This window comes from Nesoenas mayeri, assembly GCF_963082525.1.
Source record: "Nesoenas mayeri genome assembly, chromosome: 13".
Lineage (NCBI taxonomy): Eukaryota > Metazoa > Chordata > Aves > Columbiformes > Columbidae > Nesoenas > Nesoenas mayeri.
This window is the reverse complement of record NC_137550.1, coordinates 8,642,522-8,714,610: the sequence shown is the minus strand read 5'-3', so window position 1 is coordinate 8,714,610 and position 72,089 is coordinate 8,642,522. Positions and strand designations below refer to the sequence as shown.

Here is a 72,089-nt window from a genome sequence, read left to right as displayed (position 1 = left end):
GTCATTAGAATGACACAAAAAATGACTAATTTCTAAAGCCTGGGAGAGCGATAACGTATGTGTGTGTAGTTTGGGCATGTTGAGAGCAGTCAATAGGGTAGAAGACACCAAAAAATACAGTCTATTTTTACATACAGATTTACTACATTGACTTTCACCTTTATAAGGAGAATAAAACCTAATATAAAGCAATAAAAATCTGAGAAGAATCCGTATGTCTTGGGAAAGCAGATATCATTTGGAGCAAATTCAGCCTAGGACAATATATGGACAGCGTATGACACTGTATGGACACACAGCTCCATAGTCAGGGACTGCACCCGTGTCGCCGTGGGGATGGTGGGAAGCTTTGAGAAAGCCACTGAGCTTGATCAAAAGACACCATTAACTTCAGTCTGCTTCAGATCAACTTTCTAATGACTCCCATCGATTTCAGATAGGATGCACAGATTATTTTTATATGGACTGAAGAACACTTTGTTTCGACGGAGTTATCACCATTGTGAAAACATTAAATGACTTAAAGTTATCCTGTAAAGGACATTAACAAAATTTCTGAAGGCTGACATCATCTTTCCGAGGGAGTTAGGAAACATGAGATTATCAGGAAGAAGTTTGCTGAGAAACTTTGTAAGGAACCTGCTGCAAGACCTCTTGAGATACACAAAAGTATTTTTTTATAAAAAACGATTGAGTATGGATTTCATCTTAGTGAGCATTCTATAAATTTTTGTGAGCCCCCAATCAGGATAATTTCAATGAGATGCTATCATTTCCCAGTATTTGACTAACAATGCTACCCTGTGTGTGTATATATGTGTATGTATATGACATTTGCAAAGCCAAGGAGGGATGGAAGAATGCTGGATGGTGTTATGGTCACAGGGAGAGCCGGGGTCCCTGTGTCCCCTCCTGCTCAGACACCTGCACCTTGTGAGGCCCCGACCCCGAAGCAGGAACGTGGCGCTCAGTGCCTGCATGCGTGAAATGCTCCTCTGCAACAGCCACTTTTCTCTTTCCCGCTGTGCTCCTTTAATTATCCTCTTTGATCTAACGCCAAAGAGGCAAGTCACGACAAACAAGGGGCCAGAGCTCCGCGCCACGGTCGTAAATAACAACACAAGTGTTCCTCATCTCACCCCTCGCTCATTTTGGGCTGGGATCATGAGGGATGGTTCATCTTGCATTTCAGAGAAGCCACAGCTCCTGGATGGTGCATTTTTCACCAGCCCAACTCCAAGTTTGAGTTTATCAGCTGCTTTTCAGCCCCTGAACCACCAGTGATTTACCTCAATCAGCACGGACCCAATTCCCATGTGGAAGAACCTCTGCCTCATCCCTGAGCCCAGGTCCTCTCCTACAGCAGCGAGCCATTTCTGGCAGTTTCATCATCAAGACATCATGAGCTGGGGATTTCGCTGGGGCTGGCAACCCCCACAGAGCAGCTGACAGACAAAAGCCTCCTACACATTCCTCATGCACAACCAAAGCTGGACTGCAAGGAACAGCAGAAAAAAAGGTCCTCTGGAAAGTAGCTGTAATAGAACCAGACATTTCTAGACTTGAACACCCCAAGAGATTCCTTATTTCAGAGCTATTAGCCATTTTTAGTAATAAAGGTAAAAGATGAAAGTATTAATAACTGTGAAGGGACATAGGAATGAATAACCCCCTTTGCCACTTACAATAATGCAACTTAAATATAGCTCTGAGTTATTAAGCAGCTGTTAAACATTGCCTTAAGCTAAATAATAAGTCAGAAGCATTTAGTAATATCATATTTTCTGGCACAGACTTCCCTTAAAAGCATGCACCCAAGAACAGCGGAAAACTGCAAAGTATTACCTCTTGGATAACAGTAGACAGGTTCCATCGTCATTCAGACAAGGGGCCAAAACCAGTTGATACCATTTACATGCGAAAAAAAAAAGCTTTTTCCCTATGACAAAGCAGCAGAGCCCCTCGACTCCAAAGCAATATCCTTGAGTTAGGGAAAAAGCAGCTACTACCTGCACGCAGGGAGATTTTGTTGTGGTTCATCCTCTTCCTCATTTTCAAAATGTTTTTATAGCAGCTTGTCTCCAACCTCACCAGTGTGACGATTTTGATCCAGCCACCACCAGTGCAACACTGGAAACTTGTCAGGAGTTAATCAGCGAAAATTAATTACAGGAATAAAACCTTCATGAGTTTCCCTTATCACCAGTATTTAAGAATAGTGGATATTTATTAGTCAGCGTAACAGACAGCAGAGCTTAAAGGATGCAGTTTTCTAGTAGTCACCATACATACGCTTAATGAGAATTCAAAAGACATAATGAATTAGGATTCCCCTTTTGGGCACTGAGTATTTCTTCATTAAATTCTAATGAACTGGGAAGAGTATCAAGTCTGCTCATGCAGTGTATTTTTACCCTTTTTTATTATTATGTTTAGATGCGTTTAGTTAATCCTCATCATCCTTATGACAAAGAAGTGCTGAAAAACAAGTTTTTTATGAATGGCAGGAATATAAAGACAGAAAAATCAGTAGCACAAATTACATGAACTTTTTGCTGTATCATACAGAACCCATATCACCCGAACCAGCTATTTACTTTTCTCTTCAAAAATTACGAGATGAAATCTCATCTAGCAATAAGGTTACAGCAAACAATTATGTGATCTCCCTTGATTATCACCTTTAGAGAAGAAAGGACTAATTCCTGAAAACAGACTCAACACATAAGAGCAGCCTCTCCCCACCCCTAAATGAGGGGCGTTATGCAGAGAAATCCAAACTGCTCATCAGAATCAACAGTGAGCGTGTGACAGTGACAAAAATACCACAGGAAAAACACCAATTGAATAACTATTTCAAGTGTGACCATGATGCCACCTGGACAGTGTCCTGGGACAGGAGGTGGGCTGGGCCATCCACACCTGTACCAGGCAGGTCCCACTCAATAAACTCCAGGAGTTATCAGGTATCTCCGTGTTTGGGGGCTTTTCTAAAAGGCATCAGGCAGTGGAGAGGAATGGGAGCTCCTGTGGCTTTGGGAACTGGTATCTCTACAGCCCAAGTTACTATAAGTAATTTCCTATAAGTATGTAGTTACCACAAAGAGTAAGCAAGCATTAAAAAAACAAAACCAAAACTGGGTTGGCATTAAGTAAAAAAAATATTTTCAAAAGGGCAGTAAGAGGGTGAAGGGGTTTGAAAGAGAGCATGAACACAGCTGCAATAAAAACATGACTTCTCCATACTTCTTCCAGAATTATAGCAGAAATTAATTTACGAACCATTTGTTGTCACTATATCTGCACTTTGGGCAAAGCTGCTGCACCACTGGTTTCCCCTTGCACACACCGTGGAGACGCCCCCAGCCATGCTCCTCTGTGGTGGCAGTCGCTCAAATGACAGCAGGTCACCTCGTTGGGGAATGGGCCAGCTCCTGGCACGGTGACACCACTTGTGCAGACCCTGGCACCCCAGCGTGGCCCCTTAATCGCTGCCTCCCACGTTGAAATCCAGGGGATTATAACACTTCATCTTCTCACTGACTGTTGGCAAGACAAGCAAAGCAATTAGGCTGTTATGGCAATTTTATGGTGCTTATAAAATTAATTAGCAGCCTATTAATTAAATTTTGTCATTAATAATAATATTATTATTATCTTCTAATTCCTTTTCTGCTCAGGCTCTATTTGCTGGTCTTTCTTCTTTTTTTTTTTTTTGCTTTTTTTGTTCACTTCCAGAGACAGACACAGCCCAACTTTGCTCTCCAGCCCTACAGAGGGCCTGGAGGGGCAGAGCTGGCTTTCCTGGCTCGGCTCAGCTCTTCAGGATGAGCTTGAAGCAGCAAAGCCATGCTCCGACAGAGCCTTGTGACAGCAGAAGAGCAGAGCTGGTCCGGAGAGCGGACACGGCCCCGGCAGAGCACGTGTGGGCTTTGCTGAGGGAAGCCTTCACATTAACTGCGGTTTTAGGTCAAGGGACAAATTCTTTTGTTTTGGAGACCTGGGATGACTCTTTGGCTTTTTTGAAACAGATGATGCAGATAAAGCCTGGTGATGTGGAATCTTCCCGAGGAGGTGATTTTGGCAGGATATCATCGCTCAGAGGTTAGGAACTAGAGCACTTGTTCTTTGTGGACACCATCCAGAGTTTTCTTTTGTTTGCTTGTTTGGTTTTTAACTCCACATTGGGAATAATCTCGAAGACAGAGTTTCATAATATTTTACATTAATCTAAGACCAAAGTGTATTTTATTTGTACACTTGCCAGGATTTTGAAGTCTCCCTCCCAGGCTCCTGTCCTCTTTTAAATTGTCTCCGGAGACTCCTTTGATGCTCCTAGCATGAGAGATCCCACCACCCCACAACACAAGAGATTGTCTGAATTGGAAACTTTCCCAGAACAAGTTTGCTGGTTAAAGGGCTCTATTTGTGATGAAATATAGCTCAATCCACAGGATCTTACCTTCAGGACCCTCAAATTGTTGTCTCAGGCAATGTTAACCAATGCCGTGCTTGACGTGCTCCTCTCTCCCGTAAGAAACACCAAAAGGCTTTGTTATTGTCAATAAAATTCCAGCTGAGGCTCAGCGTGGCTTTGCCTGCTTTGTCCTGGGTTTTCACCGAGTTTTACAGCCCCATGTTTAAGGTCAGCTGGTGCCACGGACATATCCTGCATGAACATGAAGGGCATGCGTGGTGAGGGTGTGGTGCAGGGTGTAGGGGTGCCCTGGCAGTGCTGGGATGCAGGGTTTAGGGGTGCAGGGCTGGTGCTGGGTTTCGGCATCACGGCGCAGCGCCGGTGGAGCGTTGCCATCTACAGCACTGGCAGCAGCACTGCACATGAGCGAGCAGGACCCGCTCCCTCCGTGCGATTCCATTACTCCATCCCTGGCCACAGGGGAAAAAATAAATATAACAATTTAAAATTTGTTTAGTGCAGGTGTGGGGGCGGTGCACACAAACTCTGAGTCAGGCCCTTAGCTGCACCCAACATTATTGCAGCTGGGTTTCGAGCTTTATATTTCACTCATTGCTCAGAGAAAACTTTCAACAACATTGAAAGTTTAACTTAGGTTTTATTCATTTAAAACTAAATAATGAAACACGTTTGAATACCTCAGGCAGGCCTGTTGCCACCACATAGTCCCTCTTTCTATAAATTCAGACCATACCCCTTGGCATTGATTTCTGTTGAGTGATCAAATCCGTTTTGCTTGCTGCTTGCTGAAATGCTGTGTGGAGCAGCGCAAACTCGCTGGCGTTTTCCCCAGGCTATGGGAACCTTCAGACTAACCTTCCTGCAAGATCCTACCACCAAAAGAACCAGTTGTACATTTGTTTTGGAAGCATATTTGCAGGATCTGAGATGCTACATGTCGCTTCTGCTGCAGACATTATGTTGCTGAAGCCGACGAACTCAAAGCAGCCTCGTATTGTGGCAGGGAAAAAGCAAAAATCAAATGTTAAAACATACTAGTTGGTACAATCGTGGTGAAAAATAACATTTGGAACCTATTATAACTCAACATTGTTGGTGGTAACATTTGATAAATTGCTGTTATATGTCATTTTAAGGGCGAGTTAAAGCATAAGGCACCTATGTTGCTGCTTAACAGCAAAGCCATCCTTTCAACTGAAGTAATTTTAATATAGCATGTTGTTAACTCCAAAAATCATTTGTCTTTGCAAGTAATGACCTTTCTTTTCTATTAAAGTCTTTATTTTTTTTTCTATATTTCTTTCTTCAAGATTAAAGCTTTATTGTACTTAAATAATAGACAAAAAACTGCCCAAAGGTTATTGCTTTCACATTTGGCTTTGTTGGGCGACTGATAATATTTCTATTTATTGCTTCAGACATCAGGACTTTACTGCACTACATTACTTGAAAAATGAGATTTTGGGAGCCCAAACCAAGCCACTGGTTGGGTTCACTTTCTCCTGCGCTGGTGCAGTCGATCAGCAGCCGAACACAGTGGGATGTTCATCGAAGGGAACATCTGGCTGGCCACTGGCAGCACGTCCCAGGGACAGCACAGGTGTCACCTCCAGAGACAGCCTCACCTGAAGGAAATGCCACAGCCACAATCACCTTCATCCTTCATTTTGCAAAACTGAATCGCACCAAAGGTGGTAATACAATAAGCCTTCACTGGTATAGCAGAAAAATTAAATTTGCCATTATTATGCCTTTGCACAAATCCTCGTGGAAGACTTGGCTTCTATTTGCATTAAGCAACTGTATTTCATATTGCATCGGTTAATACCAATGTCTTTAGAGGTCATCAAACTCAACAGTTAAAAAAATTAATCTGAGAATTTACAGCAGTTAAATACAGCTAAATAATTAATGATGAGGAAATTGAACTTCCCATTGAGATTGGATTAGGAGCCAATGTGGGACACCACTGCTGTAGAGCCTATTTCCCCAGGGAACCTCCCAGCAAAAAATCAGCTTCTTTATTGCTTTCCATATCACTAATAAAATATGAAAGCAAAGAATACAATGAGATTTTCATATCATATTAATGACCTTCAGAATGCAATCAGACTAGCGGCTCTCACTGAGCAATTTGCTAACATAATATAAAATTGTTAATATGATATGAAGGTCACTAAGACAGTACAAAAATGAGTGTAATGACAGTGCCTAACCCAGACCTTGCAGCAAGAAGAACAATTAACTTGCGACTTCACTTTTGCAACTTGTACCTCGTATGCACGCACATCAGGCACAATGTCAACAAGAAGCCGCCCAGTGTCATGAGGCTCAGGGGGCTTTGTGCTCCCTGGAGTTTTGCTGGCTCAAACCTGGCATAAGAAGAGGAATCTCACAGGCTTTTAGCTCATGTTTCCCCTTCTGCAGAACTGGAAAAATACTTGTGAGAGGTCCTGCCATAATGACCAGGTGCCTTGAGGTCCCTGAAGGGCCAGGGCTGTAAACCAGTAACGTAAACCAGCTTTCTAAAGGAGGAGATGGACATCTCCAAAAAACTCACTGTTAAGGAAAGCTTTGATCCAAGGGGATTTATTGGAAATAAAAGAACAATATTTTTTAATGGAATCGTGCATTTTAAAATTAAAATATTTCAAAGTTACATTAGTCATTTTCCTCCTGAATAGAACTGATATGTCTAGAATCTAGTTTTAGTAGGCTAAACATAACATCCAACTGAAAAGTTCTGCACAACTTTAAAATCCAAGATTTTTTAATTTAAAAAACAAAACCTAAAGAAACCCACAAAACTTGACTTTTAAGGCACTCCTCTGAAGTGATACAACAAGAGCCTTCTCCCACATTGGTCTCCTCTTCCAGACCAACCAAAACTCCTCTCCTCCCCTGAACCCACCAAAATTTCAGCATACTCAATATCCTACGATAAAGCCATCTACAGTTTAACAACTTGTTTCATGACAAGTCATCTTGTTTTATTAACTTTGGACATTCTGGCTTCATTTGATGCCTCTCACAGCACTGATTCTACAAGGGACCTTGTCAAAAAATCTTTGGAAAAAATTAACCGCGGAGTTATTCTTTCCTCTATTAGAGTTTTGTCTGATTATCCCAACATAATCATAACAAAGTGAGGATCTGATTGAAATAAATGGAAAAGTCTCTGTGAAATCTCTTCTGAACAGCAGGAACAGGCCAGATCAGGCTTTGTTTAAATACACAGAGCTTTTATACAGGTACTTCAGCATTTTGAATGGCAAATACAGTGGGGAAAAGCGTGTGGGAAAAGCGTGTGGGAAGTCATTCTTCAGCTACACAGTGTGCACGAGGGTATCTCCTCTTGGAGACTCATTTTACTGTCTGAGTCAAAGCCCCTTTTTATGTATTTTATACTGGAATTGATTGGTATTTAATTAACCTACACTTTATGCCATAGTCAATCTTTAATTAAATGCATCTTTAAGCATAGAATTTAGAGCGTTACCAGAATGACTTTAAGTGCAAGAAGCATTTTATGTTTTCCTCATAAACAAGAAACAAGGAATGAAGTGAATAGCTGCTTGAAAGGAGCCTCCTCAGTTGAACGCAAAACTGTTTGTAAGGAACCACCCACCTACAGAGGGAAACATCCCAACATCTCCCATTGGGTGCGTGGATTTACGGAGGGTGAATGTTGCAGTAGCAATGCTTTGAGGGAAGGAAGGAGAGACCCTTTTGCTCCCATGAGTTCTTTGAAGCCTCAAAGCCTCATGTAGCCTTTGAAAAACAAATTCCAGAATGGAAAAAAAAAGTATTACAAAAATCTTTCTAATGTAAACTGCAGTGATTAATTTTAATATCTTAAGTAGCTAAACATTGTTGAAATAAGGCTACCTAGCAATGAAAAGAACATCTTACTTATAATTTGCAACAAAAGCCTCTTTCCATGCAAGCCTGCATCTGCTTCCTCTGCAAAATTCTAAGCCTTCCTACCAAAAAACCCGCTAAACATGACAAAGTTTAGAATCAACTTGTTTTCCATTGCCTTGTAATACTCATGCTGCTCTGTTTACCTGAACTTTACTCCATAAATACAGGCAAGCATTGTATTTGCTACAAGGATTGTATCACAAATCTCCAATGTCAGGTTCCCTGTCCCCTCATCCTCCTTCCCTGCCCAAAACCTGACCTCTCCCTGCCAAAATCCAGTTGATTCCCACAGATGGAGGTTCAGATGCTGATGGTGTTATCTGTGCACAGTCTTCCTAACTTCAACTGTTTTCAAACATAAGCCATTTGTCTATTCTCATTAAAAATAAATATACAAATCTGTGAGCAGGATTGCTTCCTTTTCACCCCAAAACAGTGATTCTACAGTTATTATCAATGAATGCCCATGACTATTTTCACATTGATAAACTGCTGGCTATCAGTGAATAACAAATTGTGGCAGGTGGCTCCAAGGCCATGGACATGGCCAAACCCAGGGGGGTTGCAGGAGGCCCCATGCCCGGTTGGGGTCCCAATCCCAGCAGCTCCTGGAGCTGCTTCTGCAACCTCCAGAGACCACCAAGGTGTTTCCCTTGTGCTCAACCCTTTGTGGCTGAGGGAGATGCTCATCCCAGCGCATCCCAGCACCTGACCAGGACAGGGCATGTGTTTTCTGAGCATTAAAGTGAAGAAAATGATCTGGAAAATCCATTCTGTGTGTACAAAACAAAGGTAATCGATTTTAATAAATTTTGAACAAGTGATCAAATTTCCAGATTTGGGCAAGCAGAAAAGGACACAAACAGGGTTAAAAAAAAACCACAGGAAAAATCCATTATTTAAATCTATGTTGTTAATAACATTTACAGTTATTCAGATGCAGTCATTTTCCAAATCTCGTTTACTTTTCAGCATGAATGTTGCTCATTGCACTATACAATGAAAATTAATGATCTAATCTGCTCTGTGATGCAGCGACGGGGTCCAAGGTTTCAAGGATTATCATTTAAATATTTCTTCCCTTACAGCTTTTGTTTTGTGAATAAAACCACCTCTTACAATAAATGATATGTAAAGAGAAATGCTTGCAACTGTATCCGGGCTACATTTGACCACCTGGTTTAGGGAGTTTGACACTAAATACAGGTTGCCACTAGCACGTGCCTATGTAAGTGTATTTTTTGTGTGTCTGACCTGCATCAGTTGGGCCAAGTCCATCCAAAGCTGATGCTGTGAAGGCTTCGGCGGTGCAGCTGGAGGGGAGAGGAACAGGGTCAGGGTAGGAGGCAGCTGGGAGGTTTTGGTCGCATCCAGCTGCTCCCGAGCCCTTTGGGGAATGCAGCCAGGCTCTTCAGTCCCTGAGAGGCTCAGCAGTTCAATGCATCCCAGTGCTGTCACCAAAGAGAAATGTTAATTTTTTAAAACCAACCAGCAAACAAAATCACAACCCCTCCAAAAAACCCCCAACACAGAAAAAAACAACTCCACATCCAACAACCTGACTTGCAGACTCATGGTCTACAGGTACAATAAAACCCCACCAAACAGCTATTGAAGAGACCTGTTACAGTGTCGCAACCATCACTGGATCGGCCTTGATAATTAGATGTGTCCAGGCTCAAAACATCACTTCAAAATGAAGTATTGCCATTTTTTTTTTCAGTTAAATAATGCGTCAAAGCAAGCATGTATTTTTTTCATTTTTTCCCCACCATCTGGAGCATAAAATAATTTACAGCCTTTAATGCAAATAACTCACTCAAACCTAAAAGTTTTCCACCGCTCAGGAAAAGATGCAGTGAAACCCACACACGAGGCACCTGCCGCTGAATGACGCAGGTGACGCATGGCTCTGCCATGGACTGCGGCCCGTACAGGTGCTAAAACCATAGTACGTTCAGAGAATATGTAGGAATTTGCTACGGTAGATCTCTGAAAAGCCAGAAAAGTGAAGTACAGTGTCATACACCCAATAGTTCTTTCCATTTAATGATGCAATAATGTCGCGTGTGCCAGTTACGCTGCTCTCGGGTTCAAGCCTGCTCACAGGGGTGAAGTTTGTTGGCCAAAAAGCAACATCCATATGGGATGGAGGTTCCTAAAGTGTAAGTAATGGCAAGAAATAACTTTCCTTTATCTCTTAAGAGTGCTCAGAGTTCCAAGATCTTACTTAGGAAATTAAAATTTGTTTTTTATACGAACTAAAGTGAGAAAATAGATATATTCGCATGCTTTATTATACTTTCAATAAATCATCTGTAATAGAAAGCAAACAATGTATACTTACATACAGCAATACCACTATACTTCCCCCACCAAAGGAGGGGAATGGAAACTTCCCTCCCTAGCTCTTATTAAAGGCCAAGAGAATGTTAAATCAAAAAAGATTTCCAGTATGTTGTTAACTCATAGAAAGAAATGTGAAAAAGGTTCTGGATAATTCAGGTTTGTTTTCTTCCATTATCAACCAAACTAAAGCATTAGAAGGTTTTCAGCATAACCTATGAAAAAACAAACAAACAAAACCCTCAACAAAACCAAAACAAAACACCCACCTCCTCCCCCAACCCAAAAACCAACAAAACAACACAAACCCTCCAACAAGACTTTTGATCCCAAGAGCTACATTAAAGTCCACTTTTGTTTTCCCCCCTAGATATGTTGAAGAAATTTATGAAACTTTCCAAGAAGGTGAAATCCTAGGTGAAGAAGTAACGGAAGATGTAGATCAAAGCACAACGGAGGAACCAGACGTCTTAGACACAGGCAATAATTCCTCTCCCATGGCCACAAGTGGTTCTTCTGAAGAGCTAACTACACAACATGGAACCACAGGAAATAAATCATGTAATACATTAAACCCTTATTGTAGTCTGACAAAACACAGAAGAAAAAAAAGTTAAATTTCTTAGAAATAAGACCAATTCTGTTGCAAAGCTCCCTGTGAAATCAAGAATGGTCTGGACTGTGTAAGACAGGATACATTCCAAATTCACAATTTATAAAATTACCTGTATAAAATACCACCTCTACTTCCCTGCTGCATTAAACCTCCGTTTTTTAAGAATAACCTGATATACAACAAATCCCAGCAACCTCTCCCACTGGGCTGTGGTACCTTGGGTAACTCAAAGCTCAGCACAGCTAAAGCAGAACCCATTGAGTTTACTTGGGCAGAAATGCTGATGGTTTATATAAACTGGGACTTTTTCCACAGTGATGACTTGAACTTTTAATTTTGGATCTCTCTGGAGCTTTTAGAATCTGTTCCCTGCAATGTTGTGTTAAAATTTCTCTAATGAATAACATTTAGGATATGTCTCTCAAATTGAGAAGTATTTTATACAATGACAGTCAAGATGTGACAGTAGAAGAAATGGTTTTTGGAAATGTTGCTCTTTTCTAGCCCTGGATTCAATTTTTGGGGAGTTACCACCAAAGTCACTGATCAAGATCAACCTTCTTTTCCCCAAACCTGCACCTCCCAAGACATTGACAAGATATTGTCCACCTTCCACTCATGAACAGGTGAGCAGCTGACACAGACTTTGTGTAGAGGAAGAATATTTTTGTTTGTTTTGTTTTCTTCTAAAGCTGATCACGACCTGCATTGCACTAGAAGCAGCCAACAAAAGGACTTTAAGTAAAACTTAAGCAAAGTTTTAATACTACAGGTCAAGCTTCTCCTCCACTATGGAGAAGACAAGCTTTTCAGAAAGGTCATCACCATTCACATGTCTCAAATAACCACTGCAAACTTAGCCTGGAAAATCCCTCATGGAAATCCAGGTCTTCTGCTCCAGCCTAAGAAATACCAAAGATACATTTGCAGATCTATAACACAAGCAATGGAACTTTGACGCTGTGTGCAAGACAACATATTTATTTATTTATTTATTTATTTATTTACATTTACGAATAAATAAATAAATAAGGAAGAGAAAGGGGTGGACAAAATAGTACTGGAAATTCTGAAGTTGTTTGTAAGGGTCACCAAAGGTGGTAAAGGAGCCAGAGGAAGAGGGATGACCCAGCTGGCTGCTTGTAGACCCGCTTCCCACCCTATTGACTTTGAGCTGTAGGATGGTGATTCTCACCACATCCAATGTACAAACTCACAGTGATCATGAAATTCTCTCCCCACCAACGGCAGCTGTTGATCCATGAGTCTCATCAGGCTCATCACAATCTCAGTCATATTTAGAGTTTGTGCTTTTGTCATTGTCATAAACATTTTGCAGCTGTCAAATACCTGATCACTAAGGTGAAAAGAGACCCATTAAATTGTCTTGAAGCACGTTTCCCAGCAGTCACTGTCCTCTTTAAATGAGAACAGTGTACCAAGCACCTCTGGGATACCAGTGCAGTCCCATAATAAGCACTCATTTCTGGGCATGCTTTGAAATTTTCTTTGTACTATAGAAGGAAAAGAATTGCTCAAGTTTTAAACCCACAGAAGCTCAGGTTTCAGTACCTTATCATAGCCCGTAACAGACTTCTCTTTTTTCTCTGAAATCCAAGATCTTTCTAGGTGACAAAATAGGAGACCAGAAGTGAACCCGAGAGTCCTGAAAAACGCCAATAACACCATTTCTGCATGAAAACATTCGGTGCACGTCGGTGGGATGTTCTTCACTGCATATAGGAATACAGCTTGCCAAGTGCAACAGGCTCACAGGCTGAGCTGCAACACCAAGAACATCAACGTTACCCTGCTCTGTTCCACTGCTGCTCTCCCAAAAAACCACCTGCTGGGAAATTCCAATCAGACGCTGTTTAATTCCAACATAACGAGTCTGAATAAATGAAATGACCTGCCTTTGTGAAGGATTTTGTCATGCTACAGGTGTCAAGTGCTAACCGTATGTGATTTTGGATGAGGTACACGAGATTTGGAGACAATGCCTGAGAAACAGTGCAGGTAACGAGCAGGTCATCTCATCCTGTTTGGTATTTGTCAGGAACACATGGTTCCTACCTCTGTGGATTATTTGACGAATAGAAGTTCTAATTTGTGCTCAGCATCTGGACACTATACATCCATACACAATACCCACTTCAGGGTGTTCAGTATTCTGGTCTACTAATAACATTAGTCTTACTAAAAGTTTCCAAAAATATTATTTTCCTTTACTATGGTTTCCATACAAGGAAGCAAAACTGCTTATTTTTTTCTGTCAACTATTAATTTCAACCTGCTAGTGTATGCTAAGCAGAAAATTGCTTCTTTTCTCATAAAACACAGTCAAAACCTTCTTTTCCCATGCAGGGATATAGGGTCTTCTGTAGCTGCCTCTTCCAGGGACAAGCAAATCCAACCAGGATCAAAGACTCTTTGATAAAAAAACCCCACTCTGTTCACATCACATCCTATTTTCAAACAACATAAAGATGGCTCAACTAATTTTCCTCGGACTGCTGCATTATGTAGAGGTTGAGAGTGACCATGCAGGTTTTGAGTCATTATTTGCCAACTTACTAATATTGACGTGATGATTTAGAAGGAATTAACACTACTTTACATGAGTAAGTGAAGTTCTTGCTTACAAACCCAAACAAGGCAGTTTCTAACCAGGCTCAGTACTTTGAGAAAAAAACCAAATAAATCACAGTATCTCACACAGAAAAGAGCCTCCTCTACACAGCAGCGTATTTCTTCCATTTTCATACAGATTTTCTTAAAAAGACATTTCTCAGACATCCCATGGGCAACTGTTCAATGCTTTCCCTGGCTGCAGCCTTGCATACAAATCAAATCAGTGCCAATGCACAGGACAGCCGAGCGGCCCTGCTCAGTTCGCCCCAGAGCAGCGGGGTTTCAGCATCACACCAGCCCTACTGTGAACCCAACTAGAGCCCATCCCTCCTGCATTTCTATCAATAAACCACAAACATTGATTAATGAGCAGAAACTTAAAGGCTGGCATTAGGTCACAACAAACAAGACACCTGTTTTCTCAGGGTATCTGTACTGATGTAACAGGGATAAGTGAATTTTGTAGGTTAATCTTGCTGTATTAACAAAATACTATATTACAGACAAACTAATTTTAATCCGGTTTTGACTTTCAATTGTTCCACTGCTTGTGAAAGGTTTGCATCCCCTGATTTGCAGCATTTGAAGAGCTGTGATGCCCAAGCACCACGTGCAGCATTTGCACAGCAGATGCAGAAACTGGACAGGATTCTCTCTCTCCTTATGACATCATGTGTGACATAAGCAAAGCAGAAGATGCCCACGGGAGCAGAGTAAGTGCTTGAGGACACTGAGCAAAGGGAAAAAACAGGTTTTGGACAAAACAGTAATTATTGAGTATTGTAACTGACAAGCAGGAACCTTATTTACTGGAAATATGTGCTACACACTAATGTTAGCCCACAGTTCAATCTATGGTAACATGATATTTTTTTCTGTGTGTGTCAAGAATGGGTGTAGGAAGGGAAAATTTAAAAAGTGGTAATTCCCAGTTTGATTAGCTATCTGTGCAGGACGAAAAATCACCATTTTTTGCCCAGTCTAGGATAAGAGGTTATAAGAAATTACTAAACCCAGAGTTTCACCTGACAAAGAACAAGTGACGATGCTCATCGGCCCAGATCCTGTCTCTGTTAGTGGCGAAACGCCTTTGGGGCCGGTGGCCACACGCTTTTGTTGAGTTGGAACCTGGGGATTTTCCTCTCCGGACTGGTGCACACCACTCCCTCCATGGGAGGCCACCAAACCGAGTTCTCATATCAAGCATTTTTCACACTTATTCTTCCCGTATCAAAAGTCTATTTGTGCAGCTTCTAGAAAAGTAATTATATGCAGAGCTCGCCTCACCCAGACTAAAAATTAAAAAGTTGCGCTGGTTATTTTCCTTAGAATATCCCAAAGCATACATGCTCCAACTGACTTCCACATTTTATTTCAAAATGAAAAGAAAACCTGTGTGTCCTGGCAGATCCGTGCTAAAATCTAGCCTCACTGTAGCTCCATATTGATGATTTTTTTCCTAGGAAAGCATCTCAAGTACAACAGCTTCCTTTCAAAACGTTGACAAACATTTCTATGGCTCCTGACTTACAGTGGTGGAAGGTCACCAGCTCAGTTCACACTATTTGAGTCTCTTTTCCACAGACGAAAGGTCTCACTGAGCACTCTGCTTGGAGACAATGATCCATGAAGAGACTCATGGCTTTCCTAGAAAATAAAGTCTGTCTAAATCACTTAAGCAGGAAAACGCCTTCTTCCTTCGCGGAAAAAAGTGTCTTTCAAGGCCTGTCTTATCTTTGTTATGAAAAAAATTGCCTTTCATTCACATTGCAGTACAATGATCTGTTCCTACCAGTACCAGACATTCCCTCTCTCCGAGGCCATGTCTCCTAGCATTGGGTCTCCAGCATGAATAATTGCTCGGCGCGGGCCTGGCAATGGGCAGAGCGCAGGTTTTCTTGACGTCTCCACAAAGTCACAGTTCACCCCGGCTGGCTCCGTTCCCTCCTGACAGGCGGGCGAGCTGGATTTGGGAAATGGTGCGTTGCAAGGGAAGGTGTCACACAAGGAGAGATTTGCAATGCGGTAGCACAGGATCATACAGCGAGTGTTTCTGCCAGGATCCCATGATCCGTCAGTGGTGAAGCTCTGAGACTTCAAGATACCTCCAGCTGCCCCGTGCCTGGGCATCCTCCAGCCAGCCTGGGGCCACCTCCATATGCTGGTGACAAAGCAGTGTACACGGACCAGAGCCGCTGGCTGTCACTCTGTGGCTGCAGCCATCTCTTCTTCAGTCCCTAAAATGATCTATCGTGTTCAGCTTCATGTCCCTCTTCCAAGATCAGCTAGGAAAACAAAAAAAAGCCATTTTTGGCAGAGCTAATAAAAGTAGGATCAAAATAGCTGGTTAGTTAAAGGTAAAAGGTAATAATAACAACAAAAATTTCCATCAGTTGGAATCGATTCACATAATAGCTGATATATTTACAATACAATCCAGACAGAAAGGTCCGCGTTTATAAATCACCAGGTAACGTACCAACAAAGAGGGTGTGCAGGAACCCTGGTATTTTGATATTTGAAATCTTTAAACTGAAGAGAATTTATGTGAAAATGACAGCTTTAGTTCAGCCAGAAACTCGGCACTTGCTGGAGCAAACACGACTGAATTCAACACCACCTTCATGATCCATCATCCCTCTGGCCTTAAAGCACGTCATCCACAACTACTACAGTGTCAGAACGCTAAAGAAAAAGAGCTTTTTTCCAGTAAACCAGCAATCTCCATGTCACTGCAGCCAGCTTCAGGAAAGGTCATTTTTTCAGGGCCAGATTGCAGCAAAACAAAAACTTTCCATCTGCCTAAAACAAACCTCCTGGGTGAGCATCTGTCTCTGCTCATGTTCTCAGTCCCTACAATATACTCAGTTATTTGCTTTGTTTTCATGATATTTAGAATTAAGTTATTACATCTCCAGGTATTTCCCAATAGACATTTTCTTAAATAGCTTACGTTGAAATAGTAATAATCCTTTGGATGGTCCGGCTGATTGTTCCCCTTATTTCTTTTCACTAGGGTAGGTCTGTAAATTAGATCTCTCTTCTCCAAAGTTCTCTTGGATGAATGGTTTCATTAATAAGAAAAGAAACAGAAATCGATTCAAGCATTCAAAAGGCTCTGGAGAAAAATAATTTCAAAGGAAAAAGAATTTTGGAAATTTCAAAGTCCAGAGGAAAAAAAAAATGACTTTATCTCTTTTCCATAAATCCTAGCTTAAAAAAAGAGGCAAAAAAATACAGCAGGTTAAAGAAACTTGCCAAGAAATGCAAAATTTCAGAGTTAGACGTGATGATTCTCTAATGTGTCTTTCCTGACAATGTCTTTTTTGGATAACTTTATCCTCTAAGCCATTAAAAATTTTGTTTGAGGTTTTACTTTAAATTTCCCTTTCCAGTTTCATGCAGCCACTACACCGCATATGGCTTTTTATCTTTGCATCTCAAATAATCTCTTCCTGTGACACATCTTTGGAACACACTTGGCAGGGACACCTTTATCACACCTCTAGCCTCGCTGAGCATCTACATTTCTGGTTCTCAAAGGTTTTGTGTCTTCTGCTGCGGAGGAATGGTGGCTGCAAGGTGTAGTAAATCCAGAGGTACCTCCTTGTAGAAGAGACGCTGGAAAGTACGTGCACCGTGTGCATTTCTGCACACTCCAGAAAGGAAAATGCAGAAGAAATGTGTGTTTTATTGACCCCATTGATGAGCAGGACCTTCCCATAACAAGATCTGCAAGCAAACACTTTTGCTGAATAGTCTATAAAGTGTCAGCGGCAGCAAATCATCCTATTCTCAGCTCTGTATAATTTGTAAGGACATTTGAAGGCATGTGCTAGGGCATAAATCATTTACAGTACACAATTGATTCATGTGAAATTTAAGTGAGTTCACTCTGAACTCCAAACAATTACCACTGCGGTGATTTTGTAAAATGTCTCTTCCCTTGGGAAGAAAGCATCTAAATCAAGCTGGGTTTCAAGCCACAAAAATTAATGATAGGTATTCTCATCTCATTGTGCAGGAAGCTCTGGACATAAATCCCCACATCAAGATGAGGCCTATATAATTTTAAGCATTACGCAAGCCCCAGATTCAAAATTTAAATTAAAAGCTCACCTAAACTAGGAAAACCTCTCTGTTCTTACAACTAGCTTTTTCACTGAAATAAAAGCAAATACATTAAAATGGCCTGAAAAAGATAGGCTTATAAAATAACATATCCTTGATGTCATACTGTTCCAGGAAAAGTTTAGTTACAACAATTGTAAATAGAGGGAACTGTCATTCATGCACCTGGCTGTGGTTCAGAGCAAGGCTGGATGAACGTGGGCACACGGACTGAGCCATCCTCAATCCAAGGACGAGGAATCAGGTGTCTTCTCCTGGGTTACAACTTCCTCCAGACCACAAACAACTTACACAAAGGTCAACTGCACAACACAGAGCTCCGCAGCTCTAGACTGAGCTCTGCTGGGGCATCGTTACCACAGATTAAACAGAATGGGGTTTGCAGCAGGAGAAGGTGACAGCTTAGCAGATATTTAGCCAAAAATGTAATTTTAAATCAAAGTATGTTTAAGGGTTGTTATATTTACTTACAAAAGTATGCATGTATTACTTTCATTTGCATCATGGTCATTAGTGGCACAGGACTTGTTGCATGCTTAGAGCACATTAAAAAAAGTGTAGAATGAAGATTTTTTTTTTCCCTAATTGACTTAAAAAATCTACAAGAAAACGTTCACCATTCAATATGTCTAGACTTGAGTGTAACGTGCAAGTCAAAACTTCTTTTTTCTGTGCTTGTCTCTACCATCTAATTTTCAGATGTCGCAGGTTTTCACTTAACACGACAGCCAGGGATGAATTTTTCTCTGGCGTTTCCAAAGCCGCGCCGGCCAGGGACAAAGCCCCGATCTAAGCCCTCAGAGTTACACAGCTGTAAAGCTACAGTAAGTATTTAAAAGGTGCTTCCCTGATATAAAACCAAGCTCAGAACACATGGGTCTCCCAGGACGGCAGGGAAGGGAGCAGGTCTTCATGCCCAGCACTAATTCAAAAAGGCTGTTGGTCAATACAAGGAGCCTGGAGATGCTTAGTGACAACAAATAAATTATCTTCCAGAACCAGGACCATCCCGAGACCCCAGATGGTCAAGCAGCCTCCACCATGCCAGCGTTTCCACCTCAGGGGCTGCCCCAGCAGGGACACATTGGTGAGAGTCCCCCTTCCCAGCCGCCTGCGAGCAGCACGACGTGGCCATCAGCACCGAGCCCGTGGCCATCCCAGCCCGGCCAACAGCACCCGCTGGTTTTCGTCTATGAGCAAAAAAAGTCACCTCCAGCTCTGGCCACCGAGACAGCTGCTGCTTCGGCCTCACATCCGACGGCTGCTGATGCCACGTCCCTTCCCACACCCGTCCCGGTCACCGCTCAGGCTGCTTCAAAGGCAAATCCTCAGGGATTTTTAGACAAAAGCAGCAAACCAGGGTGTGCAGCCACGCCATCTGACCAGAACACCTTCGCTCCAGCTGCACAGCAAAGCCCACGCGTGGAAAATTGTCAGCAACGCTCCAAAAACCCACCTCTGCTCCCCTTCCCTCCAGTCCCCGCCTGGCTCCCCGTGACCCCTGAGGAAAGCCGGGGAGCGACAGGAGCCGGTGTCCCAGCTCCCTGTCTGGAGATCATCTCCCTGAAGGAAGGAGTCACCATCACGACATTTCCGAAGTCAAACCAGAGTCACCCACCCAGAGTCGGCATCACCGCGAGAGCCCAGGCTCAGCGCCCACCAGGGGCTGCCAGGAGGGACCCTCCCAAAACACTGGGTGCCCATGGGGGCACTCGCAGCTGCACAGAGGGCAGAGCACACAGGTCTGCACCCTTGGTAAGGTGGCTTCTAACTATGGGTTTGATTGAAAGGGTGAATTAAAACTTGTCTTTTTCTGTGGGCAACCCTCACTGATGATGGTGGCAGCCAGGGACCCAGTGGACAGTGCCTGAGGGAGCCCGAACTGTCAGCACTAAACAAACACTGCTCCTCCCCAGCACCATCCTGCAGCAAAACATCCCTTCTCACTTAGGCAGAGGATGGAGGAGCTGGTTTGCCGTGCCCTGGGTGGGTACAGAGGGTGACCCAGCAGTGTGGGAGGGGGATCCCACCAGTGGCAAGGCTCAGTATTAAAATACAATATGTAAAGAAGAGCTTGAAATCATGAATATGTGCCCACCTCAGCATTAATGTCATTAGAAAAGGTTGGCATCTCTTGTTTTACAGCCTGGAGCCGAATGGGTCCACAAAATCCTGTAGAGCGAAACCTTCCACAGCACCAGCAACTCAAGAGGATGGCAGCAGCTCTTCCCCAGCGCTCCGGAGAATTTTCCCAAAATGTACACTTCCGCTTCAAAGCAACCTTGTAAAGCTGCTTTTCAATATTAAAAAAAGTATCTTGTTGTCAGGGAAAAAAAGGTAACTGTCCCAGCTGGAAAGAAGCATCACAAGAAGGATATTTCACAGTTCAATGGGAAGCTTGCTTGCTTGACTCAAGTCAAAATAAACTACAAAGTCAGCCCCAAAGCATGAGATATCCTATAGCACAGCTTTCCCAACAGCACCGCGAGGAAATGATGCAGAGGGCACTGTTCATTAAAATCAAGACAGTGAGAATTATTTTGGTGTTTCAGGAACTGTTTTGCCAAATGCTAACAGGCTGAGGAACATCCCAGACCCAACCCAACGCTGGGAACTCTATCAGGTAACTGCTGCAGAGCGAGTGCTGCTCTTGACTTCCAACCTCACCCCTCTCAGTCCCAACTCATCCCCTGTAGCAAGGTGACCTGCAAAAAGCAGATCAGGCAGCAAACAGTGGTACGAGTCACCCAAAAGGCAGCTGAATTTTTACAGGTTCCATATTTTATAGGTACATTCAGGTATCTGATACCCAATAACCTCCACCATAACCTCAGTTGCTTTTCTTATTCGCTTCTGTGCGCTAAGCCACAGGTAATTTCCTTGTGTGTGTGAACATCCCCCTGTACAAACCTGCCCTATTTATTTATTTATCACAGCCAGTCCTCAAATCGCCATCTTCTACACAGCCTACACCAGCAATCCAGTGAGATGCCTCATCTGGAGAAAATTTATTTTCCCATCTTTTTTAAAAAAAATAAAAATAAAAGGATGCTTGCAATAATCTTTTATTGATTTTGCTCCATTTTTTCCCAGTCTCGTTGCTAGCACCATCTCACCAGTTCTTTATGTGACAACACTGAACCAGGGCAGCGTGCAGGGATGCAGGAGATGCTCATGGTGAAGTTGAGCTTAACCCCACACAGCACCATGAGCTGGAGCCTCCGCACCCTGAGCAAAGTGAAAACAATTTGTGGTTTAATCAAAACTTCAATTGATCCACTTTGTATTTGCTTTCTCTTTGCTTTCCAACAACTGAAGGCATTTTTAAAAATTAAATACAAAGGCCTTTCCACACTTCAGAAAATTAATCACTTTTGGCATTTATTAGTTATACATTTCTGCTTAAAACATGTTTTATAATTCATTAAAGTACCTCAAAAATTAAACTCTTAACAGCCCTAGGCCCAAAATATGTTTAAGTAAGAAAATTAAGCACAGTAATAAATAGCAAAGAATTCTGAAATATTAATTTGGCCTGTAGCATTTCAAATGTTTATTCTCAATAATTAATTTGAAACCAAGTTTACATTGGCCTTCATCAGTAGTTTGCTGGGAACTTTCAGTTATGTTACTAATTTCCTCAAATTTGCCCTTCTGGTGGCATATTCTATCATTAACAACCATTGCCAGTGCATTTAAATCAATTCTTTCAGCTATTTTTGAGTTTGATCATTTTCCATGAGGAACAGAAAATTAGCAAGAGTGCTAAAGGACACGCTCCTGGTTTGGTGCGGGGGGAGTTCGTTAGCTGAAGCTGATTATTAACGCCGGGTACATTTTCTGCTCTCCCATCTGAGTCTGAGCAGCACGATGGAAACGCTTATTTTCAGACTGGCACAAGCGATGACATACTTAGCGTCAGAAGTAAACGCACGTGCCCCACACTGAGGCAGCCTCTGATAGAAATAAGTATAAATTAAGATTAAAAGAAGTCCCGTACATCCAGGAGAAGTCTCAACTAACGAGTTATTACATCCCCCCCCAGCCCTTACAGGACACGGTGACACGGGGCAGCGCTGCCTCTGCGTCGCCCTTCAGCAAAACAGATAATGCAGTTTGTTTGCTGGTTTTGTTTTTGCTTTTTAACTTGGCAAGGCAAGCTCTGAAATAATTTTTATTCCTAAAGTGTTCCCTTAGTAGCCTGATTTAATGTGAACTTTTCTATTGTTGAATTTGTCCTGGATACTGAACCCTGGAGTATCGTAGCATACTACATTACAATAAATTCCCTAATTAAAACCGCAAACATGTACAAAGTTGTATATATAAATACACAAGTGTTTACGTCCCTTTTGTTAGAGTTCAATAGCTTTGAAAGATCACTAAAAATATACACCTGCTCTATTTTAATCTCAAAATATTTATCTCAAAGATCCTGCCAGAGAGCAGGAACGCAGCCTTCCGAGCCCCTTTTTCTGAGGTACAAACACCGAAGCGATCGCACAACGAGAACAGCAGATTAAAAACAGCACTAAACCACGACTGAACTCCAGTACCGTGCTCCTGGCTGCTCGTCCTCCGGCCCTGATGGGCTCTGGGGGTTTCGTACCGACACGACCCCCGGCCGGGGCTCCCAGGAGGCGCCGCCGGGGCCGGGCCTGGGCCGGGCCGCGCGCCGCTGCCGCCATCTGCTGGAGAACCATCGTACATCTGTCCCGGCTCGAATGGACCCTGGAGGTCGCTAAAATCGTAGAACCACAGAACCGTTCCAGTCGGAAGAGATCCTCAGGATCATCGAGTCTAGTCACAACCTAACTCTGGCACCAACTCACGTCCCTAAGAACCTCGTCGAAACGCTTCCTAAACCCCTCCAGGCATGGTGGCTCCACCACTGCCCTGGGCAGCCTGTTCCAACGCCTGACAACCCTTCCCGTGAAGAATTTTTTCCGAATATCCAATCTAAACCTCCCCTGGTGCAACTTCAGGCCATTTTCTCTCGTCCTATCACTTGCTGCTTGGGAGAAGAGACCAACAGCCTCCGTGCTACAACCTCCTTAAAAGGTGTCCCCTCAGCTCCTGTTCTCCAGGTTGAACAGCCCCAGCTCCCTCAGCCGCTCCTCATCGCACCTGTGCTCAGCAGCTTTGTCACCTCCTCTGCACTCTCCCTAGTGCCTCAGTGTCCTTCTTATGATGAGGGGCCCAAAACTGAACAAAGGATTTGAGGTGCAGCCTCACCAGTGCCCAGTACAGCGGCACAATCACTGCCCTAGTCCTGCTGGTCACACTGTTCCTGATACAAGCCAGGATGCTGGTGGCCTTTTTGGCCACATAGGCACACTGCTGGCTCATGTTCAGCCAGCTGTAAATTATTTTAAAGTAATTTTTGTGTTTTTTTAAATTTTTTTTTGGTACAGTTTGGTTATTCTTTCCTACCTACCTTCAACAAAATAGAAGAAATTACCACCAGCTCAGAAACTTTTTTGACATATTGCCTCCTCTATAGCTTCAGTCACTGCTTTCTTCCCAGCTCAAGGCTCTCCCACCAGGAATCACCACGACTGTGACCACCACCATTGCTCCCCAGAGCCCTGGGACTTAGAAGAACTGAATGTACTCACAGAAGCCCTGGGCAGGGGCAAGGGAACTACTCCCTGCCACAAAGAGCTTGGTCCTCGTTTAGCTCCCTTTTCTTTCCTATTTCAGTTATCAATTTATTAACCAAAACATTTAAAGAAAAATAATCCCCCCCAAGCCAAAACGCAACCCAACTGAAACACTTAGTCCTTCCCCGGTCACTGGGGTTTTGCTCACGGGCAGCTCCCTCCTCTGCACGAGCTGCCTGTGCCAGCCCACTCCTGCTGGCCTCAGCACCAGCAAGGCCTTAAAGTGCCTTATTGTGCTTTATGGTGTGAGCAAACATGGTCTGGGAGATGGACTTTCTTCAGGCAGCTGTGGAAAAATCCTCACTGTGTATTTGGCCTGCGAGAGTAACTGAAAAACATGGTATCTGTAACAGATTTTGAAGACAAATAACAACATAAGTTACCAAATAACTTAAGAGTCCAGATATTGCAATTAACTTCAACACTATTGTGGAATCATGGAGTAATTTGGGTTGGATGGGACCTTCTCAGCTCATCCAGTCCATCCCTGCCATGAGCAGGGGCATCTTCACCAGCTCAGGTTGCTCAGACCCCATCCAGCCTGGCCTGGGATTCCTCCAGGGATGGTTCATCCACCACTTCTCTGGCCAACCTGGGCCAGGCTCTCACCACCCTCATCATCACAAATTTATTCCTCCTGTCCAGCCTAAATCTCCCTTCTTTTAGTTCACACCAAAGTATCTCCCATTCTTGTCCAGGGATGGGGATCATTACCTGCACACTGAACTGTGTCACTTACCAGTCAGGAGATCAACCCCATTTGGCTTCGCAGTTACAGTTCACATAGAGGACAGAAGAGTTCAATAATCTGCAGCAATTTATCAGCTTAAATCCAAAAAATGAAGCAGTGTCAGGACACAGCTCCTGAGACCTCACAGGGCAAATACTGACACACACAAGCAGCTCTGAGCAGGTTTGCGTGTCAGTTTTTAACCTGATTACTCTCACTTGTTACCTAAGTGCCTCATTTTCAAAGGACCAGACCTTCGCAGGAAAACTATTTCCTCCTTATATATAAAGTCAAAGCTAAATAGATACCTAAAAACATATAGAAGGCAGATCATCCCACCCTAAAGTAATACATCAATCCTAGCAGTGAATGTATGTTTTATTGAAAGTGTGGCATGAAACACTTGACTGTGAGTATAAATTTGTAAACAGCGCTTGACTGTGAGATTTTTTTGGCAAGGTTTACCAAATAATGCAATTGACAGTACATTTAATTTAGGAATGTTTGCTCATTGGTTTTTTATATCTATTTTATAAAAAGGAGTTGATGAACTTCCAAATCATAAATGATGGATTTTTTTGGTCAATTATAAAATATTATGAATTTGCAACCTTTTTATTCTAGTACTCAAGGAACTGCCAGCTATTTAAAACTGTACCTTTATCATTATTCACAAAGTTTAACAAAAATAAATACAATTTTGAGGTTGTCTTTGGCATGTCGCAATTCAAGGCAATAGTATCTTTTAGCAGCACAGTGCAAAGAAAAAACAACATACCATACAATGCACTACTAGATTCAGCCTTACAAGGAGAAGAGAACGTAGTACAATGCAAACTTTAATGTCAATATATACAGAGCTTTAAAGAAAACATTTTCTTTTTAAAATTAAATGAAATAAATACAATATGATACAAAATCCACAATATGCTTAGAGAAAGAAATGACAGTTACAATATCTGATAATGGGGACCTTTTGTATAGTTTCATCTTTGAAGTACCTCAGAGAGCATGTAATTCATTGCACACTTGTTTTCAATTAATGCCCGTTCATATATTGAGATTTATAGCCAGTCACGTGCCAGAAGAGTTTTAGCTCTAATCAGAGTATCAGTGCAAGATGCCAAAGTGCTTGGGATACCATGACAACACAATTAGCAAATGCTGCTCATAAGCCTAATGGAAAACTCACAAAATAGGGACACTTTGTCCTGCAAAGGAGATCCACCTCGAGCATCTTTTCAGTTTTCACATTAAAAACCGCCAAAGCAGGATTCTATGTCATTCAAACTCACTATTGGTAATAATTAAGATCTGGGCAACAGCTTATTAAGAGATATAATCAATTAAACATCTTTTAAAGCTTTCAAAAAAGTCTGCTTTTGTTACATAGAAAAAAATCTCAAGAAAATCAGTCACTGATTATTTTTGGGGGAGACTTTTGATTACATAAGTTACTATAATACTCAAGTAAGCTTTAGCTACACATTAAGGGTGGTGTTTTAAAAAAAAATGTATTAATTCTTCTGTTCCTCAAGGAAAATGTAGGCTTATCCACAACATAATCTGAGGGAGTAAATGCTTAAAAAAAAAATACACTGAAGTAGGGACAAAGAGTATTCAGAATGTATTGAACTAAAGGCGTGTTAATGCAGAAAGATGCTATGGTATAAACGACACCGTAGGCGTGTTACCAACACATATCAAGAAAGTTTTTGAATAAAGTTTTGAGGAGATTTTTTTCTTTTAATCATATAGAGCTCCCATAGGATTACATAAGGACTCTATTATTGCAGCTTCAGAAGCCTTCTGAAAACTTGAAGAAAAACCTGCGCCACCCTTTCCTCCCCCAAGTATTTGCAAACTGGACAGGACTGAAAATTTGAGTGCTACAGAAATACACAAAATCCCATGTTTGCATTGATGCTTTAGCCTAATTTCATTGATACAAATCAGAATAATTACTGTAATATTGTGTAATTCATTTAACTCAATTCTTACAAGCTATCTCAACTGTAGCATTTGAGGGCAAAGAGCTGAGTACTGGACACAGCAATCTGTCCCTGGAAATGACCAGTTTATAAGCATATTGCAAGTAACTGCCAATTGTTGAAGTTTGCTAGAGGTAATTTTAACTATTGGATAGACAAAGATTATCTTTGGACAATTAATTAAAACATGGAAAAATTCAAGCTTGATGTGACTAACTTGGGTGAAGTTTTGGATGCAAGGAGAACATTTAAACCATACTACAACATAGGCCTAAGCCAGACAGTATGCTTAGGCTACCTGCACGTTAGGCCCTTCGCGAGGTCAAAGAGAATTAGCTAGTTTTCGGCATAATGGGAAGAACCACGCAACATGTTAAAACAGCATGTGAGGCCAGACAAGCCACAAACCAGCAGCTTAACTGGATGTACCACGGTGATGCTCTGGTGTGCAGGCACCCTTCGTATGCACCACTGGCTGATACCGATGCCATGGCATAGTTTTTGAATATACAACAGGAATACAACAGAATTCCTTGTTTTTTAATCAGAAGGATAGCTGAAGATGGAAACTGCAATATCCACAGGGTGAAAAACAACCATGAGCTGGCTCCAGCTGCAGCTGATGTGCATCTACTTACTAGCATTTAGTTGTAAATGCCATTACCAAATATCCCAGTAGAAGATATTTTGCTGGCAGGAACAGGAGCCTTATCCAAAATATTGTATTATTTAAGGTATTAATTAGATGTCTGGAAATTCCTTCATAAATATTTCATTTTTTTAATTTAAGTAAATCAGTGAGATAGTAAGATCCTAATTAGTTTGTAATCTTGAACTGTGCAGAGATGATATGAAACAATTGACACTAACCTTTCACTCCAGCCAAAAGCATGTTGAAAGTAACTGTTCTTCCACTTCAAATATTTAACTGGTTACTCATGAGCAGACTGTGCTACTGTTATATAATTGCTTAACTGAACAAAACCTAAGTTTGAAACAAAGGGATGAGAAATAAGCAATAAATTCCAAAAGAGAACAATGAAATGCTATCTAGTAAGACTGAACTGCAAGTGAACTCTTTTGTATCCCTGCATATTCAAAAAGTTTCAAAGACTGATATACTGAAATATTCATATTTTCCCCCCAATTAAGGATTAAAATTGGCATACCAGACTACACTGGCCTGTCAGATATAATCAAGGTGTTTGTCCCTATGTTTTCCTTGCGGTAAGACAAATTTGTAATGTTGCAGTCACTGAAACCTTGCTTTTACCCCACGAGTACCACTTGTGCTAAGGGCTAGTAATGATATAAAAACAGCCAGGATAACTTTGTTTAAAATTCTTTGCTAAGAATTAGAACACCCATCTTGTTTGTGTACTTCTCTTACCGCCTTTGTTTTGCACACCAAGAACTTAAGTACCTTCAGCTGCTTTTGTGCAAAATGCTTTTAAGGTGCTTATAATGTGGTACTTCTAAGCAAGCTAAAAGAAAATACCAATCTAAACACTGTTAAATGATTCATGAATAAAACCATTAAAGACCAGCTGCTACCTTATGGGAAAGCTGAAGACAATTCAAGTTTGACATTTTCGTTGCGTTCATGCCTTGCATTTCCCTCTATTCCCAACAGTTTTCTCTACCGCCTTTCAACCCACATTATACCTTGACCTTGGCTAAGGGGGCTTTATTTCAACCACTTTGAGTTTTTTCTTAGACTGAATTCAAATTCTTCTGGCAGTCATTTGTAAATTTACCAAAAAAAATATATATACTGAGAGATTGTAGACAAGAGGTTTACAGGCATTCTTGCTGGCAAAGGTCTTCAGTAATAAAAAGAAGGATGAACCAGCTGCATAAGGGGCAGATTTTGTACTGAACAAGAAGCTTTACAGGAAGCAGTTGTGTTCTTTGATAAGCTTTCAAGCATTTCAAAGAGGCACCTCGAAACTAGGCACAAATGGCCCCTACAGCTTCCAATATCTACCAAACACTCGAGAAATTTAGTATGGCGTATGTTCTGCGCAATACAAATAGCACACTTACGTTTGCTATATTCAGTAAGTCTCAAATCTACATATATTCATACCTAACTATTTGGCCAGATGATTTCCATCTTTCCCCACCACAACAAAAGAAAGTGGTTTATCTAATAGTGCTTCTAATGCCACCGAGTTCTTCACCAGTATAAGCAAAAACCAGCTGGCACCCTTCACCTTTTAAGGTCTGAGTTACTACCACCACTCTTGGCAGCTGGGACAGAATTCTCTTGGAAGCGTTTTCCCTGTCTCAAAGTGCCAAGTTCTGCCATCACAGGTGTCTTGTCTGAAACAGGAAATTCCACAACAGCAAATCAGTCTCAAATACATCTGATTTTTGGTCATTTGGATTCTCTAACTGCTCACTGTCTAACCGTTAGTCACTAATATACTTAGTATTTAAAATGCTTGTCATCCTACTATGATAGCACAATTGCATGGTATGTCTAAGACCTTGAAAATACTTTTAAGCTCATCATTGCTGAATGCATTAGTTCCCAGTCTACTAGCAGTTAGCACTGGTTTTGAGTCAAAAAACCTCAAGATAATTCTGGCCCTGAAATTAATTTCCTCTTTGTCACAGCATTCAGAAATAGCTGAAGTCCCAACAACATGAGAGGGAAGGTGAGTGAACGCTGGAGACAGGACAGGACATTGTCAGTAACCTGTCCATAACTGTGAAATTTCTTGGTCAGAATTCCCTTCTCTGGGCACACTGCAAGGCTTATTTATTTTCCCAAGCTACCCCTACACTTAGGCAAATAAAATTTTGCATTTATGTTCTGTAATATTTGTACATGCGGCAAGAGATTCAGATAGAAGCAACGTTCTATAAAAATCAAATAAATATAAAATAAAATCCATGTACCAAGTTTGTTATAATAAAGTGTCAGTTTTTCTTATATGCCAAACAAACAATATTTGGTATATGCAGTGGAAATGAGAAAACAGCAACATAGTCATTGTACAAACGGATAGATGATGAAAATAATTTTTTGATTGCCTCATGTTCAAGTCTTAAAGTGGTACCAATGTTATTTAGATCCCTAATTTTGGCAGTTTATACACACACTTTCTCCAGCTCAGTGCAGGGCACAATACCATTTGCGGTAAAAACTAGAAATGCTCATCTCCCTGTAAAGGCCATTTGTTAACCAGCATTTCTTTCGGGTCACAAGCGATCAAATTAAGTTTCTTCATAAAGCGCAAAATTTTACATAACCCTTTTGTTTGTATTTTCACATAAACTTATCAGTTACTGGCACCATGCAAACACAGCCCTTCCAAATTAACACTAATGCGGTTCACACTGGCACATTAGTCAGCTTTTCATATTAGTAATCAACAAATTATATGAACTGAGTGAATTAAGTGCCCACTTACAAAATTAAGAATTTGTCCTTCACAACAGGATCTAAAGGTGTGAAGAAAACTTACACTGACACTTTATATACAACTTGGTCATTGGCAACGGTCCCCTAAACCATTTTTTAAATGAACCCAGCAAAACTATACAGAACGTGAAATAATATTTGCAACAGATCTCTTAAAGGACAGTGTAGAGAAATTCATTATGGTGTACCTGATGTTTAAATTAATTTAACAGATACGGCCTGTAAAACAACACAGTATGAACCTGTGGATTTTTTTTTTTCTTTTTTAAAAAAGGACTTTTACAGAATTCAAGTAGTGTAGCAGGAAACCATAGATGCCTTTTGATCACAGGTCAGGCAAAATAGAGCCACTTATTGGATTTTCCCCTTGCTTCTGTTTGCTAAGGTGTCCCAGTGGATCTATAAGTCTGTTGATGTTAGTTTTTTCATGCTCCGTCGCTGAGCTAAACTTGAGGCTGCAACAGGCTCCAACACCGGCTGAAATGTCTTGTGATTCAGTGCAGAATATGTAGCAGCCATGGCTCCCTAGAGAACAACGAAATATAGAAAAGGCTGTAAAGGTCATTTTTATCAGAAAATAAAGCAATTGAATAGTAAATTCTTAATTAACTCTACGAAAACAAACCCACAACTTGTGGCAGGTCATGCACATTCTCTAAAGCCTGTTCTGAAAAAAAAAACCCAAAACATTTATTGCTTAATTCTTCATGTTTCTAAGCACGGGTATCTGACATTTCTTTTTCTTTCCTATGTATTTCTTTTACATACCTTAGGTGTAGGAGTAACCTTTAAATGTGAGTCAGAATTAGTATCTTCCAAGCAACACTAGCATCAATTTACCAACTGCATACACTTACATGGATATTCAGGTCCTGACTTACGAACACAATGTAATTAAAGATCAGCTATCACAGGTCCTTGGTTTTGAATCCAACAAAACTAATGAAGTCAATTTAAAAGCTGTCTGCATACAGTAGAATGTTTTTGTAGGTCAGAATTACAGAACGAACATAAAATACTGCTAGAAAAACTGTAATGCAGCTTATTAATTTGTGTTAGGAAAGCATCATGTGAGCCAGTCAGAAACAAATCCCAAAAGATTTCTTGAACCTGCGGAAGGCTTAGTCTCAGAAAACCGTCTTATGAGGTTGCTGTATGGCCAAAGCTACCTTCATCTTTGAAAACAAAACATCCAGAAAAATCTCTTCCTTTACACATAGGTTAAAAGAAAAAAAAAAAAGTTTACCAATAATTTGTCTGCTTACGTAACATCAATATGTATGTACGAGGGAAAAGCTACCTGTGGCTCTAAAAAGTGACCTGATTCACTGCACATCCACCAGCTCAAGTAACAGTCTTCAGGTGGTTTTACCTTTACTAGATGTGGTGCATCTTGCCTGTTGAGTTGATAATGCGGCAGCTGGTCCCTGCAGGCTATCCACGAATGCTTCAACACTTGCTCTGCTGTGTACCGCTGATGGGGATCTACATGAAGCATATGTGATAACAAGTCCTAGATAAAAATGAAAAATACACATATGATTCAGTTAAAATAATCTTATGCAGACTTTAAAGCATTAATTATGGCAGCAAAGAGAAAAGGAGCCTATGCAGCAGGGATTAACACAATGCAAACACACATTAATCAGCAGATAAATTGGATCACTCTGTGCCTTGACACCACAGAAGTCTGAAAACAATGTGTTGCACTATTTAATCAGTTTAACAGAGCAAGCCTTTATTGTAAAGAAACTTACTGTTGCTTGTGTGTTTAATGTTTCAGTTTGTTTATTATTAATATAAGCTTTAAAAGACTAGAAATCCTATTAAAATTTAGCAGACTGATTTTATGGAAGGAAACTATCTGCGAACTTCTTTCCTCATTCATACTATACATTTGGGGTCTGCTGACTACATATCACAATTGGATTTGTATATAGTGATATCCTATCAAAGATTTCCCCTTCAAGGAACTACATAAAGAGCAAAGCCAAGAGAAATGGGCACTTGTTTTTGCCTGTGCAGAAGTATTAGCAATAAGCTACTAATTACACAGTTGGTGAAAAGAAAAGCTGGGTGGGACAGCCACATAACAGAGACAGGAATAGCTTGAAATAAAACAAAATATGAATAAGCTGACAGAATGTTCCCTTTAAGAACAAAATGTTAAGCATTCTTAAATATACAGAAGTGAATGACTTCTGCTAAGACAGCATCAGCCAACAAGTATTCTGAATTATTCCTACTGAAATGAACAATTAGTGTAGTTCAGGAAAAGATTTAATATTAATGCCAAACTTTATGAAAGGTAACACTGGTGACTAAGATGCCTTTATTGCAATAAAGTTTACAGGTAATAACAGCAAACCACTGTATTAAAATGGTCTGTTCTATGAAGTCCAGTAGATGTTCATTTGAATACTAGAAAAATACAAGAGCAAAACAAAACACATCTACACCTTTGCTGCATCTGAAACAGTGTCCCAGTTGCCTCCACTTAAAGAGAATTTTCCGCTGCCTATCCGTACCAGGATCTCCTCTGGAGTATCGTTAGGACCATTGGCAAATGGAGTATAGCTGTCAGAAGGAAAAATAAAATGAAATGACTCGTTATAGGTAAGAAGTTGCAAGAAATTGGTAAAATCTCATGAATCACTCTGATATCCCACTGCTGACAGAAACACACTATATGCTATTAAATACTTCTTAGATTAGCATTTCATCTTCTAAATTATATTATTTTATTTTCCCCCGTAACTGTGGTTAATCAAGTAGAATAAATGGGAAATGCAGACTAAAAAGATGTTAATATCTTAATAATGCATTCTAATCAGCGCAGACTTCCAAGTTAAAGAGAAGTGATTTATAAACACAAATTACACTGGATTACCAGAGTTTGTAAAATAATTCATACCTGGAACCCAACAGAATGGCCCAATAAAGCTGGAGTAATATCATGTTTAGGGTATGTACATTCAATCAGAGAACGAGCACAATGTGCACACATCTATTATTTGGGGAAAAGCTACAAGAAAATCTTCATGATCGTTTTTTTACTTAAGTGAGTTTGGGAGGCTTAAACCACAAGATCATTAGCTTTGGAGGCTCATAACCGTTTACAGGGTTCCCTGTAAACTGGGTTTACTTTCTACAAATCCTACTGCGAGAACTAGAAAGAAATAATATGGCAAATCTGAAAACTGATCTGAATCACTTAAACACACCTTTTAACAATGTCAAGAGTATTAGTATAACCTGGCATTTCCTAGGGAAAATAATCTGATATTTTTCTGTTAGAGCAGAATTCAGAAAATATTTTATCATTCAGCCACTGAGCGCTCTGTAGCACTTAATGAAAGCTTAGAGGTTTAGGAAAGTTAAGAGGTTGCAGGCCAGTGTGTTCTACAGCCCCCAGTCAGGCACTATAGACGAGAGAAGCCTTGAACCTACCTCTAAGCTAAGCCTAGTTTGGGTGAGCATTTACTTACAGCTTCCTGTTCTACTTCAGTATCTTTGTCATTCTGCATTCAAGCCAGTGAGGTAATATCTTACCTTTTTAAGGAAAGCACGGATTCATGCAGCATGCTGGAGTTTCAAGTAAACAAAAAAAGCCAAGAAATGTTTCTCACCCCGCCAGCATTGTGTAGAGAAGAACACCCAAGCTCCATATGTCACAGGCAGCATCATATCCCTGTCTCATGAGAACCTATGAAACAAAGAGTGTTAAAGACTTTCCATATATTAAAAAACCACGCCAAACCAATACCACTACACACAGCCTAAGGAAGGGTAAGTCAACCTCAGGACAATTTCAAAGGCTTGATTATTTATTTTTCAATATACAGGTTACAGTAACTATCCATGAGACTACTTGCTCCCAGAACATCTTTTCTCAACATTCTCAGACTTACATCTTATTTTTTGAGGGTGGTTTCTGCTATTTTTAAAGCAGGTTTGTTATAAACATATGCATCAGTGTTTAGAAAGTATCCATAATTATATTTAAGGAAAATGAGAAGAATTTTTTTAAGCACTGCTAAAAAGTGTAAGTATTTGACGCATCAAAAACAGTATAGAGGAAGCTCATGACAGTTTAAGATACCTCTGGTGCCACAAAGTTTGCAGTGTAGCATGGAGTTAGAAGAAGTCCATTTTCTCCTCGAAGTTGTTTTGCAAATCCAAAATCACAAATCCTGATAGAATCCGCATTATTTGAATCATCCGTATATAAAATATTACTAGGTTTAAGGTCTCGATGCACTACCTTGAAACAAAGAAATTTTAAAATCTATAATTTAGAAGTTGTGTGTACATTTTTGTAGGTAATTTATGATTCATAACAAGTTTATTAAAATAGAGAATAATTTTTAACAGTTCTACATGTTATATAAGTTTCAAATAACAAAAAATTCTAGTTCATGTAATAAAAACACCTACTGGCTCATAACGCAACCGGAACTGACAAAACCACATGTCAACAAGCACAAGAACAAATATCTGCTGTTTCATAAACTGTAAAAGCAGAGTTGAAAAGGTTTGCCAGAATAACAGGATGAGTTATTTACATTATTCACCTTTGTCATAAAACGCTCACGGATCACCTTCCCTTCTGCCACAAAAACAAGTCAACCAAAGCACGTAACAAGAGACATTTGTTATTTTTAAGAAGTGTGAATGAAGCTACGTCACAGAAGGAATTACTCACTCCTTGGCAGTGCAGGTAGTCCACAGTCTTCGCTATCGTGTACAGCACAGCGCTCGCCTCCCGCTCCGAGAAGAACTTCTGTCGGAGAATCCGATCGAGTAGCTCTCCTCCCTTCATCAGCTCCGTGACCAGGTATATGAATCTACCATCATCATACACCTGATGAAAAATTTAACAAGTGTATACAATGTAAATACACTCATATAGATTAACAAAATGTCATCTATAATTATACATCCTGATATATGTGAAAATTACAGACTAAATTGTTCACATAGGAACATAAAGCACAAACAGCAGAGACTAAAAAAATGTAATTCTGCAACTCAAGATCCTTAAAGCATCAAGTATAAGAAAGCTTACATGTCATTCTGTGAGATGCTGAGGTAACTGACGGTTAATTTATGACTCTGAATTAAAGTTTTCAGTCTAGGAACTTCTGTAGTAAGAAGAGAGTAGCGCTACTGCTCCCTATCACTCTTCCCCTCCATGGGCAATTTTTAGCTGCTGACACTTTGCATATACAGGACAACACTAACTGCTTTTTCAGATTCAGATTACCAATACATTAGCTACTAATTTGAAATAAGAGGAATAGGACATTTCCAACCTTTACATCGTTTCTCACTTCAAGCTTACTAAACAGCATTTAAAAAAAAAGTAATATCAGGGCAATGTCATATTTGGAAATACCACTTTACTAGGTGTACTGCTCTCCCAAAAAATTTGCAAATGTAAAAGAAATTTAATAAAGCCCAATCAACCCCCCAAATCTACATCTATCTACTGACTACTGTGTAATAAGAGGTAGCAGAGAAAAAGTACTACATACATCCTTCAAAGTAATAATATTTGGATGTTGTCCATAACGCATAAGAATCTCAATTTCTTCTGAGGGATCTCTCTTACTTTTATCAATTATCTGCAAAAGATAGCAAGGAAAAACAACTTGGCTAAACAAAATCTATTTGATAAAGAAATTTTTTTTTGTATTTATATTTTAACTTCAACAGAATAAAAAATGCTAGAGTTCCTTACTCCATGAATTAATCATGATCAATTAATCTTCCAGCTTCACCCCTTACTGTTTATTCATTTCTTTCTCTATTTTTGCAACAAGTTAAAACTGTATCATGAATGCAGTCTTTTCTGCTCCAATAGCCAAGGAAAGGCAATGGACTGTCTGAAGCATCGCCCCTTCCCTGCAGCCCAGCTCCGGCCTCACAGATCTTATTTTATGTTGGGTGTGTTCATCACACAATATTTCCAGGCCTCAAGATTGTAATTGCAAAGCCAGTTCTTCAAGGTCATAACTTTACCCACCAAAAAAAAGAGCTAAAGAAGGCAATACTCAATTTAAAGAAGTGAAGAACACACTGTTTTTCATTACTAGAAAACTGATGCATTTAAATTTACAAACCTACCACACAATTTCCAAATCGCCACAGTAAAATTTATTCAAAGTACCTTTACAGCAAACTCCATATTTGTAGCTACGTGTATACACCGCTTGCAAACAGAGTAGGAACCAACACCAATATCTTCCTTCAGTTCATAGACATCAGTAAACTGTGCGCTGCTTCCATGAAGTTGCTTTAAAAACAAACACATACAAGCTGTCATCTATAGTAACAAGATGCTCTTTGCTATAATACTGTTTCCAACAGCAAAAGTTTCTTCTGCCTGCCCATACTGTCCCGTTTGAATTCTGCCTCCAGAAAAACAGCAACTCACCTTCTAAATTTCAAAAATATCCCATGCAAGGCATTTTAGTTATGTACATTTTATAATAGTCTCCCCAGCCAAAAAAGAACAGACCGTAAACTCTAGATGTTGGTCAACCTCTGACGTGCCGAAAAAGTTTCCCCCAAAAGTAATCGTTACCTGTACTATAGGCAGTATGTTGGTGAGTGGTGATATTTTATGGTCTTCTACAGCAGTAGTTGCAACAAAACTAAATCCTTTGAAGAGCTGATGTGCGTTTGCACTAGGTGGGACCCCTGGAGAATCTGGTGGCACAGACATTTGATTAGCGTGGTGAAATCCTAGCAAGGCTATTTCTTAGAATTCGGGAGAGATATGTTGGAAAAAATATTTTGAGGGGAGGGAAGCAAACACGGGCAACACCAGATATCAAATAAGACTTCTAATCTGTTATCTGCCTTATTTCAACAACACACACAAATATATTCCCGAGGTTTATCTAAAACTGCAAAATACTGCAGAACTAATATTTGCACACATATTTTTAGGAAGAAGGTTATTGAAGCACAACGCTACTTATAGAAAGAAATAAAGATTGTAGCCTCATGTTCAAGGGCTGTATCACCAAGAAGAGTGCCCGCAGAGTTTGTGTTTCGGTGGTGTACGTGCTGCTGGCAAGGCAGAAGTGAGGCAATACAAAAATATTCAATAACTAATACTACTGAATAATTAGAACCAATCTTTCCTCATATTATATCATTTGCACCTCTGAATTAGCTGTGTGAGATTTCCCAGTAAGCACAGCTTGATAATTCTGTGTAGAACCACAGACATTCTCCAAATAAACATGACAAGTGGCTTTAAAACTTGGATGCAGCAATAAAGAAAAAAATTCACAAAAGAAAACCTGAAGTGTAACTTGACGAATACTAAGCAATAAGTGTTTGCATAGGGCAATAATCTAAGGGATATTTTAAAGCCCAGTTTTCATAAGCTGCTTAAAACCTTTTGAGATGTCGTGGGAACAAACCCAGTACAGGCCCCAGCCCACTGCACATTTTTTCCACCCTTTTCTACCATCGAAACACTATTTTCTCCAGAGTAAAGTCAAACCCAGCATGGATAAGTGAGGAGAACAGCTCAGTGAAAAACCAACTGTAATGCTACTTTTAAGATTTAATTTTAGTACTGATAGTAATGAACAGGTTCAAGGAGGTTACTTAAAGCACGTCATTGTCAGTAGAATACTGATCCTAAAAATAATCACTGCTGCAATCAAGTGTCGTTTACTTTTAGTATTAAATACTTCTTCCCCAAACACTGCATGTCTGACTATAAACCATGACTAAAAGCCATAATTCAGTTATTAATATTCTGGGGTGTTTTGTTGGTGAATCAAAGTTTAGTAGAGTATTTCAAAGAATATGAACCCACCCAGGAGAACATACTACTCTGAGGTACTGGAACCCTGTTGCATCCTTTCCTTTTAATTCTGTGACTGGCTTTTTCTCTTAGTAAGCTTGTTACTGTAACGTGAATTTGACCCCTCTTGTCCCACGAACCTCGCCCATTTATTACCCTGCACAATTACCTTTTGGTGTTTTTGCTGTGAATTCTGGATCAAAACAAAAGGTATCTTCTGGCTTTCCAGAAGCAGGTTTAAATGGGGGTTGAATTTCTCTTCTGAACAGTTTCTAAAGTAGAAGGATAAAGTCAGACAATTAAGAGTTAATTAAATTTGGGTGCTATAATTTTGCCAAGCTGAAGGGTAGGGAACTCAAGTGTTACTGTTGCATTAAAATAGTTTTCTGAAAGAATGAATAATGTACAGCAAGTAGAAAACCACAAATATATATGGAAAGATTGATTTACTTTCATCTACCTTTGACTTGAAATGTTACCAAAAGAGTTAAAACACACAGAGGTCTTTTTCCTTATTCTTCTGAATCTACCATATCAGTACTTTTAAAACTACAACAGCAGGCTGCTGTTATACTTATCACTAGTTCATCTTTGGCTTATTCAGAAGAACATAGAGCAGCCATAGTGCAATGTCACCTTCTATCATCAGACCTGGCTCATTGCTGTTCTGTCAGAATCCTGAAAAACCCACCCCAAAGAGAAGACATGGAATAAAGTCTTTACGTTTCTAATCTGGGTCCCAGACAAGAACGCTCTCAAGTGCCAGGCACGTCCCTCTTGGCAAGGAACTGCCAATTCTCAAAGCTCTACTCCAGGTTTTTCCTAATCTACAGAACTAAGTTAGGGGAGGGAAGGGAAAGCAGAACGATGGTTCCTCGTTTTTTAATCCTTTCTGCAACATGCTTTAGAAAATTCATTGCCCGAGTGATCTCAAGTCAGCAACAAGTCCCATTTACAGTTAAGAAAAGAAAAAGAAAATTTCATGTCAAATACTGTTGCAGCCCCATGTAAAGTTCAGCAAGTTCTGAGAACACCTTCTTGGCATTTCTCTCATCCTTTCAGACTTCTTTTTGGTGGTTTGTTTCATTTAATCTTCCTGCACGCAATGTGTTTGAATTAAAAAACAAACAAACAAAATCCCCAAAAATCCAAAACCAAGACCAACAACCAGGGAAGAGGGACCTAAATTATCCCAAAGAAATAATGACATAAAATACAGAAGTGGTCATCAATACCACCATAGTGAAATAACTACAAAGCACTGCCAAATATATGAATTAAATTAAAAAAAAAAAATAAAAGAAAAAAGAAAAAACAAGGAAAAAAAAAACCAGCTAAAGAGTTAGAACTGTAGATCTTTCAAAATTCCTTGCTGGTATTTATTTCAACATCAGTCCCTTACGAAAAAAGAAAAGTAGATAATCAAGCAATAACAAAACAGCCTTGTCTTATGAAGTGTACTCACATAAAAGAGTGAAGTTCTGTTCTTACTGAAAACTCTACTTGCTAATCAGGACTCTGTGGCAGATGCTGCATGAACACAGCTAGAAAACCACCTTCTCAGCAGTAAATAAAGAGAAGGATCATGCCAAGAGGCTTTAAAGAAGCAGTTGAGCCCGGTCTTGGCTGGCATTGCAGGTAGTCCCATCAGCACAGCAACATCTTTTTTATTGTGTCTATCCCTTTGTAGGCATTATAGCAAAGGAGTGTTTTCAGAGTGGATTTATTCAATATAGAGCATTTCGGTTTTATGAATGTTACAGGGGAAAAAAGAGATCTCAAAAGCTTAGAGAACCGCAGAGGAAAAGTACCATGTTGCTTGTTAAAAATTGAAGCAAGCAATCATGAACTCATAGGGACTTCTGATCATCTCGGAGCACCAGAGTCAATACTTTGACTGTGAAGGGAATATGACTGATAAAATAGGAATGTGCTGTGGTTAACCAGAGAGAAATCAAGGAGAATTACAGTGAAAGCGAGTTGCTGCACCCTGCATGGACGCACCAGATGGGCACTGACTGAAGAGCAGGATTCTGGCACACAGGGAACACCAGCATCTTCCTCCCACTACAAAGGCTCTGACAGGCAATTTAAGCTTTAGAATGCTGCAACTCTTAATTATTTAAAAAGTAAATGCTCAATTTATAATTAATACTCTCTATAACATAAATACTACAGCTCTAGGTGCCAAGTAAGATTACAGTAGAAGGCAGAATGTAACAGTCTGTAACAGAATGTAACAGTACTGCAGTGTTTACTGTGTCCTATTCAGATGCAAATACTTATAATGCTACAACAAAAACTAAAAAAGCTTTACCATTCAGATCATTTGTTACTTACATTCCAGTCAACAGTAGAAAAAAAAGGATGTCTCTTGATTTCTTCAACTCCATCTGAACCAGCTCCTGAACAAAGAAAATACCATATTTAACACACTTTGGGGTAAAGTCTTTGAAGAAGATTGCAATAAAAATGAACCCACCTAATCTATTTGATGGGTTCCTTTTAAACAACATCCTCAGAAGACTTTGTGCTTCAGGGCTGAGGAACTGAGGCATTCCAAGTTTTGCTCTAAAGGAAAACAGAAAACAAGTAAAAGGAAGAAATGTATCTTTCTAAAAATGGTCTACATAGACTTCATCACACAACTTGAGGCACCAAGCATCTACTTCCAAGTCTTGTAGAATGTGCACATTTAACTCATCAGCTTTCAAGTTTCACATTATGAGTGGTTAAAAGAAAAAACAAAACAAACAAACAAAAACATAAAAACCCCAAACAAACAAAACCACCCCCCCAAAAAAAAATAAAAAAACCACAACAAAAACAAACAAACAAAAACCCCAAAACACCCACTAACTAGAACCACACCAGACCAAAACCCTCAAGCCCCCAAAACAAGCTTTACGCTAAAATAGAGTAAACCAATTCTCTCAGGAATAAATCTTTTCAGATATCTTCATGTCACCAGTAGGTTATCACCAAAATACCTCTACCAGAATCAACACCAGAAGAGACTCACCAAATCCCAAATTACTTGCCCCTGAAGTGATTGCTATTAAATAATAATATTCCTCTAGAAGCAAAAGCCTCAAACAGTAGCTCATTAAGCCATCATGTAAAAGCTTACTGACTTTCCTAAGCTGATTTTATGAAAACAATTACACTCAGGCAAGAAATTCTTCTACAGAAGTGTAGCATCCCTCAGAGCTCCAGGTGAGGCCAGTGATCTAATCCTTTAACAGGTAATATCACTGTAAGTTCAAACCATCATACATTGGTAAGAACAGAGTTTCTCTCTCACCCCCTTTCCCTGACCATCACCCCACAAAAGGCACAAGGCTCTTGCACATGGTCTACAGGAAATTATTTGCTAGCTAAGCACAAAGAAAGATGAGAATGTGTTTGCCCAACAACTTCACTTACTAATCACCAGTTTACCCAGTTTGTCTTGTTAGACAGCTTCTGTTGCAACTCAGGCAATTGAATATGGAAAATGCGAGCATGTAAGGGCACTCTCCACATACACATACACAAATAACATCAGATTAACTATTGCTTACAAAATAAGTTGTGCTGGAACAGCAGCAAGAGAGTGTAATAACAACATGAGTGGTAAATCATGCTGGTCTAATTCACTGTACCGATTTTATCTTATTTACACATCTACAATAAATACACAATTTCATCCCTAAGACTTTAATTCCTGCAGATACTTAACAGCAGTTCCCTGTTCTGGGATCTGAACATTGTTGGGATGATGGGACTTAGCTGTTTTGTTTCCCTTAGCTTAATGCTCTTCAAGTACAAGGAGTTATAACAAGTTGCTAAAACATCTTTAAAAAGTACATTAACTGACTTTCCAAAAAGTAAGAAGATATACTTACTTCAGTATCATATTCATAGTTTCATTTCGATCTTTACCTTGAAATGGTAGTGTACCAGTAAGCATTTCAAACTGAAAAGAACAAATGTTAATTTAAATCAACACTTCTTGCCCCAATTGCTCAAACACAGTGTTAAGTGTTGTACTCTGCACTGGCACTACATTAGACATACTGGCTTGAGCTTGTATAAGTTATCAAAAAACTTCACAAATGTCAAATTTTCCTTTCATTGGCAGTTTACGTGATAACAACAGCGGCAAGTGCAATGTAACAATGATGTAGGAATATTTTACATCCATAAGCTACTTCAATTAAATTAATAAAAATCCTCTCCATAACCTACTTTTAGATGTTGCTGTACTATGAAAATAGCAGTATCCATAATACTCAAACAGTATTTTAATTTTAATGTCAATATGCAGCCTGATGCTCTGATACATCATGAAAAAGCTTAAGTGCTAGCGGTGAATGGCTTACTTCACTCATTAAGGGGCTTACTCTTACAAAAATGCAATTACTATTCCATCAAATGAAGTATTCAGTTTTAACTATAAAGTACCATGTGAAATCAATATACGAACTGACTGCAACTGTTCTAAACTACTAACGGACTACATGTATGATCTTTGTGGTTCCTGATGTGTAATACAGTGCTAAGCAGGTGAAAAATAAAATTTAATCCCATTACTTGCTATTTCAGTAGCAATTCAGTTATTGATTTCTCTCTTACCCAACCATTCATAATTATATCTGGCCAAGCTTATTCTAAACACATTATTTGACAGTCCCATTAGGCAAACACAGTGTATTTGTGTTGTTAAGCGAGGTGACAGTACCATGAGAACCCCAAAGGACCACCAGTCCGCACTCTGGTTGTGCCCGCGCCTGTTTACCACTTCGGGTGCCATGTACTCTACAGTACCACAGAAAGAATACGCCTTCTTCTCTTGATCTACTGATTCTTTGCTGAGTCCAAAGTCTACAACAACAGCATTACAAGAATATAGCCAGTAAAGAACTTCAGGAACAACCACAACACATACACCAATATTGCATATGGTATTTAAAAAAAATCAAAGCGTTGACAGCTTTTGTTTTCTTTCAGGAATACTGTGCTATCCTAGATCTTCATGAAATAAGAAGCTGGAGATATCTAGAGATACCTCAGATGTTTAGTTTACTATATATCATCAAAACCATTCCATAAGTCGCATTAAATCAATGGTTAGGCATCAATAAGACTACTCAAAATAATAACAACTCAATATTTGAAATGTTACATATTTAGAGCCTGATGATAACCAAATGTTCTTGTTTTCTCTTCTTACTGCCTGCTTTATTCATGCAAAAAACTGGATACAAGTAAAAGTGAATTTCAAAGAGAACCCAGTCTGCATGGTCTAGCATTACTGAATGATGAATAAATAAAATCAGACTAAAAATAATGTTGTTATATAAGACAACATGGTTCTGCATCCTGACTCAAGTTCTATAGTTTGGCACATCTGCTCACTTTACTCCCAGAACGCTTTTTTTCTTGTTTGAACGATGCCACTGAAGATGCAAACCCTTGATCTCAGCCCGACTCGCAAGAAAAGGCTCTCACAGTTTCCTTTTTTCAAAGGGGAAAGGATCGCTAATCAACACCACCATCGATTATGCTTCCCACTTCCAGAACGAAGGGGAAATTTTAGGATTGACTTGGATTTTAATTTATCACGCAGAATTTTAAAAATGACATTTTATGAACATGATTTCCATTGCTATTATTCTATCAATTCTTTGAAAATTAAAAAAAACCCAAAACTTCTTTTTCCCTTAGAATCTAGTAGCAATATTTATCGATTAAAATATATAATTCAATTTATATTCCAAAAGTATCACCTGAACTGTAATTAAAGCATTCAGAAATTCATCGTAATTTGTGTTCTGAATAGTCAGTCTTTCCTATTTATCATTTCCTACAATATATGTATTTCAGTTGTTCCTCACAGAACATTCTTCTGCAATTTTACATGCATCTAAAAATGATAATCCAGAAATGCAAACAAAAAAAAAAAGGTGATGTTTTATATGTCTTATTGTGCACTGAAATCTCTTTAAACCAAAAGCACTTCTGCTCCCTTTTAAAAGTCTCAGCAGCTTCCAGCCTGGTCTATAACATCTTGATCTTCAGCTGGTAAATGGCCAAAACCATCACATACAGTCTCTGACTACCTGAAATACTTCAACAAAAGTACTTAATGCTATATAAAGAATCATTATATAAGGAAGGGATACAGATTTATTATTAAAAGCCTGTCCAATAAAAAAATTCCTGAACAACTAACTACTGGCTCACACATATTCCAGCCATCACTACATATCTTAAGCTTATAACTCAAATCTTATACAGAAATTTGTTCAGAAAATACTGTAATAAGTGTTACCCACCTGTTAACTTGATATGTCCTGCTTCATCAAGCAAAATGCTGAAAATTAAAATTCACATTCACCAACACACATAAAAAGGAATGTTTACATATAACATTTAAAATATAATAGTTTGCAATTTTCATCTCAAGCTTGTTATTAATTTAACAAGCCAATATTATTTCAATTAATTTATAGGGGTTTTTTTTTTTTTTACATTTTATGTTTGTTTACATAGTCTCACAAAAGTATTTTTAATTTTTTCCATCACTATAAGTAGAAAATGCAAAGCAACAAGCAAAATACACGTAATAGTGGTAAAATACATTTTACTTTACTTTTCTGGCTTCAGGTCCCTGTATACAATTCCCAAGCTGTGCAGGTGATCCAAAGCAAGGGCCAGTTCTGCGAGGTAGAATTTCACATCTTCCTCTGTAAACATAACCTAATAAGAACTGTATAGATTTACCTTCTGATCTTGTCTTCAGTTTTAAAACTGCAATCTAAACAAAACAGTCCTGTCTGCCTACATTTCACAATAAGTTTCAGAAGCACCTTATGAACTCATAAGTCATGAATTCACCTAACAGAAATTAAATACTAATAAAGGCTAATCATCACATTTACAAAAGCACTACCCGCAATACTTAAAGAAAAACATCAGCAGTTACTGGAAAGCATTAGCTAACTTTTAAGGTAATAAATTTAATTGTTATATTTGGTGTTACTGACCCCAGCACTCCTTCTGCCACAATCCTATACAGACTGTTTTCCACTGCATTGTAAAATTCAGTATATGACTGCAGTATTGGGTGACTGTCTCTGTGAATTCACATTATTTAGAAGGAAAAAATAATAATAAAAGAAAATTTTGAAAAAAGCATGCAAAATAAAACACTTCGGTGAAAATAACAATAACATGAAAATCTGCAGTGGAAGTTGAAGAACCTCCTCTGCTCTTCTTAGGAAAAGAAATTTGAAGAACCCAGATGAGAGACTGAAAAACTGACCGATGTTGCATATGGAGCATTTGAGAGACGCATTTCTAACCTAAACGCTTAGCAGATTGCGTCTCATTTCATGTATAAGAACCTGCTTTGGCTCTTGTCATGTTCGACAAATTACTGCAGCAGCTCGTAATCTTTAAATTACTGGAACTGAATTTGCAGTTTAAGTGAACTATTTCTTTATTTGTTGAAAATACCAGGAACAAGGAGAATAGCCGTCTCAACTGCAGATTACAGCCTCCTAACAAGACTTAAATTAAAGCAACGGGGCTTATTGCTTTAGTAGTACACTGATCTGTACTTCAAATTGCACAGATGTAATCTGTTCCACTGGCAACAGAAATATTCCTAATTTCCATAATGATGGGTATTAATGTTGTATGAACAATAACACTGTTACACTACGCAGTTTCACCTTGACTTTCCATAGATCAATGTTGATAGTGTTTTTCATCTATAACCAGAAAAGCAAGGGGAAACCTGTCATAGCATTTGGAGCTGCCAAAATGCACATCTCAGAATGATGCTAAAATGGTAATCTACAACCTCCCCATAACAATTTCATTTAAAACTGCTTTCTGTGTCAAATTAAACATGATGCAAGTCAGCTTCATTAAATGTTACCAATGAAAACTTCACTACACACTCATTTCACTACTACAGCTGAAACTCTCATACCTGCATCAGAAGTGTTTAAATAACCTCATACTAAACCCAATTAATGTAAAATAATCCTTGTGTGGAAAGTATGAAATGCCATGGGGAGTCTACCCTCATGTGGATTGTCCACTGCCCTTGTTTTACCAGGTACCTTTGGAAATACATTTTCTTCCTACCAGAAAATAAAAAAAGTCTGTTTTGTTTTTTCTCCTCTATAGACAAAATAAGTGTTTAAAAGCCATCACAGAAGGTAAAAAAAAAAAAAAACACGTAGAAACTTAACACTGAGCAAACCTGACAATTATTACTTCTTCATTCACAAAGGAATTGTATTATAGTATTAGGAATTGTATTGTAGTAATATTATGGACAGGCTTGCATCCCTTATTTAAGAATGTTGGCCACTCGGTAATCCCAGCTGTGTCAGTGCAAAGAATCGTTCTTCCTGCTATACCAGAATTTCCTCTATAATTAGACATCCTATATCAAAGCAGAGATTGACCTCTTTCCTGCCTACTGCTCCAATAACCCTTTACAAGTCAGTTTGTTTAAGCTTTTAACCTCCATTCTAGCCTCAAGGTTAATTAATTTTGAGCTCAGTTCTTAAACATGATCGCTGTTTTACCAAGATCAGCTTTTTATAAAAAAGGGAAACAAAGATCCCTTTAAGTTCTTCCTTCTCTTTCACCCATTCCTAAAGTAAAGCTTTATTTTTTACAAAAAGCATATGGGGAAAAAAACTAGCTCATGGCCTTACATACTGGGGATACAACAACATCCTTCATGTCATGAAAAATCAAAACCAAAACCAAACCAGTCAGATATCCAGTTGTCTCATTGCTTTTCCTATGCATTAGCAATATAAATGTATTTACACTGCTGAAAACACTGAAAAACTCTTACTGTGAAGCTGTTGAGAAATTGCCATTAAAAATTTACATCTTTTATAAAAGGTTTGCAGAATGAAAATCAAAGTCTTATAAGTGTGTTCATAATACTTAAGGTAACATATAATAAATATTTGATGACAAACGTTTTAAAAAAATAACTGGCTGAATCATATTCCCTCCTCTGAAGCTCTCTCTCCAGAAAACAAAAATAGAAATGAAAAATTAAAGTTCCAGTAGTATGCCAATGTTAGATGAAGGGAAGTGGTCTCAAAAACACTCAGTGATCATACTTTGTGAGATTAAGCATTCGGATTTGTGTTACAGCACCATCCAATTTTACAATGCAGCAGAAATCTTATAGGGATGTGGGATTCTAGGAGCACCTAAAGCGACTATGAGCATCAGAACTATCCATCCACTTCCTTTATTGCTAAATCTTTTTTTTACTTCAATTTACTTCAATCAGGTTTCCAAGTAACAAAACATTTTTAGACAAAAGAGCTGTACTTTGCAGATACCAAATTAAAACTTAGGCTACTAAACAATACACACTTATGGTTCTTAACGTTACAGAATATATTGTAGGATATGTAAAGGAAGTCCAGCTAAGTTAAAGACTTGACTGTGACAAGGAATATGGGGAAAATAGCTACAGAAGACAATCCTATAGCGATAAAAAACTCCAACTGTCTAAAACTGAGTGAAAATAAAATTTTAGGTACTTACCTCTTTGGATAATCGTGTGAATACATCTCCTCCCCTGAGAAAATCCAATATTAAATATAGCTTCCCTTCAGTCTGAAAGGCTTTAAAAAGAAAATAAAAATTAAAATTAAAAAACCTCAAGAGTTGTATCACAAAGATGATCTACAAAACAGATCTGAATGCTTTTACAACCTGGAAATGTCAGTGAAAGGCAATACTTTTGTTATGGAACTGAGAAAATTCCAAAGCACATGAGGTAATTTATGGAATGATTACTTGCTTCTTCACAGAAGACAATCTTAGTCATAGGAGATCATTCAAATACTGTTCTTTTACTTCTTTTGTCAAACAGCGAAACACCAAGTATGTGAATTACTGTCTTTTGGTTTTACTCAGTGAAAAGTAAAAAAAAAAAAAAAAAATCTTCAGAACTTGCAAGAATTTTCCAAATTTTTCTATTTCAAGAGAACTTAAAACTTGTATACACATGTGTATTTACATTCCTTTTTTAGCCCTGCAATTTGAAGTTGCTAGAACCTAATTTGGATACTAAAAATTGACCCTGTAAAACTGAAAACTGACAAGATCAGCTACACCTCCAAGTAATGAAAGAAACTGTACCAAAAAAAAGAAATACCAACCATAGTGCAGTTTGACGATAAATGGATGATTTACTTCTACTAATATATCTCTCTCCATTTTTGTACGAACTCTATCCCGAACTGAGGGGAAAAAGAAAAAAAAGACTAGTATCAAACAAATGTATTTAGTGTAATACAAATGGAGCAGAAATTAGCATATAGAAAGCCTTTGCTGTCTAAAGAAATACTTTTCATCGTTACCGAATTTGTTTGGAACTTTTAGGTGTCCCACGAAGCACAAGCTTTCAGACAGCAAGGCTTCCTTATCGTCTTCATTTTTTTCCAACACATTCCAGTATTTTGTGAAAATCCATATTATTATTAGAAAAATGCCCATATCGCCCAGGCAGCTAACTTCAACCTCCGAATTAACTATCTGTACTGAATAGATATTCTGTCTTTTAAGATTACTTTTTCCTCTTCCACTAGTAGAGTCCCTGTTTACATACAGTGGATTTGCACCCACTGAAGTGTCTTCTGAAAGCCAAACCAGCACATTAGCTTGCTATGGCACCTATAACTAAAGGGAATGACTTCACATTTTGGACCAGAGTAGAGTTCTAACTTAATGAAAGGAAAAAGGAAAATGGTTTGTGAAATTAATTTGTTTTAATGGAATGAAAAGACTAAACAGAACTAAATAATGCAGTCTGAAACTCTGAAAGAGTACTTTTTACCACATTATTAAAGTTATTTGGCCAGATTTAAAATAGTTCTTAGACATGAACTTACAAGTTACTCTTGAAAAAGCTACTGTTAGAGAAGACTTATGAACTCACTGAAAAATATTTAAGATTAAAAAAAAACTTTTAAAAATAAGTATTTGCGAGACTCATTGAAGATATACAGGTGCACTGAAAACATTTGCTGAAGTTCCAATTCAAAAGCTGCACATACCTTTTAAAGAAGCTTTTTTCAATACTTTCATTGCATAAAGTTGCCCAGCATCAGGACCGATTATTTTCCGTACAAGGAAGACCTGGTAATATAAAGCCCATTTTGAAAACTACTGCTAAAACAACCTGAAAAAAAGCATTACTACAACTTCACTTTTAGCTTCATTAACACAGACAAGGAGATAACACATCCCTGGTCCCATCCCACTCCTCAAAATCTCTGAGGAATAAAGTACACCAAATATTCATAGCAAGTCTTTTTGCAAGAGTAAGCTTAGCAATCCTACATGCAACTATCACACAGCATTTGTAAACCTCCTATGAATTTCAGACAGCTTTCAGTGCTCTTTCCTAAGAGCACACCTTGAAAGGAAGAGCAAAACTGCGTTTCCTTAATCAGATTAGATTACACGCACCACATTACACTGAAGCATTCAGATTGCTCATAAACTATACATTCTTTCCTATAGCAAACAGTTTAAGTAAGTACTTATCAATTAAGTTCTTCTATAAATGTGGGGGTTTTTCACATTACTTTGTCAGAGAATGACAAATCTGCCTGCTCTGCCACCTCCTAAGAGATTTTTGAGGTTTAAGACCCAAGTCTCAAATACATAACAGGCTATAGTAATGAATTCTGTGAGAATGGCAGGACGAAAGCAAGGAAACATCAGCATTTAAGATCAAAGCACTTTTCCTCTGGAATAGCAACTCCAACAGGTTTTGCTACTCTCTTCTTTCCAGAGGAGTTTTAAAGATAGATGGTATATAACTTGACACTAAGAAAAGCATAATATTAGAGTAATGCAGTACGAACACATGTACCTCTACTGACAAATATTCTAATTACTAGGCCTTTCAATTTACAATGTCTAATGTCTATTTTTCCCCCGCTGTGATCATACAATTCTATGCAGGTTTCTTCCTGGCATGAGATAGAAAAAAAAACACACAGCAGAAGAACAGGAACACAGAAACATACGTAAAGCTGATTGTCTACTTTCTAGGTGTTTTGAAAGATCTAGTTTAGATGTCTGTTTTTAAAAAAGAAATTAGTTTCTTACATACTAGGATTAATATTTTAACTAGTGTGTTTCGAACTAGTGACTAAGACATTTGATTTTTAATTTCACTTCTGCAAAGTGACACCAAGTGGCACATTACAAAAACAAATTACTGTAACAAAAAATTGCCACATTTCTTCTGCATGCTATTTGAATAATTGTTCGCTTTGCCTTTTTAGCTGTAGGCCACTTGACAAATAGAGCAAAATAAAAAACCTGAAATACATTTCTCAGGTTATTTACTTCATTGTTACTTTGGTTCCAGTTCCAAACCACCACAATCATTCCTCTGTATCTATGTCAATACAGACTTTATATATTGAAAAAAGTCAAACATTCACAGCATGTCAAGTACCATCATTAAAAGACAAATTGCCATCTCCTCCAGAAGTGTCTGTTGACGTCTGTACCACCCCGGTGCCTCCCAAGCATCAATCTGAGCTACCGAAGATGTGAGGCAACCTCTATGCCACAGATATATTGTCTATTCTGATTCCTCACTAGATGCTGCAAAAAAGTCTTGAGGCAGTTGAAAACACTTCTTTTACTTCAAACAGCCATAGCATTAGGTGAACAGAGCTTGTCAACACTAGAGCTGCTGCACAAAAACCCCCCTAGCTCTGCACCAGGTGAGATCCCTGGCTGTTGGCACCGCTGGTCTCACAGAGCTGCAGGTGCCACTCCAGAGGAACCACAAATGTGTCTCTTCAGTTCAAACAAACCACAACTCTCCATGGCAGACCTCCGAAAATGTGCTGCTGACTCACCCCTCTGTCTCTGACACAAGCTGGTGTGCTGCTATAAACAGTGCTCTCTTGGCACCAGAGCAAGACTGCAAAAAAGATTCAGTTTGTCAATAACTTCTCAAACATTCCCAGGGACTCAACTACGGCACTGTCTCCCTTATCCAAAAATGCTCTTGAGCTAACCCCTCCCAGGCTGACTGTCTGGAAAGGTCTATGGCTAAAGACACCGCTTTTCCTCTAAAAAACGCAAAGTCAGAAATGCTGTCATAGTAAAAACAAGCAACAAATACCCCAGAGCAGCCAGCTGTAAAACAGGACAGATAACTTTCTCCACAACAATGTGATTTCCACGAACACACCTACCTGTACTCAGATTTGTTAGGTTTATACCTAACCTTGTATTACAGAAACAAGGGAAGCAAAACATCAATAAGACAACGCAGGTTCCAAGTGGACATCAGATAAAACCAGAGTTAGTTATCTTACCTTTCCAAATGATCCCTGCCCAAGAACTTTAAGTAGTTCAAACTGTGCTGGATCTGCTTTCTCACATCCTTCTTTCACATGATGTGTAATAGGAATTTCTTTTACACTTCCTTCATCCTATTGTTTCAAGGCAAACAAAAATACAACAAAGAACAAGCGTGAATTAAGCAGCTCTTGTTACAAGTACATGTAAATTCCCCCTCTTTTTGTTTAGTTGGGTTTTTTGTTTTATATATATAAAATATTTTTAATTCTAATAAGGCACAAAAGAAAGCTGTTTAAATTAAGAGTTTTCTCATCCATTCTCTCAAATAACTGCATCTAAGATTTCTAAGTTTAACATAAAATTCTCAAAGAATGCTCATTTCCTTCTGTCACAAATATTACAACTACAGCAAAGGCTGATTTTCTTACACGAAAGGAATAAATACACATTTTTAAACCAAGTTCTAAAATGATCCTTCTGCGCTTCACCTCTTTTATCAGCCTTTAGTTTTTCCAGTTATTACTTTTTTCATCTTTCTCTTCCCTGAAATAGTCTTAATGAAAGCTAAATTGGATTTCATCATTTTAGGTAACTGTTGCTTTTCTCAGCAGCAAATAACAAATATGGTCACCCAGTTGTAGCTAAAGGAATACACCTTATTTGAAGAGCATAAATAAGATATGAATAATATTGAGAACTCTGCAAATTCTTGCATCCAAGAGAAGCAACACTGCTCTGCGATGCAGAGCTCATGGAAAGGCTCTCCTGTGTGGAAACCTTCAGAAAGCTGAGGGTAATTCTGAGGCAGGTAAAAGATTGAGTGTCCTGTTGACATTTTCCCATTAATGTCATCTTTATCAAAGCTGGGCACAGCAGCTGCAGTTGTGAAAAGACAAACATCCATGGTGAAAACAAATCAGATGACGTATTGCAGCTTTTGTGGTGCAAGAGGAGTTTCTGCGAGCCAAAACAAATGAGGTGTCAAAATAAGCACCCTTGAAACTAAAAACTGCGTGCCAAGGCCTACCCCAGCAACCTTGGCTGGCACGTAAAAACAAAGCAGCATCCCTTAGCTTGACTACAAATACCAATGAGTTTCTTGTACACAGCAAACACAACCCAGTCACAACAGAAAATCCCATTTGATTTGTGGTACTCTGCTTTTAAGGTATCCAAATGATTAACTGTCCTATCCTCTCTTTATGTCTTCATCTTGAAAGCTGCTCTTAGTAGAGACCAGAAAAAATCAGCCTCCCGACCTACTGTGTCTTGCTCTCCCTCAATGGCAAGTACAAACACCACCAGAAAAGCACCTGGCCACCTGATAAACAGTTGGGTTGAGGGAAGAACATGAGTCTATAGTCAGCTTAACTACACACAGTCTTGCTGTCCACAACCACACATTAAAACTCATAATCAGCATTATCGGACTTGATAGAGAAGGATCTAGATGAAAGTCTCTTGCTGGGTTTATAGAGAAAATAAGGGTAGAAATCTGGTCATCTAAATGTGTACATACTTAATGCAATAATTTTTAAAAAGGGAGGCAAACATAACAGTGCATTAGCTGTCTATGCCTTGATTGCTTTGTTTGTCCTAAGGGGGAAAGGAAGACCTCAAACTAACATCTTAGTATATTCACAAACTGTAGTATATTCACAAACTGCAGTCCAGCTGTTACTGCACAAGTCCTTTCCCCTTCCCTACATCTCTTATTTCACACTCTTTCTGGAAAAGTCCCGTTTGTTCCGCCTGTTTCCCATGCAAAGGTAGGTATTAATGGATGACACTGCTGAATAACACAGTTAATTCTTTAATTCACACTCTAAGCTACACTATTTCCCTATTTGTTCACAAAAGAATAGCTGACATACACTGATGATACAGTGTATACACCCCAACTGCATCTCATCCATTTATCTTGTTGACTCTGCACATACGTATTCACAGGAAACATGCACAACTTATCATTTTTTAAACTTTTTGAAAAAATGTACCTGGAATTTAAGGGAGGTAAGAACACTAGAATGTCAAGTCATCTGACAACAGATGAAAGCAGCAAGTTGTCTAGTTTTACACAAAGTTGTACAACTGACTTGATGACTGGTTCTTTCTATGAAGTATGTAAATACTCCATTTAAAAGCCTTTTCACTTCATCGTCTTAATTTGTATTCCTTAACACTGTGAACCTTTGCATGAGAAAAGACCTTTAAGACTTCACCTGCTCCTCCTGTTTATCACCCAGCTCAAGTCATTACTCTCTGACATCACATGTGGTTGCTGCGGAGACTGACACAGGATTTCTAAATGTGAACTGAGGAGAAAAAATGTTTTCCATGCAAATAAAGAGTAACTTGAGATGTACTAAATGAGCTATTTTTTATGAAGTGTTTTACTTTCACAAAAGGTGTCTGTATAATTTCACCTACTTAACTATCATTAAAGTACTAAAAATCAGCATGACTTAAGTATAAAAAGACCTCTGCATCATCAACAAGAAATGAGCAGGTAAAGTTGAACAGATGTATAAGCCAGTTTAATTCTTGTTTCTCATCTGGCCTTCATGGGCTGCAGATTTAGTTATCTGATTTTGTGCTTGAGCAGCAAATCCACTGGAGGGCTCAGGTAGCAGCTCCCAGCGAGTCACCTTGCACCAGAGGTAACAACTCCCAGCATGTTCAACAGAAGACAAAGCTCTGTAAGAAATCGGTGACGGATTCGTGCCACATGACCTGGTGACAGCGGGACTGGTTTGCAGCTCTGAGCACCAAACAAACACACTCAGCAACATCCTCTGCTTCAAGTACAGAGACTAAGACAACCTATTGCTCATCTTTGCTACATGGAAGATGACTTTGACATTGACTGTTTATTTGCTTACGCCACACCAGGAGATGTCCAAGAACCACATTTCTACTCCCAAGAATTTATTCTCCAAATCACTTCCTTAAAAAGTTCTTATTGCAGTACAAAGCAGTGGTTACAGCTGGCAATAAGATCTACTTGATACCTTCTTCCATAATCCTGTTCAAAAACATATGGATATATGTGTGTGGGAAAACAATGGCCAATTTCGCCATGCCAAGTCAGGCATTTCACCACAAGCAGAATTAGCCTGGAGTTTAGTCCAAGATTTACCCAGCACACAGAACACCGATCTGCACATCACCAAGGCACTGGACAAAAAAAAAACCAAAAATCACACGCAGCAGGGTCTATCTAGGATATTTTTATACAAAAGTCAAACTAAAATACCGGTGTAAAAACTAATTCTGTTCTAAAATAGCAGGAATTATGTACTTCTAGATGAATGTACAGCAACTACATTAAAAAATAAAAAGGAGGAAGCGTCAACAGTGTAGTAAAAGCAGCATTAAGCACTCTGTTTAAAAGGTTCAAGGTTGGACTGAACATTTTTGGAGGGCGAGGGATCTGCAAACGCACTCTCCAGAATGCAGGATCTGTTTTCCACGAAGCATCGCCTCATGTGGCAAACCTTCCCAAACAAGGCACTTGCAGGCCCTACCCAGCTACTAATTTTCAGAATCAGCTCTGAGACTTGGAGCCTTTTAAGAACTGGTCAAATAAAATCATCGGTTGAAAAGTTATTAAAGAGCAGGGAATGCATAAATTTTGCTTCAAAAGGAACTCACACTAGTGAGTGTCTAAAACCGACATTCATCAAATCTACTTACATGGTAGGAATATGGTTCACCTTCCTCCATGGGCTCATCTGCCATTTTAAGGCCATTTAGCTGGAGAGGGGAGGGAAGAGGAATTTGGGAGAAGAAAAAGAAAACAAAACATTAAGAGCAACAATTTCAAACAAGCAGAGCTCATAATTGAACCAATTTACATTTCAGAGCACACAAATGAAAACTGGTGTTCTTGCTGCTCTAATTTAAAACTGTAGTTTCAGACAAGTACTTCTGCTTAGTAGTTACATTTACCATCTCCCTTGTGTATCATTCAACCTATCCCTTTGCAAATGCCATTCCGTAGTGTTACTTAATTGGAATGAATTAAAAATTCTTTCTTTAAAAGCTACAGATACCATCCATACAAGATGACATTAATGTAAAATTCTTCTGTTATGCACAAAATATATGTTGCAAATGCTTTTCATAAACCTAAAATCTACTGCTGAAAATTAATTTGCAATTTAAAGATAAAAGATTCAAAAGTGATTTCAACTATTTTTGGGCAAGAGGGAGAAGTGCAAGGACCGGTAGAATGGAGAACACATACCACAGAACTCTTATGCATTAACATAATTACCTATTTCTTTAAATAACTAGATTCTTCTAAAAATTTGCTTGCATCAGAAGTTATTTCAATATCCAACAAATGGAACACTTAAACTTTAATGAAGTACTTTAGAAACTGTAGGTCTGTATACTAAAATATTTGTGGATCAATTTAAAAATTACACTTTTAAGAGGCAAAAAAGTAGGATATGCATCTGGCCAGAAATTACTAAGTGATTTGCTCTTCAACAAGCACAATACTTGCCAGCATTTGCCTACCCCCCTTCACACACTTCAAACAACAAAGACATCAAGCCCACAGTAACAATAAAAATAGCTAAATTTCTAGATAAAGTTATTTAGTTTCAGTTCTCCTTAAGTAACAAACAGTTCAATGCTTTTTAACAACTGAAACAGAAAAAAAATACAGAAATATAAAGGGCATGCTCTGTTTCAACAGGTAAAGCAATAATTAAAAACTAGAAACACCTGACAAAATGGGTGAAGCCAATTATGGATTTTGCTAGTGATAACTGCTAATTTATTTATACATTGTTTGCTATTGCTACTTTCACATGGCACAGATCTCACACAAAAAAATACCAACTAGAAAAAACATAAGGAAACTCAAACTATTTTCCTGCAAGCAGAAGTTGAAGCAATTAAGTTCTTAGGCTGGGTAATGACTTTGTTCCTTGTACTTCTGAATTTATCTAAAATATGTGTCTGTGTGTATGTATACATACTGCAATGTGGTACGATTATCAGTATGTGAACTGGTAAAACACAGGGCCACAAAATCTTGAAACGCCACATAGACCATGCCCCTCTTTAAAAACAAAACCAAAAACTTGACAAACGAGTCAGGCTGAAGGGACAGGTTTGTACAACCCCGACTGTGTCACATAAACAAATCCAACCACTTCCAAGCAGAGCTTTTAAGAGCTAAGTCCTAAATTGATGATTTTGATAAAATTAAATCTCCAAGTCTCCATTTTTTAAATCAAGATACTGGCACTTATTTTGGACTATATCCTCACTGGAAAAAAATATATACATAGATACATATATATAAAGAAAAGTATCATGAGGCTTTGGTTACTTTCACTCTAAGTTTCTATTTCTTTTAGCCACAATTGACACACATACTGTTCACATTAACTATAACCCATCAGTCTAACCCAGTGTCAGCATATCCAGCACGTGTTCATCAGGAATATATATCACACATTGCCACCCTAATTTCTCAAGGCCAAAACCTATTACCTATTAACCTATTATCCTGGATTCCGAAAACTCCACATACTTACAGAAATCAATGCTACTAATTTGCTACGTAACATTTCTTTTTAAAGACATATTTTTTTCCAAATTAGATCCCGGGAGGGACAGGACACCCACTATACTTGTTATTGGATGAATTAACTGAATAATACCAAAGTTTGGATCAGAGATGAGCTCCAACATCATTTCAGACACACCACTGCCATGCAATTTCTTTCCACAGTATCACTAGATCACTTTCAAGCATAAATCAACGTGAGACAAACCAAAGTTCTTCCAAAAACTTGTTTGGATCTAGTAAGAAAATGGGTTTCTACTTCAAGTGCTCAGAAATATGATCCAATTCTTCACTCATGAACTTGAATTTGGTGTGCATTTCACCTCTTCCTTCTTCAAATATGGTCATTTTCTAAGGTGGTTTTTTTTTTTTTTTTTACTTAAATTTAAGTTCTGAAACCGATACTACCATCCAGAAGAACTGCAGATACACTCAAAACAGTAGTTAAAGAGCAGACAATCAGTCACAGAAAACTGTGGCTGCTGGAGTGGGGTTTTGAACCCCAAATCAGTGTGTTATTTGATCTACGTAGCTCCTGAGCACGCCATGTAGGCACATGTTCAGCTTTCCGGCAAATCAAATATAGTAAGTTACTGAATTTTTATGGCAGGTAATCAAATGTCATCTTAATTAACAATTTCCTATCGTACATTTTTCCCCTTCATTGTTGCTCATGGCTTGTTTTGTTGTTGTTGTTTTTTTTCCTGTCCAGTCTCTCCGTAACTACAGAGACTGGGATGTCTGCCAAGTTTTAGTCTGAATAATTTTATGTTCAAGTGCATGAATCTACTTTTATCACCTGATATACACAACTACACTTTTGCTTTGTTTGTTTGCGGAGCCTGGTCACTGTCCATTAAAAAAAAAACCCAACACAACAACAACAACCACCACCCTATTGGATTTCAACCCAAAGTCTAGTTTTAAAGAACTAGTAGTTTGTTAGTCATTCAGTACCAAAATTTAATGACAAATCAAATTATTCCTGTTCTGTACAGTTACTTATACTGGCCAAGTTTCAGCAACTAGAAGTTTCCACTATCTCTTGTATTAGGCAAAAAATGAACATCACAATTAATGCTTAATATCCACCTTTATGGAAACCAAATACAAAATTTTGCTTCCACAGCCAACTGGGACCCCTTTTCATGATTTCATCACAAATATTTATGCACAAACATACATAGAACAGAACAATTCAGATGTCTAAGTCATTACTAAATATCTATGAAGGCACAAGTTGAATTCATTATTGAGAATCAGAAAGCATGTCTTTTTATAAAGAGAACAGGTGGAAGGAAGAAAGTATCATTATTTTGAGGGAGATTCTTTCATCCTTGAATCATTTTGCTGTTCAGTAATGCTAAACTACAATTAACTAAACGTCTTAAATATTAACATTCATTAAGACACAAACTAAACTCAGACATTTAGGCAAATGGTATCAATACTTTCCAAATTAAAAAAAAAAAGAAGTTAGAGAAAGCATTCTGCACTGGTGATCAGCCTAAAAATAACTAAACCCACTATATATATATATATATATATATTAAAAAAAGATAAAGTTAAGGTCAGACAACCTGGCAGGTAAGAAACTTAGCTCTTCCAGAAGCGGGGGCTGAGCCCCGATCCTCTGATGCCAAACTGTCCCCAAGGTAACACGGCACAATGTGCTTTCTGATTTAAATATAATCGCTGTGATGGATCCCAGACTGTACCCATCACCTTGGGAGAACATCCAAAGGCTTCTGTGGGCTGGTAAAAGGCTTAACTACTATTGCACATGTTTTCCTTCTGACAATTACAACAGAACAGAGTAATCCCAGCATTACCAAAGATTAGAACCATCTTCCCCCCTATTAAGGATGTTTTAAGAGTTTCCATGGTAAATGCGTTATGGTTTGGTGGATCTACAGGTTTTGGCCAAAAGCAGCTAGACAAACGGTCAGTAAAATCGTTTAACTCCATGGAAAAACAGAAGAAGATTTAAAGCTGGTTTATTCTGCCCTGTTTTCACGTGTCTTCATTTAGGCATTCAAACAGAAATAAAAAGTTTTACAGAAAAAACAGAACTGGCAATTTTACAATCATAGCATTACTAGAAGCAGAAAGAGTTATCACCACTCACGTATAATCTTGCTTGGCTTCAAACATGTAGAATTCTACATATAGATCCAGAAAAGCTCCTGCACCCTCCGTGGTTTCTCCTTCACTGTGCTTAATTTGCAAAGTTACTGCAGGTCCGGTCACCAGACCTACACCTCTCAGTGCTTCCAAATGAACACCAGACAAACCAGTTTGCTTCCCCACATACAAAAGCATTACTTTAAATACTTCTTTCAAAAATCTTGGAGTGGAAGCTTACGTTAGAAACCCCAATTGTTTCAAAAAGACTGTGTAAAAAAAAAAAATCCTTTAAAAAAACCAAAGCCTGTTAAGATCACATTTATTCCTCAATTATTTTGAACTACATCTGCAGAGATTTTGCATCATTAATTTAATTAGCAATACACTGGCCTATTGAATCTTTTTTCCTGAGATAGGTTTGAGAAATCTGGGGGTTCTGTGCACAGCTGAACAGGTGAGGGGGTTTACTTATTTATGTTTTAATGTCTGGAAGTGCCAGCAGGCGCCCAGGGGAAGGATGCCCTGCTGATGGCAGCACCCATGTCAGACTCCGCAGGTCTACGCTGAATTTTCTGCTCACCGTCTGCACAAACCTCCATTCCTCAGCTCCTTGTACAAAAGGAAGATTCTCAGTAACTCAAGCTCTTTTTAAATATACCAAGTGAAGGAAGAAGATAAAGCTGTCTGCCTTAAAAACAAAAAAACCCCAAACAAACAAAAAAACTTAAACCCATAATCAATTACTAGGGAAAGTTATAAAGTTCTTTTCCTGTGGCAAATAAATCACACGTTCGGACAGGACACCAAACCTCCAGCAACATATAATTTTAAAAGAACATTTTGATCCTTCCCATTATCAGAGATCAGGGAGAATTACGTGTGTCTCAGACTAGTCATAGCTATGACAAGCCACAAACCTGACCTCAAGCACAGGGATCATTCAGCTAGTGAAGGACTTGGGATCTTTCCATTACCGCCTGTCCAGGAGATGATTTTAACTCCATAATCAAGGGCATAAAGCAGCCACTCGGGTTTATTGGCAGATTAGAGCATACTGGAAAAGGCTCAGATTTAAACCTAGTAAAGATTTAACGTAGTAAACGTAGTAAAGAAGTGCATCTATATAAATATTTAAAATTCTACATATTGACTTAACAAATCATACCATTCTTCTGAATTAGGGTTATGGCAAAGTCTCTCCCAAGCTATCCTGCAGGAACCGAGATGAGCAACCTCTACCAGACCCTACGGCTCCTTTTAGAGACTCAGAATACCAGAGCAGATTTCCAAAACAACCTTTAAAAGTGGTATACCAAACCAGAATTATTACTATTATTGTAATGCAGCACTTTTCAATGCATAAAGACACTCATTGTTTTCTATTTAAGAGTATTAATGTGCTTACTTTTTTTTTTTTTATTTTCTTTTAAAGGCACTTTGTTCTCCTGAATCTTTATAAAAACTGTACGTTGCTGCAATGGCTGAGGGCACTTAGTATTGTGTGTAACTTGAACATTTTTTTTTCTTAGCATAACACCACCTAATTGTGGAGATTTTCGGAGATGCACAAAACTAGGTAGCTGAGTCATCCACGTCACTGCCAGTAATTACTCACAGAGGAGTTATGCAACTCCTAACGCTGACAAAATGCAGTGGCCTTTGATAGACCAGGCTCAGAACACGCTTAAGAGGATGGACTAATTGCCCAAATCAAAGATGTATTTATTGAAATTGGCATGAGCTACCAATTAGGTACAACAGCAGCAAAGCTCAACTGATGAACATGCCCTCTGGAAGGCAGCAACTTCCAACATAGCCCACTTTCTTGGCAGAATAATTGGATTTTTAGTCACTTGGTTGTTTCAGCCTTTTCTTCCTCATCAGTGTCAGCCCATTAAGCAATGGATTTCTGAAGTATTCATTTCATAAATAAATATTTGCGTATGAGGTCAGGTTTATGCAACTCACAATATCCGTGTACTGCAAACAGGAGGCACTTCAGTCAATTACACTTCTTTTAAATGCAGGCAAAACTACTTCTATCAAACAGGCAGAAAAATACAAAATGACTGTAATTCTGCCCAGTTCCAAGGATTTTTGAATTTCATTCAGCTTGGTCTATAAAATGTTAATGTTTACTTTCACGTTTCTTTGTAGACTGCAATATTTTAATAACCCGTAACAGTTGATTATAATCAACATCCTTGTACCTACTTCTATTACCATGAAAATACTTCTTAATCCTATATTTAGGAGGAAAGAAGCTCACTGAACGTTTAAAGCTTAATCTGCATGACGCCGACCCTTCCTACCCATTCTTAAGGAATTCCCACAGTCGCAAAATTGCTTCCCAAGTGGCATTGCCCTAGGAATGTAAGACCAGACAGGAATAGGATAGCATACAGCCCCAAATGTAATTCTGGGCACTCCAGAGACAACCAATGTGGAAAAAGGGCAAAATAATTAATTCTTAAATTTCTTCCAGCAGTTCATTTTGGTTTTACGCCTTAAAGCATGAAAGTGTGTTTCCTATCTTCAAGATTACATTTGTTTTTCAATGGAAACAAAGTTATTTCTAACAACATAATCCTAAACTTAGTCAAGGAGCAGATTCCCCAGAGAACTGTTTCTCTGCTTTTTTTGTCCTATGCTGCAAATAAGCACTGTAAGTCAGTCTTCAAACTATAGGACAGTTTCACAGGAATACTGGTGACTGTATTTCCAGCAAGTCCAAGGTCACTGACACCTATCAGATTGCCAATGTAAGGCTGTAGTAAGTACTATAGGCTATAATTAATTCTATAAAATTAAAGTGAAGAATCCAAACCGAATTTAACTTCTATGCAAAATAAACCTTTGTTAAATCCTCAAACAATGTGAATGGAGAATTCCAACAAGTGAAAAGTACTACACATCCCTGCCACGCACTTAATATAAAGCATTATGGCAACAACAAATATTTGTTAATGTAATTTGGGAACTTCGTACACAACTTGAAGAAAATGGTTTTGGTAAAATGAAGCCTCAAAATGCTGTGAGCCAAACGTAACACAGATGTAACAAATGCAATGTCTCATTTTAACGAGCACACAACTGCAATAGTTTTATGCAGACCTTGTTAAGCAAGTAGTTCATGTATGGGCTTGAGGAAAATACAATTTAAAGAAGGACTGTTGCAAACAGTTGCCTCCAGATTGTACAAACACCGTTTCACTGGGACCTCCATCATCCTCTGCTCTGTTGGGTTTCAGGAGCGTGACTTCAGAACCAGTCTCCTACAACAAGCTCATGTCTCTTTATCAGCCCAGGCCCAGTCAAGTTTCAAAAAAAAAAAAAAATCACTGAAATGTAACCACTGTCAGCAGAACCACCTGGCTGAGCTTCGCTGGGCTGGTTCCCCAGCCTCCTTCTAACTGCCAAGACAATATTTATGGCAAAATCTGTACACAAAAGCAGCGCTGAACACAACACTCTGAAAGTAGCATCAGCCTCAGTGGAGGGCTATCTGTCTAGTCAAAAAATACTGACAGATGCACAATAACCGTAACTGTTTACGTTTCAACTGCAATACTCTTAAGTTGTATTATTTTTAACATTGATGTATCCCAATATTCTTCAAGAACAGATCAAGGGGGCCAAGAAAGTTCTCAGACCTTCAATAAGCTTCATATCTTAACTATTTTTTATATTAATATCTATATTATTTTTACAAACCACTAGATTAACAAATAAGCCATAATACTTCTAGCTGACTTTTTAATCCTTACATGTAGCTTCACTAGCTTAATTAGGATTTCTCTAATATTACGGTACAGAGACTGCATCAAGCATTATTAGATCATTAGAACATTTCAAAGTGTTAAAAAGTCTAGCAGCCACAGTATAGAAATGCATGTCCAGTAATTACAGCACTTGAAAGTGGAACTCTGTAGACACAGCTACAGAAAAGAGATTTCTTAAAAAACCCTAAGAAATGTAAAACCTCATGGTTGTATTCCTATCGCAAATTACCAGGGTTTTCCTTTATATATATCACTTTTTATCAGAAAATAAAATGTCAACAAGATTATTTACAGGATATTCTTTCACTCTTCCTACTACGCCTGTTTTGTGTACTTTGTACTTAGAGACTTAGAGATGAATTTGCTACAACCTTTTTTACTTAGGATAAGAAAATCCTACAGCATCCTGGAAAGCAAGTCTGACCAGTTTTAGGGAGCTTTATTTAGATAACATCTTCTGTGTGTCGAATACACCTAGGTGTAATCTTTTATTTGTCATACTTGACGATACCTGACACGCTATCTTACGCTTCTGATTGAAAAGTGCCAAAGTTTTAACATACATTATTACAGCATAGCCAGTTTTACCACTTGTTTTTTTAAAAATAGCATTTGGTACTTGCTTACAGGTGCACCTTGAGTGCTAAGTAATACCTCGAAGACACTTGAAGTCTTTCCTTGTTCTTTACAATGTTTAAGCATCCAAACCTCTGCCACACACTCCTGATTCTTTATTTTAGTTGTGTGTAGGAGAGTTATGATATGGTTATTCAAAGAAAAAGCAAAGAGACCTCTCCTAGTGACAACCTACCTGGACACGCACCCAGATCAGTACAACCAAATTTTCAGAAGTTTAAGTAACTTTCTACAGGAGCTACAGCCATAAAACTGAGTTTACAAAGAAATCTCCAGAGCTGTGTGTTAACTGGGAACAGACAGCTGACACTGACAGGGATAAGAAGGCGACACGAAGCTGGCCGGCCGCTGACGCTCCCTCACACGCACCATCCCCACACCCCGACTCGGTTCCCCCGAAACTCCACACGTGTTCCCGCCGCCCCGCAGCCCGCACCGGGAGTGGACGGCGCTTTGTGGCCACCTCTCCAGCCCCGGAGCCGCGGCCGCGCTGCGAGGCGGCGGGGGAGGCCCGCGGGGACAGGCCCTCCCGCGGCGGCGGACGCGGGGACGGGCCGCCCCGGGCCGAGCTCGCAGGAAGGCCGGTGCCGGCGCGGCTGCCCCGGGGGTGTGAGCAGGCCAGGTGCCCGGGCGGGCGGGCATCCCGCGGGAGGCGGGGAAGCGGTGGCGGCGCCGGGATCCGGCGCGGGGCGGGGGGGTGGCGGACAGACCGCGGGCAGCAAGGCGAGGAGCTGGGGGACCCGCGGAGCCGGGGAGGGGCGGGGGCCGGCGCGGAGAGGCCGGAACCGGGGGCGTTACGGTCCGGCCGCTCCCAGGCGGCGGCGGGGCCCGGGAGGCAGGTGTCCGGAGCCCCGCCCGGCCCGGCCGCACACTGACCTCGCCGCCGCTCACGTACAGCTCCATTTTGTGGCAGGGCTCCGGCTCCTCCGCGTCCTCCAGCGGAGCGAACGGCACCATGTCCCGGCTCTCCTCTCAGCCGGGCAGCCGCTGCACATCCCCCGGCCCGCGGGCCGGCTCAGAGGCGACGGGCGGCCGCAGCGGGCCCCGTCCTGCTGCCCATGGAGCGCGGCGGCGGAGCTCCGGCTACTGCTGCTGCCGGCCGGCGGGGGCGGCTCCGCTCTGCGCTCCCCCGCGCACACCCCCCAACATGGCGGCCGGCGGGGGCGGGGCCTGCGCGGCATGGGGATGACGTCAGGGCGGGCCGGAGAATCCCCTGCATGGCGGGGGGGGCGGTGACGCACGGAGCCGTTAACGGTCCCTCGGCCGCGCTGAGGGGTCAGGGGTGGCGGAGGGGGACACACGCCGGTCTGCGGCACGGAGAGGGCTGCGGTTACCGGGCGCTGCCCCCTGCCTGAGGGCTGGCGGTGAGGAGCCGTGAGGGGGGGCGGCGCGAAGCTGCCGGGGCCAGTGGGGCGTTCCGCCTGAGGCTGAGGGGACACTGAGGGATGGGCTCGGAGAGCGGCGCGGGGGCGCTTAAAACCAAGCGAGAGAGGGCAAAAAGAGCCATCGTGTTACGTCAGTGCGGTGCCTCCCAGCTGAGGGATCGCTGTCCCACGGAGAAGTGCCCGGAATTCCCCTGCCGAGCTCCCTCCAGGGATGGAACCCGGGCAGCCCGGCCCTGAGGAGGGAGCTTCTCCTTCCCCGTGAAGGGACAGAGCGGGGGAGAAAACCAAAGAGTTTAGTTTTTCCAAATTCAGTGGTGGCAGGAGATGAAACACAGGCTGGGAAGGGGAAAGCCACAGCCTGGATCCCCCTGGGTTCTTGGTGAGGTGAAAAGCGTGGAGGGAGCGGAGCTGCTGCTTCACCCTGGTTACTGATACCGGGGGTGGATGCCTTTGTTTCCAAGCATGTGTTCAGAGAGAAACACTACAGTATTCCAAACCTGAGAGGGCAGGAAAAACAACATGGATGAAAAAATAATATTTCTCCATCAGTGTGTGATCGTAGGAGATGGGAAACACTAGATGACGCTATCAGAAATACAGCTTTTTAAGGCTACAAGTCAGTCATCATACAAGTGTGTACTGTGAGATGCTGTGTGGCTGTAGCCCTTGACTAAATGAGAATGACCTGTTTCACCAAGCCAGCTGTTCCCTGCTGAAGAGTTGCCCATTGTGCATGTGTCGTTGCAGCACCCACCAGCGGGTGCCTCAGCTTCGCCATCGCAAACCTGGCCTTAAAACCCTGCAACTCAACCATGGAAGACAAACGTTTTGACCTGAAAAGGGGAGTGTGCACCAGGAATGTTCATCCTTCAGAAAATAAAAAATTATGCACGAAAATGTATTAATAGGACCAAAGTAACCAGTACTTAATATCAAGAGAGAATTTATGCTCTAAATATAGAACTGTTTAGGCTAGGTCACTTGTAAACATTATTTTTGCAAACATGGAGCTTTTAGAGCAAGTAACTGAGGGAAGATGAAGGGTCAAGGCTCAGCTGCATGGGTCTTTGCTTCACCCGTGGCTCTGTTCATATAACTGGTGAACGTCCACAGCGAGCCCAGTGGCCAAATCTTTTCTGTGAGATGAAATATGTATGTGCTTGAGCAGTGCCATGAGGCAGATCTCAATTTACATATAAAGGAAATCAAGTGAGAAGTGACTTTTTGAATGTGCTTGAGTGCTCAGCAAGAACTTGTGTCGACAACTGGTGTTGCAGATGGCATTTCCCTGCATCTGACTTTTCCCATTGCCGCAAACAGTAAGAGATTGCAAACCAGTTTTCTGCATGCCCAAAGTTCAGAGAAAAGCAATAATCAAGTTAGGATTGTTATTCATGCCAAAGACTATAAAAAGGGAAATTAGGATATGTGTCGATATAATAAAGAATGAATAAGAAAAAGTACATTCAGAATTTCTTTAGGTCTCACAGCCAAAAAAGCAAAAGGTATTCAATTAAAAGGCAACAATAGGTCACTGAAATTTAAAACTTAGCAAGATTCTACTCTCAAATGCTCTTTTATAGAGAAATGAAACATCAACAATATAATAGCAAGTCATTAATTTAGGAAGACCAAGGCCTTTTGTCTTTGGTTTCAAATGAATATTTAAATATTATATATTTAGATATTTTTTGTGTCAGATCTCATTTGGTGTGCAGTTTTCAGATGAGGATATCGGATCTCATTTGGTGCACAGCTTTCAGCTGAATATTTTTTATACTCCACTACCTTAGTTTCTTCAGCAGGTTCTGCCCATTATGTTCCTCACCAGGTCATATCATCAGTGTGACATTATAACCACTTTTTCCTCGGTCAGGTGCTTTTATTAGATGAAAGTTTCAAAGTAACCAGTTTCTGAATATTTATTCACTTTAACATTAATTCAATGACATGGCAAAGTTGCTGAGAATGGTCTTTTACTGAGCCTAATAGGGAAGGAATAATAACAATAAACAAGATCTGCAGCTTGTTCGGTGTCAGTAACACAAACTCCAACTATCAACTTTGTCCCAAACCAAGATTTCTTCAGAAGAATCCTGCAAACTTTGTGTTCATTCACCCAGAACGTTTTTCAAGAAAGGAAAAATAAGAATGTCATCATCCTCCCCCTAGTTAATGATACTGGAATCCAAACCGTGCTCCCCACAGCCAGGACAGTGCAGCTCCACCCTGGAAAGCAAAGCAGAAAAACCAGCGTGAATCAGGGGATACGTGAACAGTATCTGGTTCAGTGAGATCTCAGAAAGGAAACTACACAAAAAGCAAAGTTTGAGGAAACTGCCCAAGCCAAGACTGAAGGTTTTATTCTGTTTTACTACAATAGAAAAGCCCCTGAAAGAGAACGGGTACAAATTTAGCTTTTGTAGATGATGTTTGAGGCAGACTGTTAACTCTGGTATTTATTGTGAAGGTAGTTTGGGGGGGATACAGTTAATTTTTCAGGGCAAGTTTATTCCAGTTCACCATAATTTCACCTTTAATCTTTTGTACGGCGCGATTTAACAACACTTGCGCAGCTCGAGCAGTACAACTCTTTCCTATTGTGTGGATGAATTTACGTGGGTACAAAGCACCTTTCTGTTCGCATGACTCCTTCCCAGACGAGGAGGAAAAAGAACTGTCCTGATGCATCAAAAATGTATAGTTGTGTGCCTGTGTCTGTGCCAGAATTGTTCCAGCGGAGGAACTGGTCTGTATTTGGATTAAGTTTACTGTGGCAAAAACTCTAGTCAATACTGAGTTAGTTTGAATACAAAATAGAAACATTAGAGTCCATATCCCATCCTGTAGATACTGATATTTAAAAAATGCAAATAGAGCTAAGTTTGTTTGTATTTACAGAAATGTGATGTAAAATATAATATAAACAGTGTGATGTTGTTAAACAGTTTATTGTGTGCTTTGACCCACCCTACAGGGGCAAGAGAAATCAGTTATGTGAAGAAACGTGAGGAATCACTTTTGTACTCAGTTATGGTTCTTCTGAGTGTATAAAGCACAAGTGAAGAGGCCCTTAGTGAACCCCCACTTTGACTTCATGTTTGTATTTTTCCATCTACATATTTCATCCTTTTGTAGCAAGTTTTTAAAAGCTCGCTTATGGATAAAAAAGGAAGCCAATTTGATATGATGTTCCTAGATTAACACCTTAAGAAAGATCCTTGGTACTTGCTATTTCACTCTCACCTTCAAAGCAACACTCTCCTCTCAGGCTATTTTAGGACCACAGGACAAATGTACCAGCAAATTTTGCCACATTTGCCCAAAATGAGCTAAACAAAGATCCCAGCCATATGGAAAATACAATTCATTTATCTCTGCTGATCATATGCATTACATAGGGAATGAAAACCTCTGATAGGCACTAGATTTTTTGATGCTCACCTTCATTTTTTTTTCATTTAAAACTTTCTAGTTTTCCTAAATTTCAAAATGCCTTTTGAATTCAAATGTTCTACAGTTTAGTTTCCTCTTGCCCCTCAAACTGAGTGAAACAAAGCACCCACTGACACATCTCAGAAGTTGTGTGGTCAAACAAAAAGCTACATCCAGTCAAATTAAAGATCCAGTATCCTGTCTCCAGCCCTGACCAAGAAAGCAGGTACCAGACAGAAAATCCAAATAAGGTATGCAGTAGCTAAGGATACTTCTCCAAAATTTGTTTCCCGCCTCTAGCAGTTCAGGTTTCCTGAGCTAGAGGTGATATCTTGTACAGAATGGTCTCGATGGATATTTCTTCCATCAATTTGCCCAAACCTTCTTGAATGTTTAAATTTTCAGCAACCATAACATCTTAAAACAAGTTCCACAACTAAACCTTCTTGTAAAAATATCTCATTCTGAGCCTACTGCTTAGTTTCATCTGATGTTTGCAAGCCTTATATTGTAAGGGAGAGTGATTAATCGCCTTCTTCACATCACATATATCCCACGTCCACATCCTACCGTGCTCTGCTCTGCTTCCCAGGCTGAAGATTCCTGGGCTGTTTAGTCACTTGTAAATGAAGGGTGGGGATATTCTGGTTTCTCTGCACACATTTTCAGTAGTGATTGGGAAGTAAATATAAAATCACTATCAATAATGTGCACAAATGACATAGAGAAAGGAAAGTAATGAGCAGTCATTAGATATTGATGTCCTTTGGCAAGTGACTTGAAATAAATGACAGGCCTCCCATGAGGTCTGGGTGCACAAGCAGCGATCGAGTAAGGAGGGAGTTTGGTTTACATCCATGAGCAACACGGTGGAGATGGACACTCAGGCTTTGCATACAGTTTTTAGAAAAGCCGCCACAGCTGTGTTACAGCCTCTACATGATGACTTACCATGAAAAACCCAAAGGCCCAGCTTTACCAAACCTCATTCTAAGTACTCATCAACAAGAATGTCTTTGGTAATGCAGCTCTTTCCCAAAGACTACCAAAGAGAACTTCAGCAACTGTATTTCTAATATAAACTCCTAAGGCTAAGTGGGCCAAATACAGGTTAGAAAAAGTAATTAAATACTGAAATAAGTTACTGCAGCAGTGTGCATACACCAACAGATGGCAAATCTACCACAAACAATGGATTGTTTATTAATTTATTTTTTTTAATCCAAATCTCATATACTGCTTTATTTTTCAAAACTTGCTTTGTTATTTATCTTCAAACCTGTTTAATCCTTGAAACTGAAACCAAGCCTGAAAATTTCAGCTGAAATTCACAGTGAATTTTGCCTCAGAGCACAGAATAAACCTTCATGATGTTCCTATATGCAAATGTATCAACAATAATGAACACTTAAGGAATCAATTGCATCCCAAATGATCGTGATCTCAATCTTCAAGGAAGTTTTTGTGACAGTAGAGGGTGTTGCTTCTGAAATGATACAGAGCCAAAGATGTTGCCAGTTCCTAACTTTAGCTAGGAGCCCACGTATCATGCCTCAAAGCAGTATCCTAATCATCTCAGGTGAAAACTCTTCCCATTTTTGGAAGATTATAATTAAATTCCTACTGAACCATGCTTAGAAAAATGTCTCAGCCTGGAAAATTATATAGGGACTTAGTATCTGTCAGAAATAATTCAGTGGTAGCTGTTTGTGTCTTGCAGCATGAAGGTACTGATTTGAACTAATATATTTAGAAATTGTTTACTCCTTATTGTGGAACGAAAGGACTTGACTGCATGACTAATAGGTACATTAGTGGGAATAGCAAGTTGGCTGCTGAATACCACTTCAGTGATATTAGTTTAGGTCTTCAGATAATTGCTGCAGCAGTCGTACCTAAAGAATCCCTGCTCAGGAGGAAGAGAAATCAGCCTGCCTGCCCAACGCACCGCTGTTCTGCCTTCTGGGGGTCACCACAACTCGGACTGATGGCTGTCTCTTCTCCACTATGAGCAAGGTTATTTTCAAGCCATCTTGACTTTGCTTCTGTTCCAATTGGGGCACGACTTGACTCATCAGTTCTTTATTTGGAATGCACATCACATTTCTGCACTTCATCATTTCTCCTCCCAGTGAGGTCACTTGTTTGTGGCCATTCAATACTGCCTGTGAGTGCCTGTTTCTCAGCCAAACTCATTTTCATACTGTCCTGTGCAAAGAGTCGTGCTTAAAGCCACCGTTCAGCCACGTGTGCATTTTGTGGCAGTGTGACTTTGAGTTCAGCAGCATATAAGCACATGGTGAAAGCTGAGGACGTTCTGAAATACATGTCAGAGGCACTAACCAAAGCCTAACTTCTTTTTTCCATTAAAAATGGTGAAAATATTCATAATAATTTCAATGGGAGCATGATCATTCTGTAAGTAATTGCTATCAGGAATTTAATTTAAACCTCAATTGACTGACATTTCTTGTTTGCAAGAGATCTATTTTAGGAACAATGTCTTGCTAGTGTATCTCTCTTCATCTTAGTCATGACTGATAACAGAATAATCATCTCAACTACTTTCCTTTTCTTTTCCTGCATAATGGCTTTACTGCATTTTTACCTACCAAACATACGAGAATAGAAACAATTAGACAAATAACAGTATTACATGCAGATGAGCAGGTAAGTAGCTAGAACTTATTTGAAACTTTGTGCTAGGCTGGGTGTCGGGCTGAGAAGCCTTTACAGTCACATTCTGCTTTGTTTAAAAGATTAAGGAAGGATGCAATTTTGTCTCTGAACTGTCCCTCTGCCTCATGTTACTACACATGTATTGAATACAGCATCTCTATGTACTGTAACTCCGAACTGCTTGTTACTTATCTTTCTAATTAACTCCTCTGCCAAGCTCAGCCTTGACCGTTCAATCTGATACCACAGCACCAGCAAAGGCAGAACTATTTCTCCCAGTCACGTTGTACTTTCCCTGGACAAATCTGAAGCAGTGATTACAATGGCAATTTATCTTTAAACCTTATCTTTTATACCGGGAAATGCCACAAAATGCTTTTCAGTCATTTTGTTATCTTGTTTTTTCTACTGCTTTACTGCAAGCCAGCGCTCATGGGGCAGCGAATGCTAAGTTAAGAGAGGACACTACTTGCGACTGTTCCCAGTTCTTTGTACTATTTTCTCATTTGCTGTAAATCTACGAGGACGAGCGATTATGAGGAGTTTTCAACAAGCTACTTTGACACTGAAAGAGCTGCTTCTCCTTTTAATGATGAGCTGTCACAGGCATCGATCAGTAGCCATGGTAGAACAGATGAAAGCAGTAAAAAATGACAGATGAACAGACTTCTTACTGATAAGGAGAAAATACAGTCCAGCCATCTGAGAGGCAGATTCTCACCACCTTTAATGGGAGGGGTTTTTTAGTAAATGATGTGTATTGGCTTCAGTGAGAAATGAGAGCACTCAACGGAGGAAGCATCTAATAGAATGAGGTCAGACTTTTAAAGAACGGCTGTTACCCAGCAAACCAGACCACTACGGAGTAAACAAATCATCTTCTGTTAACAGCAAGAATAATGCTGGGAGGGGGTACCTTGAAAACCCTGATGAAGCTACGAAAGCTCAGCTCCAGCCTGGTAGAAGTTTACGACATTTCACCGGTTAGTGGGGTTTCACTGACTTTAGAAATATCAGAACTGAGCCCTATAGCTGCCATAAGAAGATTTCGAAGATGATGGCAGCAAGGAGCCAGGTCTGGATCCTCCTGCTGAAACGCTGCTGTCACCCAGGAAGGGGAAAAGGCAAAGGATGCATCCAAATGAAATTCTACAGCAATGACCTGGCCGTGCTGTTTCTTTTTAAAGCCTGGAGAACTTCGTAAACAGACTTGCTCCTGCTTGAGCAGTGTGAAATGACTTTTTTACCCCAATAATCCCTCTGTCCAAGACTCTGTGCTGGACACCTGGACCACACTCTAGGGCTGGTTTGGCATCTTCCCTCTTTTGAGCTACAACC

General features: G+C 39.7%; 1 protein-coding gene across 1 annotated transcript; it reads right to left on the bottom strand.

Moving 5' to 3' along the window:
- Nucleotides 1-24,880: 24,880 nt before the first annotated feature.
- Nucleotides 24,881-64,330, bottom strand: RPS6KA6 (ribosomal protein S6 kinase A6). The gene is made up of 22 exons (XM_080352402.1): nucleotides 64,129-64,330; nucleotides 54,814-54,873; nucleotides 51,132-51,248; nucleotides 48,837-48,918; nucleotides 47,940-48,020; nucleotides 47,320-47,399; nucleotides 44,375-44,481; nucleotides 44,058-44,095; nucleotides 42,461-42,603; nucleotides 41,625-41,695; nucleotides 40,220-40,308; nucleotides 40,078-40,142; nucleotides 37,907-38,009; nucleotides 36,496-36,620; nucleotides 36,079-36,204; nucleotides 35,444-35,533; nucleotides 34,612-34,770; nucleotides 34,009-34,170; nucleotides 33,536-33,612; nucleotides 32,366-32,483; nucleotides 31,279-31,419; nucleotides 24,881-30,431 (listed from the first exon to the last, which is right to left on the bottom strand). The coding sequence occupies exons 1-22, from the start codon at nucleotides 64,207-64,209 to the stop codon at nucleotides 30,306-30,308; spliced, it is 2,241 nt and encodes a 746-aa protein (XP_080208528.1). The 5' UTR covers nucleotides 64,210-64,330; the 3' UTR covers nucleotides 24,881-30,305.
- Between the last annotated feature and the right edge of the window lie 7,759 nt (nucleotides 64,331-72,089).

Excerpts from the sequence above, each read along its gene's own strand:
- RPS6KA6 (XM_080352402.1), bottom strand. The coding sequence starts at position 64,209 with ATGGTGCCGTTCGCTCCGCTGGAGGACGCGGAGGAGCCGGAGCCCTGC. Across the intron at positions 48,021-48,836 it reads GAAAAAAGCTTCTTTAAAAG|TTCGGGATAGAGTTCGTACA; the intron begins GTATGTGCAGCT and ends TTTTCCCCTCAG. Across the intron at positions 30,432-31,278 it reads ATGCACCACATCTAGTAAAG|GGAGCCATGGCTGCTACATA; the intron begins GTAAAACCACCT and ends GTTGTTCTCTAG.